Source organism: Sorex fumeus, unplaced genomic scaffold, assembly GCF_029834395.1.
Source record: "Sorex fumeus unplaced genomic scaffold, SorFum_2.1 ptg000044l, whole genome shotgun sequence".
Classification (NCBI taxonomy): domain Eukaryota; kingdom Metazoa; phylum Chordata; class Mammalia; order Eulipotyphla; family Soricidae; genus Sorex; species Sorex fumeus.
In genome coordinates, this window is record NW_026606101.1 from 28,243,724 (window position 1) to 28,315,812 (window position 72,089).

At 40.0% G+C, this 72,089-nt stretch overlaps 2 pseudogenes; both read right to left on the reverse strand.

Annotated features, from left to right (window-relative positions):
- Positions 1-11,081: 11,081 nt before the first annotated feature.
- Positions 11,082-49,038, reverse strand: LOC130030346 (histone H3.3C-like; annotated as a pseudogene).
- Positions 49,039-66,581: 17,543 nt separating this feature from the next.
- On the reverse strand, positions 66,582-67,325 carry LOC130030350 (ATP synthase subunit gamma, mitochondrial-like; annotated as a pseudogene).
- Between the last annotated feature and the right edge of the window lie 4,764 nt (positions 67,326-72,089).

Consider the following 72,089-nt stretch of genomic DNA (forward strand, 5'->3'; position numbering starts at 1 on the left):
TGGACCCGCTAACTTCTAATACATAATGACTTATATTGTATGGATTACAGTTTTACAATGAAAAAATACACTTTCTTCAAGGTTAAGAGCTTTACAGACCTGTACTGGAAAAAGTGGTAGATGCATATTTGTTAATACCCACTTTCATCTCTGATGAAAGGAAAATAGCAAAAAAAAAAGTCCATATGGAACCCCAAAATGATATTTGCCTGAATAGGCCCAGAAACCCAACTCTGATCCTTGAAACCAAGAGATAGATGTCTTTCTTTGAAAATTAGAACTTAAGTAATGTCTGTGAGCTTGATGTCTCTGACAGGTACACAGATAAAAGCAAAGCAAAGGCATAGCAGAAAACCCAGTCTATGGGGTACCAAGCATCATTTCAGGTATCTGTAAATTAGATAAAATTACTCATACTTTTAAAAAAGAAAGTTGAGTTCGTACAGAAAATTTGCCAATGCCACAGAGATATTAACTTCTAGAATCAAAGTAGGTCTAGCTCAAGTATTAGCAGACATTTTCTAAAAACAGAGCAAATATTTCAGTTTTGGAGATTGTACATATAGTTTTTATTGCAACTACTCATGTCATCTTCCATGGTGTGAAGTCTGTCATAAATAATATATAAGGTAATACATATGACTACTCCTTTAACACTTTATTTAGAGATAATGAAATTTGAAGGCCTTGTACTTGTGTGTCCACCTCTCCAAATTATGCTGGAGAAATAGCACAGCGGTAGGGCATTTGCTTTGCCCGAGGCTGGCCTGGCCGACCCAGATTCCATTCCTTCGCCCCTCTTGGAGAGCCCTGCAAGCTATCCAGAGTAGCTCACCCACACGGGCAAAGCCTGGCAAGCTACCTGTGACCTATTCAATATGCCAAACACAGTAACAAGTCTCACAATGGAGATGTTACTAGGCCCACTTGAGCAAAATCAATGAAAAACAGGAGGACAGTGCTACAGTGCTACAGACATTTTCCCCAACTATTTTATTTATTTACTTTTTAATTTAAAAAAAAATTTATTAGTGAAACACTATGAGGTACAGTTGTAGACCTACAAATTTTTGTGCTTGGGTTTCAGTTATACAATGATCGAGTACCCATGCTGAAAGTAGACTATAGTCCCCAACTATTTTAAACTGTAAGTATCACTTTTAGCTTGCAGGTGTATATAAACAGGTGCTGGACCGGATTTAGCCCATTGGCCATAGTTAACTGACCTCTCTTTTATCTGATTCCAAAGTTTATACAAACTGTTTTGATTTAGCAGATTGTTTTATCTAAAGTTCCTTGGAATCAAAACCTCGCAGGCAAGAAAGGTTTGCCTTTATGTTCAACATGCTTTGACTGTTGAAGGAGTTCTGTTGGCACACAGTCCAGGGCTGGTGATTTGGCGGAGTGGGGGTAGAGACAGAGAGAGAAAGGGAGAGAGAAAAAGATAAAGGGAGAAACAGAGAAAGGGAGAGAAGGATAAATAGGGAGACAAAGTGGGAAAAGGAGAAAGAGGAGCTATAAAATACAGGAAGGAAAAACTATTAACCAATTTTCTTTTCTATTTCACCAAATGACACACATGTACATCCTTGTTTTCAAAACTTAGGATGTCTTACTATTTTTTGTAATTGGAGGAAACTAAATGTCAATATTAAAATTTATTGCATTATAATAAATTGGAGTGCATCTTGCCAACAATTTGGTCTCCATGAAGTAGAATCCTATGGTTGTCCATCTTCGAATACTTTGAATAAGGAGAGCTAACATGAGGCTTCGTACATGTTTCCTTCTGAGCATAGACAGTGTCTGCTAAGGCCCTCCATGTTATCTTCATTAGGTTCTGGGGACGTCAATCCAGGGAGGCAGCAGGCACAGCTGTGTTTATAGCTAAACCAGGAGGAATCTTGGCACAGGTTCAACCAAGGCAGGAAGGTCCCACTAAAGAACTATGCATTAAGACAGAAAAGAAATTACTGGTCTCATGAAAGGTTAAACTGGAAGGAGTTCTTGGGCAAATGTAATCCATGAGAAAATACTCGCCCAAATGTTAGCAAGTTAGTATCAAAGTTAAAGCTTTACCCAAATATTGATTTTATTGTTTATGTGTAATGTGTGTTCAAGATTGTTAAAAGACAATATAGAATGAAAAATAAAAGCATCAAGCCATGAAATAAGTGAAGGAAGTCAAGAGAGCTCTAGTTTGCCTAACATAGATTGTCAGATACTTTATAAAGGAACAAAAATCACATTCAAACAATAAACATTTTGTTACTGTTTTGCAAGTGAATTTAAAAAATGATGGTTTTCTCTGCCCTTTACAAAATATGCTGTATTAATTTTTGGTGACATTGCTAGGGAACTCCCATGAAATCTTGTGAGTCCATGGAAACCGTGTGTGTATCACTGACATATTATGTGGATCTCAAAAATTCTATCACGTAAAATGTTCTTTTTCAAAAATTCCTTGGAACTTCTGATGCATTTTTCTTATAGGCAAACTAGAGCTCTAGTTCCAGGAGATTTTTTTTTTTTTAACCCAGGCCATCATAAAATCTACTGGATTTCCTAAGTTGCCAAACTTATTAAAAGTGTTCAAAGATTGCTAAGGCCCAAATTTCCAACTCTTTCTGAGAGTCAAGTTCATGGATTGGGAAACTGGTAGAAGCTCTGCCATATCCTGTTTGCCTCCTGTGCGTGGAGTTTGGCCACCCATTAGTAGAGACAGGGAGGAGTAGCTATTGAAGATGGGATTTGGTAGGGGAAACTAAGGTCTTTGGAAACAAGGGAGGAAGGCTCCATGTAAAAACGAGGAGACAGGAAGCCTCTATTAAATTGTTTATAAGTTGAATTGTTTCTAAGGCCGGAACTGACAACTGTGTTTTTTACAAAGTAAAAAAGGATGCCATGAGTTCCACAGTCTTCATTTACATAGATATAGTGCTGAAGAAGAGCAGAACACAGTTTTCTTTGGACTAGTAGGTTGCACAAAATTGATTGTGGGTCAGCATTTGTGGATTGTGGGTTGCCATTTGAGGATTAGTGGAGGCTAGTACCAATGTTATTTAAATAGGGCTTCAATATTCATGGACTATGGACTGCTTTCAATCTCAGCCTAAGCAAGAAATTATTCTGGTTTTGCTTCTCCAGTTAAACAAGGGAAAATGTCTTGCATTCTATCAGCTGGTCTTTTTACTGTTTTTCATGTTAGGATGAATGTTCTTTGTGAGATGGGGTCTTGTTTGAGGAAATGACAAGGCTGTTCAGTTTAAATTTATTGGCGATTGTGGCAGGTGCCAAAAAGACGCTGCTGTGTGCATTCTCTACCCTGCCACCCCTCTTGACCCCCACCAACTCCAATCCTCTCAGAAGATTTTTATGGAATCAGGTTAGGTTCTCTAAGGAAGAAAATAAATTCGTTGTTATACTTAAAACAGCATGTGGCAAAAAAGCCTAAAGAAATCTTGTAATGTATGGTTTTACATCATTTCAAAGGTATTGTATGCCCTAACTTTCAAAGTTATGGAAGACAGTTACATAGGGAACTGAGATTTAAGGCATAGGTTTATGTATATGGTGTCTGGGTGGGCCAAAGAAGCATGATTTATGACAGTATCCAAAGTCTTGCTGGTTCTAAAATATCTGACCTTTAATGTCTAGAAATTCCTGCCTTTGGAATAGTCCTCAGAGAAGCACTGATTTATCCTAATTTTCCCACAAAGTATGCCGAATGCCGACAAACAGTTCAAGTTCAGTGTGAATATTTTGGAGGAGGGGAAGGAGGAGGGGAAAGGACGGCGGGGGGGGGGGGGCAGAGGAGATGATTATTTTGTGGTACAAGAACTTTAGTCATTGTCCTTTGAAAAATACATATCTCTTGGAAGAGTAATATCTGAGTTTATTTTCACATGAGGAGGATGTAATTTTTCAGAGAAGTGAATTGTCATTTTTAAAAATAGTTTTCAGGCCTCTGAGTGTTGGAAACTACAACATCTTTCGTAATGATAAAAGGGGATGCTTGGAAATATGCAATAATATCCTGAGAGGGTAACTTGGGCTTGAGATGTGGGGAAATTGACTTGGAGAGGGAGGAGTGTAGTGGCTGGGAGTAAGGAAAAGAATCAGAATTTTTTTTAAAAGGATAGAATATGTAAGCAGTAAAATTCTCCTAATATTTTTCATTGACTTTCAGTTTATTTAAATCCATTTTTGTTTTGTTTTATTTTGGGACCACACCGGTGGTGATGCTCAGGATTTACTCCTGTCTCTGTGCTCACGGTCACCCTTGGCCAGCTCAGGGGTCCATATGGGGTGCCTGAGACCAAAACCAGATTAAATGCTTGCAAGGCACGCTTCCTATCAGTTGTACTATCTCTTCACCCCCAAATCTACTTATTTATTTATTTATTTTTGCTAAGACACTATGATTTACAGTGATCTATACTTAAGTTTCAGGCATACAATGTTCCGACACCAATCCCAACACCAGTGTTGACTTCCCTCCATCAATATCCCCACATTCTTTCCATCTGCTCCCCCCTTGCCCCCCCCCCCCCCCCCCATTACCCAGCCTGCCTCCTTGACAGGCACATTTTTGAGTTTGGTTGTTGTTTGGGTCTCATTCTTACAGTGTTGGCTCTGAGCCTTAGATATATCCATACACCACACCTCTACACAACCAAGGTGTCTGAGCTCCCTGACTCCTGCTACTATTACCTTTCATGATATATTAAATTTCTGAGAGATCTGTTGTACTTTCTCCTCTTTTCAGCTCTGATTCAATTTACTTGGGCATTTTCTATTTTTTTCTTCATGATTCTAGCTAAAGGTTTTTCTGTTTTATTTATTCTTCCAATGAATCAGCTCCTGGTTTCATTGACTTTTTGAATTGCTTTTTTAATTTTTTTATCATTGGTTTTTGTTCTAGATTTTTTTTTATAATTTCCTCTCTTCTACTTTTGGGATTCATTTATTGTTCCTTCCCCAGGTGTTTAAGACATACATTTAGCTTATTGTTCTTATTGTTTCAAGATTTTTTCTTTTTTCCTAAGTAGTGTTGAATTTTAATTAACACGCCCCTCCCCCGACCCGCAGTATAATTTTCTTCTATGTACATTCTGGCAAGCTACCTGTGACGTATTCCATATGCCAAACGCAGTAACAACTGTAACAATGGAGACGTTACTGGGCCCTCTTGAGCAAATTGATGAACAACAGTAGAACAGTGACAGTGACAGTGACATTCTGATTGCTTATTCAATATCATTAGTTTCCAGGAATATTTTCTTTCTTAATTTCATTTTTGATCCAGATTTTTAAAGAACTTACTTTAATGTAGACAAAAGCCACAACAATTCATACAATTCTAGAGTTGTAATTGATTAGATAACAAAGCTTAAATATTAGCATGATAAGTAAATAAAAAGGACATTTTTAAAATGTGAAAGTTGTTACATCTCATCACTGGATTGTTAAATCCTTCTCTAAGTACATACTAAGTTGTTTGTTGCTAATTAAGCCTTCAGTGTTAGTTTTTTGTTTGTTAATAGAATTTAATTGGTTTTGGTGTTACATTACATGTTCTGTGTGCACATAAAAGAATGTGTATCCAGCATTTTGCGAATGAAGAGTTTGATATATGTTGTGCCAATATTAACTCTTCTCGACATAAATGTACCAAATGGAAAATCAGTAAAATTTATAAAAATCCTGCTCACAGACCTAAGAAATATATTGATGGAAATATAGTAGTTGTAGAAGGCTTGAACACTCCACTTTCACCATTGGACAGACTAACCAGACAAAATATTAGTAAATATGTAATGTAATGGGTTGGAGCTATAGCACAGCTGGTAGGGCGTTTGCCTTGCATGCTGCCAACCTAGCTGACACAGGTTTGATTCCTCCGCCCCTCTCGGAGTGCCCAGCAAGCTACCAAGAGTATCTCACCCTCATGGCAAAGCCTGGCAAGCTCCCCGTGACATATTCGATATGCCAAACACAGTAACAAGTCTCACAGTGGAGATGTTACTAGGCCTGCTTAAGCAAATTGATGAACAACGGGAGGACAGTGACAGTGACAGTGATGTAATGTAATGACATAATATTTGTTTGTTTCTCATTGAATTGTATGATAGTTTTCCAAACTTTCCCCCTTAACCTGTACTTATTCTGTGATATTAGGTGTGATTCCTGATCCATTCAGTTACTCTATGCTTACTAGTCAGAGAGTGTAGTCTGTTGACATTCAGAGAGATACTTGATATAAAGGTATATGTTGCTATTGTTCTGTGTGTGGGGTTTATCAATTAGCCTTTTTTTTTATAGGTGACCTTCAGTAATTCTTTCAGGTTGGTTTAGTTATAACAAATGTCGCCAGCTCTTGTTTGTTTGAGAATGTTTTATCTTTCTCTCAAATATATGTGACAGTTTTGCAGGATAGTGGACTCTTAAGTTGAAAGTTATTTTTACTCATACTTTGAATATGTCATTCTACTCTTTTCTTATTGTATGGCTTCACATGGGTGATCTGTTATAATTATTATGTTGCTTCTCTTATACTTGAGGGGTTGATGGGTTTCTTCATTCTTAATGCTATAAGTACCTGTTTCTCTCTCCAGATCTTGCCCTTTTGACTACAACAAGTCTTACTGTTATTCTGTTTGAGTGTTTTGTTTGGTATTCTCTGACCTTCTTGAATCTAAGCAGAAGCCTTTCTTCCTCTCCAGAAATTGAGTAAGTTACAGGCTATCATCTCTTCTACCAGTTGTTCTTCCTCTTTCTCTCTTTTTTTCTCTTCTGGTATTCCTTCAGTTTGGAGATTTTTACTCTTTATTTTTTTATCGATTATGTATCTTATATTTACTCCCATTATTTTATTTCTCTTTTATTTTTCCACTTCATTATTGTTGATGGCTTGTATTTTGTTTTCAATTTCACTAATACTGTTCTCCACATTCAGAATCATGTTGTCTTACCTTGCAATTGTATTCTCTAGTTCTTTTGTTTTTACATACAAAATTATTTGTATGGGTAATTTCATACTTTGAATTAATTCTTCTTTGAGTTCATTAAATTTATTTTTCAGTGATAGCTTAATTTTCATGGCCACTAAAAAGAACATTGATATTAGGTCCTCTTCATTCAGGCTCAAGAATTTTGTGGAACTTGAGGACTTGCTAGACTTCTGTTCTTGTCTGTCTCAAATTCCATTTGTCCCTGTCTAATTCATTTTCATTTATTAGCTTCAACTACAATGCCTATATTATGGTGGCAGCATTTCTATTGAGAGTCTCCAATCAACATGACCCCAGTTCAAATGCCCTCATGAGAGAGAGACTCTACCAATTTCTTTCCCTGAGGCTTATCAACCTGTTCTTTTTATCTCTAGTTTTCCTCCCGACACCATAAACTATTTGCCTCACTATTTCAACCAGTGCCTGAGTAATTTTCATTTTTTTTGCATCTTCCGTGCATATATCCAATTGATTATGAAGTGTAGGCAAGTAACCTAATAAATCATTTTTACTTTTTTGTAAAAATTATACTTCCTGCAGAAAATATTAAGTGGCTTAATAACAGAAGTTTTAATAGGAACCCACTTATAGATTAGCAAAAAGAAAGCTAAGTAAGAATGGGCATAAGTCAAAGATAGTTGTGGGATATCGCTAACACCCTAAGAAAAAAAAAAGGGAAAAAGGATGCAGTGGAATTCCCTAATGTAGTCTTTTGTATATATTAAGTTTTGTTTTTTTTAATCTGTTGTGATTTTTTCATTATTATACTCAAATTAATAATGTTTATTATACTGTATAAATCAAGGAAGAAGAAACCATATGATATGTTGGGGATCAAACACGGGTTGGCTGCATGCAAGGCAAATGCCTTACCCACTGTACAATTACCCAGTCCCTATATTAAGCTTTTAACTATAAAAGAAAGGCCACTTGATGGGAGCTGAAAGAGTATAGGGTAGCCACTTCCAGAACTGGGTAGAGGCAGGTTGGCAGCAGCGATGTCAGAGTGCTTCCTGCTCTCCCATGTCCCACCCTCTAAACTCTTACCAGGGGTTACTCCTGACTCTGCACTCACGAGTTATTCCTGGTGGTGCTCAAGGGACCATATGGGATGCTGGGAGTTGAACCCCAGTCAGCCCCGTGCAAGGCAAATGCCCTACCCTCTGTGCTATAGCTCCAGCCCTTTACCAGGGCTTTCTGAGGATGAAGATTAACCAAAAATCGAAGGCAAAGGAATTGAGTGCTGAGTTCAGACTCAGCACAGGAAGGGGTGAGATACCATCTGAAGGAACCTGGTGTGGTCAACAACTAGTGGAGAATAATCAGTTCCATTCAGTATGTTTAAGAACTTTATCTTTCTTGGGAAGCTAGAAAAAACCTTCACAATTATTCTAGTTTTCTCCAATTTGTGATTTAATTCCTTGTTGAAAAACCAACACTTTTCAGCAATTTGAATGCTGGCATATTGTGCTGATAAGGAAGGTACACTCTATTTGAAGAGGGGTACTCCCAACCAACATTATTTTCTCTATTTTTCTCTATTCTTATGATTGCGGCTCTCTTCAAGTGTTCCCACTCCAGAGACTATGTGGGGTGACAGTTCTTTATATTAGGGAGCTTAGAATTCTGAACTTTTGTGGGTGGGGACCTCACTCTAACTCATCATAACACCAATTATACATGCAAACATCAATATTTTTTGACATGTGAGTAAATAAAAGAATGAATGATTAAGCAAAAGAGTGAATGAGCAAATAAGTTCATAGTTTTTACTTCTGGTACCTGAGCAAAATCTTTCTACTTTAGATATTTTTCTGAAATTGTCTCATTAAGTCTTTCAATGTTTTTGTAAGCTGCGCAAAATGTGTGAATTCGGGAGAGTATCTTTCTGCATTACTTTTTACAGGTCTTCATCATAATCTCATGTGCTCACTTACTTTGTTCATAGGAGAAAATGGCCTGAATTTCCTTTAAACTGTCAGCCTGGATCTCTGTGGAGGCCCTCAAGTGCTGCAGAAGTTACTTACTCCATTGCCCAGTTAAATATTCATCCAGGATTTCACAGGGGCTTGATGATCATTGTTTTTGGCTAGAATCCTGGTTTTGAGGTTTCTTCTCGTAGGACTCTAAAAAAGGATTTGAAAATGTGTCCCTAATCCCAAAGTATGCGTTTGGGAGGCTGCCTTCACTGTTACCCACCTAATAACTCAGGCTCCTGGGGCTATTTCTCCCAAGTGTATACTTATTTTGATAGAATCAAAAGAAACCGATCCACAATATGGATTAGCTGGATTCCAATGCTGGTGTTGATGAGCAAGTTATTTGCAGTTTGCAGTCACATCTCCTTTATCCTAAAATAAGATGGTTGGAAGGAGCAATCTTGAAGTCCCTGTTCAGCTCTAAAATTGTAAGTGGGATTATGAATTTTGCTGTGCCACCAACAGTGCGGCTGTCCTCAGAATTTTGCTCATTACTCATGAGAATGTCAATGTCTGGGTAAATAGATATTTTGGGGTCAGCTCTAAAAATCTCAGAAGTACATACTGTATGTGGATTTTGGCATGTAGACAAGTCTGACTAAGGCCATGTCAAGCATTTCAGCATGACAGCTTCTGGAAAAAAGGGGCAGAGGGAGGTTTTCTGAGCAAACTGCTTAGAACTAAGAGGACAGTTCAAATCCCCTGGCACAGATAACCCTGTAGGAGAAGAGGGGGATCAGGACTGGACCTACAAATCATAAAGAAATCATTAGGTACATTAGAAATGGACTATGACACTGTATTAAAGCCACATTCTCCAACAATATGAAAAGCTGTAAATAGATCCACACAGTTGTCCAAGCATAGCAGAATAAAACTAAAGGAAAGCCAAATTAAACAGGCTCAACCAAAGTTTTGGGTGAAAATGTTGAATGTTGCTCCTGCTTTCAGAACAGGAAGATTAGTTCTGAATACACACAACTAAGGTCCTTTGGAGATAGCCATGGGTTGTTAGACAGAATCTACTCTCCCACTCATCCAGCTCAGGAGACAAGAGGTGAAGATACCTTTAAAGGGTGAATTCATACATTAGAGAACTCAAAATTATTATTTCTTTGGTTTTGATTCACACCATACTGGTCTCAGGGATACTTCAGGCTTCATACTCTGGTATCACTCCTGGCAGTGCTCAGGGTACCTGGTGGTTCAGAAGATTGAACAATCTTCTGCATGTGAAACATGCATTTCTACCCTTCCTCCTTGATATTGAGGTATCACGATTTATGTACTGTCACTGATAGTTTCATGGGAATCAGTGACACTACACTGTCCATCAGGGTGTCTGCTTCTCTCAGCATTTCTTGATTTGTTACTTAACTGAAAAAAAACTGTTGAAAGAGTTTTCAGCCCCTAAGAGAGACCACATGATACCACATGACTAAGATTTATAATAACATGTTGAAATATTCTTAATTTTGACACAATTCCAAACTCACAGAAAGGTTGAAAATATTATGCAAAGAAATGCTGAGCTTTTAAAACCTTTTCCCCTTTCTCCTTTTCTCTTTATTTTTTTCACATTTTCCTCCTCTATTTATTTCTCCACTATTTCTTTTCTCTCCCCTTTTCTTCTCTTCTATTTTCACCAGGAAGGTTGAAAACACATGCCTATTTACCCTTAACTATTTTAGTGTATGTATATTTGTTTTTGGGGCCATGCCCAGTGATGGTCAGGGAGTAACTTTTGGTTCTGTGCTCAGGAGTCACTCCTGGAAGTGCTCAGGGAACCATATGGGATGTTGGGAATGGCTGCATGCAAGACAACTGCTCTACCAGCTGTACTATCTCTCTGACCCGAGGGGCTTAGTGTGTACTTTCAAAAACTAAGAATAGTTTCATATGTGTAATACAATCATTGAAATCATTAATATTGATGCAGAAGTATTGTCCATTCCATAGACCCCATCCACTCCTAGTCATATTCTTAGTAGCATTGTAGCACTGTCATCCTGTTAATCATCAATTTACTAGAGTGGGTGACAGTAGTATTTCCATTTGTCCTGGTCCTGAGATTTTAGCATTGTAAACTTTATAACCCCTCTCCGCAGATGCTGCATGCCAGCTGGATGTCCTTGGGCATAATGGTGATACCCTTGGTGTGAGTGGTACAAAAGTTGGTGTCCTTGAAGGGCCCCACCAGGTAGGCCTCACACGACTCCTGCAGTGCCATGACGGCCGAGCTCTGGGAGCGCAGGTGGGTCTTGAAGTCCTGCGCAATATTGAGCACCTGCCGCTGGAACGGTAGCCTGCAAATAGGCAGCTCAGTGGACTTCTGGTAGCAGTGGATCTTGAGTAGCGCCATGGGTGTTGGGCCGGTAGCGGTGCGGCTTCTTCATGCCACCCATGGCTGGTGCGCTCTTGTGGGCCGCCTTCATGACCAGCTGCTTGCGGGGTGCCTTCCTGCCCGTTGACTTGTATGCCATCTGCTTAATACGAGCCCTCTCGTTCTTCCCTACTCAGCTCGAGACTCCTTCAGGGTTAGAGAAATGAGACCCATTTTTGCTAATGCTGTTGGCAGATTTGATACATCACTGGTAGCTTGCCAGGCTCTGCCATGCAGGCTGGATACCCTCGGTAGCTTGCCGGGCTCCATGTTCTTAGTAGAAAAAGAAAATCCTTGATCATGTATTTTATCCAATTAATTTTTTATCCTGGAAGAATTCCTCAATATTTCTTTATCTTTCATATTTTTGATGAATACAGGCTAGTTGTTTTGTGGAGCATTTGTCTGGTGTTGGATTTTCCTTTTAGTTTTATACTTGCTCCCCAAAATGCAAATGACCAGATCAGGGGCAGCTGGCATCAGCAAAGACCATCTTCATTTTTGCAGTCTAGGCTCAGACAAATTCCCTTTTGCCCTGAGTGTGCGTTTCCTCCCCATCGTCCTTATTTATCTCTCTGTAACAGTTGTAGGAAAATCAGATACTTTGCTAGTTAGCATTCAGGTTTATCAAGTGTTGTTCTCAAATATATATCATTGCATGTGGTAGATGGATTAATTGATTCTCAGATTTCAATGGTGAGAGCACTAAACAGCCACTATAAGCTGTGAAGGAATTAATGTTATATAGTTTGTTTTGGTGAAAATGAACTCTGAATTCTAAACAAAACTATGTACAAATTAATTTCTAAAGTTTAGCTGGTTCTCTACAAGTGATTTCTATTTGCTTTTTGGTTAATTTTGCTATAATATGTTTCCATATTGGTCCCCACTTAGATTATAGATATCTTTACTCAGACTTCCAAATATCTTTAAAGAAATTTTATCTACAACATGGTCCAATAGCATAAAACTGGGAAATGAAATGTTGCAAACATCTTTAAACTTAATTTATCAGGCTCACTGGCCCCTTCATCTTACTGTTAGAATAAAGAGAGTAGAAGAGTGAATGAGGGGAATTAGAGAGGTGTTTAAGATGTATTATATGCCTTAGTAGACAGGGGTTCTGAAGATCTGGGACATATCTAGAAAGACCCACTAGTCAGTAATAGAATTCACAGGAGAATCATGGATTCAGACACTTATAGTACAATGATTATTTGAAGTTGCTGTATAATTTGAGCTCTGTTATAGATGTTGTTCCTAATACGAGCATTAGTATGCTTACCTAGGCAAAGAGGGTTTTAGTGAGTAATAAAAATTCAATTTAGGTAAATACTTAAATGAGTAACTTATTTATTAGGACCCAGTTCCATTTAAATTAGTTCATGATACACAGTTCAGGCAGTTGGAACTATGGGAATTTTGTAGTTATGTTTTCGGGTAATATGGAGAATAATCTCATGTTTCGCAGACATTGATTTTACAACTTTTTGGTTATTGATTTGTGCCCTCTTAATTGGTTCGTTTGTCTTGGGAGTATGTGACATTTAATACAGGTAGAGTTAAGGGAGAAGGAGGAGATCAATTTTAATATTTGAGAGGGAAGATTATAAAGAGTTTTGAGAATCAGGAAAGGAACTCAGAATATCTTCTAAAGCTTATTTGGTGGAATTAAAGAGACTTACAAGATAAAGCAATTACTGAATGGGAGGAGTTGAAGGGGTAAGAGAGGGAAGCCAGACAGATGAGCTAGTAGTAGAATAACCACTAGGTTATTTCTTATTAATAATGAAAAAATAAGAACTCTGAGAGTAAAATAAGTGGTATAGATTAGGAGGGTATTTTAATGATGAAGTTATTAAGAGTTAGTGACTAATGGCTTATGAAGATGTACTAACTTATTGATAATTATATGATTTTACCTCATGGCAAGTCAAATTTAATGTTACTATTTATTAAAATAGAGTATCTGTGAGTTGACTTGGGGTATAAAAATGATCTATTCGTGTTGGAGTTTCACATGTGGAGCTTAGTATGTCTAAAAACATCCAAGTGACTGTCTAAGAAGTTGGAGATTGGTGTTGAAGAGACAGAACAATGGGTAAAGTGCTTGCCTTGCATGCAGGTAACCTGTGATCAATACCTGTGATCCCTTGAGAACTGATTCAGGAGTAATCCCTGAGCACAGCCAAGTGTAGTCCAAAAGCATAAAGAAGTTGGAGGTTGACAAAACAGCAGAGAGGGCACTTTTGGAAGATGAGACCAAGTGGCTAAAGGCATCACATGATCAGTGAGGTTCTCAATATAAGGCAAAATGACCTTATTACAAGATTTTTTCATGACAGGCCACAGGTGCCCTTATGGAGAGAAGTTTCTGTGGATTAGAAGAGAAGATGGTGAGTGTTAGTGAAATGATCCAGAAAAAAAAGATGAAATAGAAGACAATAGATTAAAAGAGGACATATATATGGTGCACAGCGGGTAGGGCGTTTGCCTTGCATGCAGCCAACATGGCTGACCCGAGTTCGATTCCTCCGCCCCTCCCGGAGAGCCCGGCAAGCTACCGAGAGTATTCGATATGCCAGACACAGTAACAACAAAGTCTCCAATGGAGACGTTACTGGGCCCACTCGAGCAAATCGATGATCAACGGGAGGGCCTTTACTTTACTTTACCTTTATATATATGGTGAACAAATGAGTCCACTTATTTGCTGGACGAAAGAAAGAGGGAATATGATAGTGAGAGAGAGAAAGAGAGAGAGAGAGAGGAAGAGAGAGACTAGTAGAAAGGTTTAGGAGGCAAATACTTAAAAAAAAATCTATACCTTGCAATATGATTGTAGGACCCTGAAAAATCCCTTTGCCTCTCTTAATTGTAATTTCTAATTGTCCAGTCTGACATTGTTGTGACTCTCATGCACAACCACCAATTTCAGCAATTGGTGCAGTATTGGTGCATCTAGCAGGTGAAATGGGTGGTGAGGGATGTGGAGAATGTAACTGGGGCCTGAGATGGAATAAATGTACATTGAAAATATGTGGAGAGTGCATGAAAGTCAAGAAATGGACTTAAATACCATTGTGATAATGTGATTTAAAATACAATACCATTTAACACAATTTTAGTAAGGCTCTATATTTTGCAAAACTATTGATGATAGAGTTTTGTGCATACCCACAACTGTGTCAACTTCTTTCTACTAATGTCTCACGATCTCTATTACTATAGAGAAAATGTCTGCTATGCTTTTTCTGGAGATTTTGGCCAAAGGAGTTTAAGTCCTCCAGTAACTCTGCTTTAGGACCCTGGAGTCTTTATTCCCATCTAATTATGTTCATGTGAGGGCAGTGCCTGCTTTGGTCTTCTGGGAACTTCCATTTTTTGTTTTACTTTCTTCTTTTTATAAAAGTCATTAGTTTCTACAGGAAAATTCTGCTGGAAAATGTTGTAGAAAAAAACTTTATGGAATCTGTGGTAAGTTGGGATTTATGACAGTGGGCCTTGATGAATTCCATGATGCAGGGGAGGCAAAGAAGAATGTGAGATTTGTTCCATATCATTACCTTTCTATTTTTAATACACTTCAGACTGCATAGAATAATGTCCAGAATTCACCTTCCAGATCTCTCAGGAAAGATGATAGTTTAATATCTATCTCATAGAAACAAGCAACATTATTAGTTTACGTATTATTAGTTTATATATTATATTTATAACATTATTAGTTTATATTTCAGAGATATTATGAAATATTTCCATTACATACATACTTTCATTTTTACACATACAATAGAATCCACTGTATCACTGTCAGCCTGTTGTTCATCGATTTACTCAAGCAGGTGCCAGTAACGTTTCCATTCGTCCAAGCCCAGAGATTTTAGTAGCCTCTCCTTACTCATCCTTCCCAATGGTTCCGTATTGGAGGCTCTTTCAGGGTCAGGGGAATAAGACCTGTTATTGTTACTGTTTTGGCATATAGAATATGCCACAGGTAGCTTGCCAGGCTCTGCTGTGTGGGCGGGATACTCCCAGTATAGTAGAATAGTTATATATGGTAGTTTATATTTTCATCTTTTTCTTCTAATAGTAAATATTAGTGGCTTGTTTCATTTTATACAAGTAACTGGCCTTATTTGTAATGATTGCCTATTACTTTATTACACGTATAATCTGGTTCCTTACTAATGAATCAGATTGTTTTCAGCACTATTTTAGGACAGCCAATTCCATTATGCAACATTTTCACTACAATATATACAAATATTATAGAAAAATATTTGAAAATTATATTTTTAGGTTAAAGCATATGCTTATTTGCAGGGGAGGGACTCCTAAGTTTTGTGTAGAGGCCCTGGGAGGACTCAGCCTGTTGATTGGTGGTTCAGTGCTAGGATGTGGTGCTTCCTGGTGAAGCTCAAGGGAGGACCTCAGGGGCTACCACTCAGCAATGATCAGGAGGCTAAAATGACACGTAGTGTCAATGGGAAGCCTGTGGTATCAAGGATTGAATTTGGGTCAGGTGCACGCTGGGCATATACCTTAACCTCTGCTCTACTGCCCAGTCTCAAGTATCTGTGAATTTTGATGTGGACATATTTGAAGAAGTTTGAAGAAAGTGAAAATGAAGGATGATTGCTTTTAGTCAAAGTTATGGACTAATTACCCATTAGGGGAAGTAGAATGTGTATAATGGGAAACATTTGACCACATATCTGTAGACTCTAGTCAAGTAAAAACAAAGAGGAGGTTAAGATAAAAGTAGGATATTCTTAACATTACTTTTTGAGGCTAGTGATCCTGTAACAATTGGTTATTGTGTGTCAGGGGTTTCTACAGATATGTTCCAAGCTGATGAAGTTGTATCTGAACTTTGCCAGATAACTCCTGGTAAAAGTTAAAATATCTTCCCAGTAACGGGATGTGTGGGGGATGGGGAAATTCTGTGGATTCCTATCCTGGAGGCTATAGGCACCTGGTCTCTGAAAGTCAGGTCCTGAATTAAGCTATAAAATAGAATCTTCTGAGTGAAGGAACAAGTTATTAGACTAGATAAGCGGCATAGCAATGCCAGAGTAGGAACAATGAAAGCAATTCTCTATTCAGATAAGGGACTGGTATCTCTGTAGCTCTATTCTACCACCTCTTGCTTCCCGACATCAAAGAGATGATAGACAATGCAAGAATTGAGTGTCATAAAATCAAGAAGCCTTTTTGTTCAAGTATCACACCCTTTTAGTCACCTCCTTTTGGCGCCCCAAATCATAACATTTCTGGGGCCAGAGTTCCCTATTTGGTGATATTTCCTCAACAAACTAAGGATTTGTTTCAAATAAGAAAGATAAGTTCATCTAAGTAAATCTATTCTTTCATAGCAGGGAACCCCCTTCTCAGATCTCTTGTGTCTAAATACTTGAAGAATTTCCTTATGGGCTAGTGTGTAAAGTCAAAATGAGATGGAGGCTATAGTGGATGTTTGTGTAACCAGAGAAGACCCAAGAAAATAAAGAACTATTCCTTCCATTTACCTATATTTATTCCCTTATTAAAAACATTATAGATGTACCTTTTCCTGATATGTGTTTCTGGACTTCAGAGAATATAATGCACAGGAGTTAAGAGACTTAAAGTTTTAGATCCACCTTCCCATTCTTTAGGTGAGTCAACATAGACAGAGCTAATGAGACTCAGAGTCCAAATGTATAAAATAGGCATAATAACAGGATGAAGATCTTAAAGACAAAATGGGTAAGGAAATTTGGCTTACTGTAAAGTATGGCTGATACACACTGTTAGTAACTATAGCTATTATTATTAATATAAATCTTACAGGGTCAGTTGCGACTTAGTTTGCTTCTTCAGAGTTATGGAAAATCCTTATAAATTTCTTGGACAGTATCAACACATTTGTTTATTCTCCTTGGATTCTGTGCAGAAACAGTATAGGCAATTGCTTCAAGTGTCAGGCAGAGGTAGTCTGAGTAATAGCCGGAAATTAGACTGGTGGCTTTTGAATCACAGTTCTTGGATCATCAGAATTGGCATTACGTAGGGGTCTTGCTGGGACCCTAAATCTCTCGGGGTGAAACCCAGTGATCTTGCGATTTAACATCTCCCTTCCTGTGGACCCAAGTGAAACCCAGCTAGTGTGAAAAAAAAAAAACTACTAAAGGAGATTCATGGGATACCTCTTGGTTTCCAACATCACATGGGAGTTTTTGGAGTGGGAGAAGAAATTCAAATGGGCAGGCTCACAACCCAGGGCCACATTCAGGTGAATGGTTTAGCAATCCTGCTTCTTTCTGAACGGTCTTCTCTTGGCTGTGAACAGCCTGTCAAGCAGCTTTCCTTTCTTCTTTCTCTCCCTCAATTTTCTCCCACAAGACACAAGATAGTTCCTGTGTAGGCATCTCAGATTACCATTTCTTCCTCAAAGCCAATTAAAGGTCTCTAATCCTTCTTGTGTTTACCTAAAGGATGAATTTGATAGGAAAGGATGAATGGGAAGGGAAAAATCCTAGAAGGGCTTGGGAAAGGAAGTTTCTGCTCCAGTGGTGGGAACACACCCTTTCTCATTAAGCTTATTATGTGCTGGTGCATTTTTTTTCTAGTTATAATTCTCCATCCATTCTGTATCTTCCTTCTAAAGGCTTCAGTGGTGTTTTCAAAGACAGCATCTGATGTTATCCTTAGTATTAATACTTTGGAGTTTTGTTTTGTTTTTTTAAGTACATCTCATGGACCCTACAGTATGAGTTTGAATCATATGAAATATTATCTTTGTAGGGCAAAAGCCAGTGACTAACAGCAATTTACTAGGATTAAACTCAATACATATACTCAAGATCACTAGAACTTTTTTGGCAGAGCAAGTCACCAACTTTGTGAGGTTATCCAGATTTTTCTACTTCCTGGGTGAAGTCCTTATACAAATAACTTAACCTCCCTAGTCTCACTTTCTTCATCACTAAAGTGGGAATACAATTAACTTTGCAATAGACTGATAAAGGGTTCATGTAGAATCATATAAAGCGTTGAGTGCAGTGCCTGTGTTTTCACTGATCTTAATGTTTAGTGTCATTTTAGTAACATCATTTTAGTGATGCCATAGACACTGCTCTAGAAAATCCTGTCTCATCTCTTTTCCTGTATTCTCTAAGCCCTGTCCCAAAGTTTTATTAGTGGTGAGCCTTGAAACAATAATGGTTACTCACCTAGAAATAAACATCTAAGGACTTCACACATGATGTATTTTTATGAGAGGGTCAGAGAATGAAATATTCTTTTACTATTTTCAGAAACCATTATTACTTTTTATTTCAGAGAAGGTCAGGCAGATTTACTTGTCATTTAGAATCAAGGTAGGAAAAAAGAGAGAAGCCTCAAGAAGGCCAAAACCCAGTTTTGGCTGCATCATTAAATAGATCCACTTAACCTCTTGAGGTCTCCTTTTGTCTGGAACATAAGAATAGCATATAGTCTCAGACTGCCTTAGGGAAAGATGAAAACAATGGGTAGAGCTAATGCTCAGGAAAGTGCTGAAGCATTTGGAAGGCAGAGATTTTGTATAAATTCAAGTTGTTACATTATATAAAGACAACATTCTCTTTTGGCAATAATCACAACAAAAATCTATCATCTTTTATAATTCAAAAGCAAAATGAGGAAATGAATTTTTTTAGTAGAAACATCATCTCAGAAATGTTTAGAAAGTGAAATAGGATATTCTCAATGGCCTTTCTGAGCAAGGTTAAGAGCTAGCTGCACTTGGTCTACCTCCACCGAAAGAGTCCTGACAGATAGCCTTTCTGGCTAATTACTGGATTTTAAAAATGGTAACTGGGAACCTGAAACCCTTTCAGTTGGATTGTTGACAAAAGATTGAATTTTCAAAGATGGTGCTAAATGGACATTTGCATGTGTTCCAGTGTTCTGTATGGAATCCCGTTCTTTTGCAAGGAAAAGCAATACAACATCACACCAACAAAATGACTTGCCTTGCATTTGTAAAATGTTCAAGGGCTTATGAGAGTTGAGTAATGACAGGTACAGGAAGCAGGCATGAGGGAGGAAGTCAGGTAACTTCATTTTCCTTGATGTATTTCCTCTTTGTATTCATAAAGGGATGGGAAAGTAATGTTTCTATGGGAGAACTGGGGTGGGGAGCTTAAATTTTTCTCCTTGGGAATGAAAGTGCTGGTAGGTTTTCCTTTGCTTATATCATATGATAGAACCCATGCACGTAAGAGATTTGTATATAATTAGAAGTGACTCAGGTTTTTGCCATTTTTTTGCCATGTATTATAAGGGGATTAGTGGGATTTGATTAGTACAAAGGTATTTTGAATATCTTCATCCTTTAAAAATTCCAGCCATTGCCACAAATGCCCTACATACACGATAGAAATGCGAGCACTCTGTAGACGTTCTTTGTTCATTTTTAGAGAGTGAAACTCTATGACCTGGCACTTCCATTCTCTTTCTCCTTGTATGTTCTTTACCTTGATTATATGATTATGCACATAGCCCCATGCTTTTGTTTTTATGTAACTGCACAACAGTATAAGTAGAGATACAAAAAAACACTCAACCAAATATATGCTAAGTTCTAGCCATGTTTTTTTTTTTTTATCTATTCTGGGGAAGCCCAGCTGGATTGCTAGCAATTTCCTTGGATGTAGTAAGCAAATGAAAAGTGAATTAATACTCTTACTAATTAAACCCAAAGAAGTAAAAAATGGAAAAAAATTCTTGGTAAATACCATTTGATGTCAGTAAGGTGGCAATTAAGGATTTTTTTTTTCTTACTCTTTATTTGACAAATGCCACTTTTCTTGCGCAAATCTAAGTGATTTGTAATTTCCATAGAGGCTATTTGGCATAAAAAGTGTTTTTGAAAATACAAGATTTGCTTTTTTTAGTTTGATTAGCAGCATAAGATCTGGGTATTTAGATATTACCATATAGACTTGTGTCTAATATTTTCTTTCTCTTTGTAGATTTTCAAAATGCCACACAGTTGAAGTAGCTGTGTTATCAGACTATAAAGATTAATTTAGTACAACTAACCAACACAACTAACCATCACTACTACTGTTCAAGTGTCACTGGAGGGATTTAAACTAATAATTGCTGCTTCTGATATTATTAATAAAATCTATCTAAATACACCATTCTAGTGTTCTTGCCAATATTTACAAAGTTTCTTAAGTACACCTAAAACAGAATAAATTATGGGTGGTGTTGGTTTGTGGTATTTTCATTTTAGTAGATTTTTTTCTTCCTTTACTCCTCCAAAACCATGAAGTCTTAATATATGGAGTCCCTGTTACATAAAGGAAGGAATGCTTATGCTTACCTTAGATGCTTATCATCTGTTCTCTTTTTTTTAATTCTTCAAACTAATTCCTGTAGAACTCTATTTTTAAAAAAAAATTTTAAAACTTTTTTATTGAGTTACTGTAAGATAGACCACTACAAAGCTATTCATGATTGGATTTCAGTCATACAGTATTCCAACACCCATTCCTCCACCAGTGTGTGTTTTCAGCACCAGTGTCCCCCTGGGCTGGAGCGATAGCACAGCCAGTAGGGCGTTTGCCTTGCACGCAGCCAACATGGCTGAGCTGAGTTCGATTCCTCCGCCCCTCTCGGAGAGCCTGGCAAGCTACCGAGAGTAGCTTGCCCAGATGGCAAAGCCTGGCAAGTTCCCCGTGACGTATTCTATATGCCAAACACAGTAACAGGTGTCACAATGGAGACGTTACTGGGCCCGCTCGAGCAAGTCAATGAACAACAGGAGGACAGTGACAGTGACAGTGACCAGTGTCCCCAGGTTCCCTCTGATTACCCCACCTCCACCCCCTGCCTGCCTCTATGTCAGACGCTTTTCTTCTCTCTCTCTCTCTCTCTCTCTCATGAGCATTGTGGTTTGCAATATTAATTCTGAAAGGTTATCAAGAATATCCCTTTACCTACTTTTAACCCTCAGATCTTGTCCAGCATGATCATTTCCAGCTATTATTGCCATGTCTGTCTTTTCCCTATCTTATCTACCCTCAGTCCCCCCCTCACCCTCGCCCCTTGTGGTTAGTTCCAGCCATTGACCAGTCCTCCTAACCCCTGTTTGTCCTGGGTATGGATATTAGTCTTCTATTACATATATTTTTTATATACCACAAATGAATACAGTCATTCTATATGTGTCCAGTTCCTTCTGATTCATTCCATTCAGCAGGACACTCTCCATGTCCATCTATTTATAGGCAAATTTCATGAGTTCATTTTTTTCTAACAACTGCATATTATTTCATTTTGTAGATGTGCTATATTTTTTTTATCCATTCATCTGGCACTCAGGAAGTTTCCAGATTCTGGCTATGGTGAATAGTGCTGCAATGAACATAGGAGTGCAGATGGCATTCCTGCTGTGTATTTTTGGGCTCCCAGGGTATATTCCCAGAAGAGGCATTGCTGGGTCAACTGGGAGCTCAAATTGTAGTTTTTTGAGAAATGTCCATATTGTTTTCCAAAAAACGGAGGGATCAGTTGGCATTCCCACCAGCAATAAAGGAGAATCTCTTTCTCCCCAAATACATGCCAACACTGATTGCTTTTGTTCTTTTGGATGTGGGCCCGTCTCTGTGGTGTGAGATGATATCTCATTGCTGTTTTGATCAGCATCTCTCTGATGATTACTGATGATGAAGAGTATTTTTTTCATGTGCCTTTTGGCCATTCGAATTTCTTCTTTGAGAAAGTTCCTGTTTATTTCATCGTCCCATTTTCTGATGGGATTGGATGTTTTTGTTTCTTGTAGAGTTCAGCTTATATATCTTTGAAATTAACCCCTTATCAGAAGGGCATTGGGTGAATGTCCTTTCCTATTTCGTAGGCTGTCTTTGTATCCTGGTCACTGTTTCTTTTGAGGTACAGAAGCTTCTTAGTTTAAGATAGTTCCATTTGTTTATCTTCTTAAAAATAATTTTAAAATTTTATTTTATTAAGTAAAATTCACAATATTTGATTACATTTAATATTAAACACCATTCTCACCACTATTACACCGTCCCACCACCATATTTTGGATGTTTCTATCCCAAACCCTAAGACTTCCCCCAAAGCAGAACCAAAATAATTTATTTTGTACTGTTTGTTATAAAAAATCGCTGAAAATGCTACAAAAAGTTTCCTTACAGGAAAGAGTGTGAAGGTTGTTGTATTTCACACAAGGACCATTAAGCTCTTCTATAAGAGATCACTAACATGTTGTTAAAGAGTGAGTCTTGTATGCGTGTATATATATATATGCATATCTGTAAAAACACATTTCCCTCTAAGATTGGTTGCCTTGTACTTTAAACCCCCATTTGTTTATCTTTGTTTCCACTTGGTTAGTCAGTGGCATTTCATCTTTGAAGATACCTTTAGCTTCAATATTGTGGAGGGTTTTGCCAACCTTTTGGTCATATACCTTATGGATTCTGGTCTGATGTTGAGGTCTTTATTTTACTTATTTTATTTATTTATTTATTTATTTTTTGCTTTTTGGGTCACACCCAGCAATGCACAGGGGTTACTCCTGGCTCTGCACTCAGGAATTACCCCTGGCAGTGCTCAGGGGACCATATGGGATGCTAGGAATCAAACCCAGGTTGGCCACGTGCAAGGCAAACTCCCTACCCGTTGTGCTATTGCTCCAGCCTCTGATGTTGAGGTCTTTAATCCACTTTGATCAGACTTGTGTTCCTGGTGGTAGGTAGAGGTCTTAACCCATATTTGTGCATGTAGCTGTCTAGTTTTGCCAGTACAATTTGTTAAAGAGGCTTTCCTTGCTACACTTTATATATCTTGCTCCCTTAACAAAGATTAGATGATCATATATTTGAGGGTGTGTAAGACTATTAAACCCTATTCCATTAGTCTTAAGATCTGTTTTTGTTCCAATACCAGGGTGTTTTAACTGTGACCACTTTGTGGAGCGGTAGCACAATGGTAGGGCGTTTGCCTTGTGCACAGCCAGCCTGGCTGAGCCAGGTTCGATTACTCCGTCTCTCTCGGAGAGCCCAACAAGCTACTGAGAGTATCTTGGCCGCACGGCAAAGCCTGGCAAGCTCCCCATGACATATTCAATATGCCAAACACAGTAACAACAAGTCTCAAAATGGAAACGTTACTGGGCCTGCTAGAGCAAAATCGATGAACAACGGGAGGACAGTGTTTGTGTTTGACAGTACAGTTTCAGGTTGGAGAAGGTCATGATTTCGTTCTTTCCCCCGCTAGAATTACTTTAGATATTTGTGGGGACTTATTGTTCCATATGAATTTCAGGAGTGTTTGATCAGTTTCTTTGAAAAATATCATGGATATCCTCACAGGGATTGCATTGAGTCTGTATAGGTCTTTGAACAGTATTGCCATTTTGACAATGCTAATTCTCCCAATCCATGAGCAGGGTATGTGTTTGCATTTCCTTGTGTCTTCTTTTATTTCTTGAAGTAGCATTTTGTAGTTTTCTTTGTACAGGTCCTTTACCTCCTTAGTTAAGCTGATTTCAAGGTACTTGATTTTCTGAGGCATGATTGTGAACGGGATTTTTTTTTTCATATCACTCTTCTCTCTCATTATTTGCATATAGGAAAGCCATAGATTTTTGGGTATTGATTTTATTCATCTGTTCTCTTCTAAGCCTCAGTTTATACCCTAGTTATGTTACTTGGAAGCTGGGTTTCCTTGGACAATGTTTTTGCTTCAGTTTCTTCATCTGATAAAAGGGAGTGGTAATAAGAGAGCTGTTGTAAATGTTAGATGAGTTAGATGCTACAAAGCACTTTGAGGGTTTAAATAAATGTTAGCTAGAATGGAGAAGTTGAGTCCAAATGAAGCTTTTACATCAGCACTAGGAATGTGAATAAGGAAGTATGGGATTCTGAATTTGAAAGGATTTAACTCAGACGTGTTAAGAAAAAATAATCATGTTATGTTCTGCTGTGCTTACTATTTGGTATCATTGGAAGCCACACCAATCTTGTGAAAAAGTTTCAGTATAAACCATTTCAAACTTTGCCATTTTCTGTAAAACACTCATGATTTCACTTTACATTATAAAATGCTGAGATGCCCGTAGAAGAAAGGAGCAGGGAGAAGAGAATGAGATGATTAAGGGGTAAGAAAATAAGGCCTGTGGAAAGTCAAAAAAATTTATGGAGGGGACCAAGCCACCAGTGACTTTCTCTGTAGAGAGCTGGATGTGGGTTGAGGTTCTGTCACCAAGGCTTAATGAGAAAGAAAAATGACATTTGTAGGAGGCACGTTTGAGTGAAATGAATGGAAACTTTGCAGTAATAGGTGTTAGGCTACTGCTTTCTTTTGTCTTGGTTTGGGTTCTCGCCAAACAGACCCCGAGACAGATTTGGGTGGTGACTAGAAAAAGCACAGTGAGGTGGGGAGCAAGAAGGGAGAAAGCCAAAGTATATTGTATTAATGAGTGTTACTGTTGATAGCAACTGGCCCTCAATACTACTGGGACCTTGTTGAGACTGAATCTTACTTCAAGTTGTGGGAAATATGTTAGTTTTTATCCATGACAATTTAAATTTTATTATGACTAAGTATGTGTGAAATATAAGCAAGTCTCGTTTGCTTAAAATCATTTGTAATCCTTAACTAAACCTTATTACATATTCCCTTTTGTAATATGGGAAACAAAAATTCATATCTGGTTTTAAAAATGCCAGGAATCTTAACTATTTATCCTCCACTCCTCACAGGATGAGCATTACCCCAGAAGTACTCAACCACTGCTTCCCTGAGCATGGGCTGGGAATGAACTTGCATAGCATTGAGAGCTATCAGGCTGAGAAGGAGAATGGGGAACTGCAAACGGGGATAAAGCAGGTCCTGTAAATGCAGGTGAACTCCGGTGTCCTAAAGGAACTGCACCTGTTCTACCCAGTGACTTAAGAGAACTACTTCTCACATAAGGCTTAAGTAAATGCAAGCGTTTTGTGTAAACAAGTGACTTATTTTCCTAGTATAATAGTGCTATTTCTCGATAATTTATCTTTCTTTTTCTTCTCTTTTGTAACATTTTAAATGTAACATTTTAATCTTCAGTTCTTCCTATCATCCACTAGATTTCATCCATAATCTTCATTTTTTATATTTTTATTTGAAGCTGTTAAGGTGTTGAGGGGAGAGTTTTATATATCTGTCCAGATAGCACAGCGGTAGGGTGTTTGCCTTGCACGGAGCCAACATGGCTGACCCGAGTTCGATTCCTCCGGCCCTCTTGGAGAGCCCGGCAAGCTACCGAGAGTATCTCGCCCGCAAGCACCCCGTGACGTATTCGATATGCCAAACACAGTAACAACAAAGTCTCCAATGGAGACGTTACTGGGCCCGCTCGAGCAAATCGATGAACAACGGGAGGACAGTGACAGCTATCAAATAATCATTCTAATTGCAGATTTTTCATAACAAGGTATTACCATTGGTGTCACTTCCTTCAATACTTTTATATAATGTCTTTGAGCTTGCATTCCTCTCGTTTATTTTTATATGGATAAATATCTCAAAATATAAAATAATTATTTTTTGTCCAGCTAAGGAAAGAAAATCAGAATGCTTCAACATTAGGAATTTGGGCTTGAAAGACAGGTTGAACAAATTCTGTGTTTGGTAGACTGGCACAATTATTATTTCTGATGCAAATAATTTTGCACTATGTTTGATAGTCTATCTTAAATCACTGACTCTGAAACACTAAAAAAGACATCTTAAACTTAACTTTTGGAATTGATCATTGAAAGCCCCAGAGAGAAAACCCCATCACCTTACTTGTGCCTTTTTTCTCACTACATGGGAGAAAATTAATTTCCTTTTATTCTAAATTCATATGATTTTTGAATAAATAAAATTCAGTCTTGTTCAATGGAGTTGTCATATGAACATTTTATTCAATATCAAATCCTTGAATTTCTACTTGTGTTTAATTTTTTTTTCTGCCTTTGTAATTCCCGGTAGTGGGAAACTTATTTTTGTCTCTAATGTAATGATACCATTTAGAATAACTTCTAGAACATAATACATGTTCAATAAGTAATTAACAAATAAACAAATAATAAGTGGCTCTTTCGATAGCTTTTAGAGAATTTAGTACTGATTTCTATCACAGTCTATATTCAAAGTGCTCATCCTCCTGAACCACAAGTGTTATTTTAGGACCTGAAAAAGGAATCAGTTCCAGCCCTATCCACTAATATATATATATATATATATATATATATATATATATATGTGTGTGTGTGTGTGTATACAGTTAGATATATATACGAATGTGTGTATATACAGTTAGATATATATACGAATGTGTTATTATATTATTATTATTATATTATCATTCCTGTTATTCGTCGATTGCCTCGAGCAGGCCCCAGTAACGTCTCTTTCATCCTAGCCCTGAGATTATATTCAAGGCTCTTTAGGAGAATGAGACCCATCATTATTACTGGTATTTGGCATATTTGGTACACCACGGGGAGTTTGCCAGACTCTGCCCTGTGGGCAGGCTACATTTGATAGCTTGCAAGTTTGTCCAAAGTAGGAATGAGATAATAAGATGTCATAAAAAGATGTCCTGATAAGATGTCAAGAGGCCGCAAATGCGGCCACGTGGTTCCGGGAGCTGGATTTTATAGTCTCTGAGTCTTGGCCATTGATGGGATTACACGGCGCCAGGGGACCAGGTGGTGGGTGTGACCCCCGCCAACTGGAATTTGGAGGATCTGGGTGGAGGATGCTCGACTCCAATCCGAGTAGGCTTGGAGATCTCGGCCCCAGAACCCGCGTGGATTTGTCCCTCTGCCAGTACCTTCATGTGTGCGGAGAGTGGTCTCAGCATGGTGGTGGCTGGTCCTGGAGGTCTTCGGCTGCTGGAGTCCTGGTCGGGGCAGGGAGGAAATCTCAACCCGCTGCCCTCCAAGGGGCCCCAGCGAATGTGTTATGCACACTCATAATCCATCTAATTCTTCAGCTTTCTGTACCCACATGTAAACTTAACCTATCTGGCTATGCTCCTTACTTGATCATTTGGAGAGCATCCCTGCCTTCTGGGTGTCATCAGACTCCTTGGTTTTATTCAGGTATATATCTTGGTGAAAGACCATAGTTTATATCCAACAAAAATTTATCAAGCAATAGCATGAATTATGAGCATTTTAATTTATCTTTCAAAGCACCAAACAAACTAAGATGTCTATAGACATGATTTACAAGACACGCAGACAGCACAAAGCCATTTTCAGCAGCTATCTTGACACAGTGAAACACCTTTGCCCATATTACTTACCCTTAATTAAAACATTGTTAAAAGATGTAGGTCTTTATTGCATCTTATGCATCTTAATAAAGGTAAAGGTAAAGGCCCTCCCGTTGATCGTCGATTTGCTCGAGCGGGCCCAGTAACGTCTCCATTGGAGACTTTGTTGTTACTGTGTCTGGCATATCGAATACTCTCGGTAGCTTGCCGGGCTCTTCGAGAGGGGCGGAGGAATTGAACTCGGGTCGGCCATGTTGGCTGCTTGTAAGGCGAACGCCCTACCCGCTGTGCTATCGCTCCAGCCCTATTTTGCATCTTAATATTCTGAATCAAATCCAAAATGACTTCAAAACATTTTTTTGAGGTGCCTATAAAATACTTCCTAGTTCATATCAATATCACTTTTCCTTTCTGAATAGTTACAGACATTATTTCATTCATTTTCTTTTGGATTCTGGTCTATTTATTATTGAGCTGGTAATTTCCACAGCAGACTCTTTGGTTTGATGAATCAATGAGCATTTGATTCGTTGCATTTATAATTTATTAGTAAGTTAGTACATATTTGATTCAATTTATTAATTTTAAAGGAATTAGAACACATTAAAATTTATTAAATGTTTCAAACCCTGTTTAACATCATTTACTCTATTATGAGTGGTACAAATGGATTCCCAGTACCTTGTCTGGCTCCATAGTCATCTATTGATCCATTGTATTGCAGAAGTGTGCGTGTGTCATTTCAGAACATGCCATATATGTGGAGCTGTAAGTATTGAATATTTTGCATGTCATGCTTTCTGTTTTGTACCCACACTGATTGATTTTAACTGCCACTGCTTCCACTTAAGTAGATAAGAAATTCATGAGTCACTTTTTAGTGGATTATTTATAACAAGCAATACAAAATTAATTGTTTCATTTCTGCTTTGGGGGCATGGTTTGGGATTTGGGGTAGAAACATTTGCAATATGGTGGTGGGAAGGTGCAATGGTGATGGGCTTGATGTCCAAATATTAAATGTAATGAATTATTGTGAACAACTTTATAAAAATAAAATTAAATTAGAAAACAGAAGTTCATCAGCTAAAATTTTTCAATCCCATGGCCTGACATGTAGATCATAAACATTTTATCACATCATTTCCTAATATGTGGGAGTTGATTTTGCTAACCTATTGTGTTGTTAATCCAAAAGACCTTTCAGGGAAAAAGTGCTGAATTCCAATGTAAATTGTGGAGAGTTTGTCTTTTTGCTATGTAACTATCTCACTTCTCATGGGAAACTTTTAGGCAGGGGATGCTGCTTTATTTAACTTTTATGTGAATGCCTTGGGTCTGAACCTAATGGATATGCCCCTTTCTGACCTTGATCTAATGAGGAGGGAAGTCCCTTATTTCAGTGCGTGATGTGCAAAACCAGCAATTGCACTTGAATAAATCATCTACATTTTGGTAGCTGCAGAATTTAGATGCTTCTGCAGCCATTTCATTTCATGGAGCCATCAACTCCAAAGTTGATGTTCGTTACCAAGTCGATTTATGGATTTTAGTCAGAACAGTCTGGTCTGCTTTCTGAATAAAAAAGTTAAAAATCCATTTCCTTTTCGTCCCTCTCCCACCCTTCCAATCAGCAGATCAAAACTCGGGGCCCTTCTTAACCCTCATTCAAACATCACTTCAGAAGTTAACACATTCAAGTTCCAAAAGCAATGCTTTTAACTTCTGTCCCATGGTCAATAAGAAGCTAAATCCATCTATAAACAGTGTCAGATGGTGTCTCACACATGGCACTTAAGAAACCTTACTCTTGATAGTGCCTTGACCTCCCCACCTCCCCCGTCTCTGCCCCTCCGTCAGGCAGTCTCAGTGACACAGAGCAAGAAGGCATCAAAAGAAACCTGTGGGGTCCTGTGTGCCTCACAGCCGCCTGACCTCTGGGGGAGGGTGTTGAAGACAGGGCAGGCATGGATCTGACGTGGCTGTGGCCACTGAGTGTTTTCAGTCTGGCTTATAGCATGATGGTAGGCAGGGGACAGAGTCATTCCCTTCTACTTATTCCTCATTTCATCTGATCTGCTGTTCGGTTTTATCTGAAAGTTAAATATTGAAACTTGTTGGAGTTCAGGGATGACTTTCAAAGAAGCCAGTCTGAGGCAGGTTCTGAACTAGGAAGACTCAAAGTGGTCTCTAAGATACTAAGATGATCATTTGTCATGCACCACAGCATTTTGATGTGAAAGTCCAGTGAACAGTGTCTTTGGCAGATGTTATTGATTTCTCAGAGACCCCTTACATGTAGTTCCACTAAATCCCACAGCTTCCTGTGTCTTTGTCTGAGGATGTTTCGTAACAAGGGAGTGTTGATAATTCAATCCTCAGCTTCTTGCTCTTTTTTTTTTTCTCTTCGGGTCACACCCAGCAAGACGCAGGGCTTACTCCTGGCTCTGCACTCAGGAATTACTCTTGGCGGTGCTCAGAGGACCACATGGGATGTTGGGAATCGAATTCAGGCCGGCTGCCTGCAAGGTAAATGTCCTACTGGCTGTGTTACCATTCCAGTCCTTCAGCTTCTTGTTCTTATGCCCAATTCTGAAGTTTGTTCCACTTCAGGTTCCCTATAGGTTTGTGTCTGTAGTTTCCCACAGCAGCTGACTTGAACACACCATACTGGCTTTCTTTCTGTCTCTTGTTTATCTGATCTAGCCTCTCACTTCTAGTTTCCGGGATACTTTCTAAATAATTTACTTGTATCAAAGCCCTTTTTTCCCCTAGGCCTACTATGGCACAAACCTAAATTACAAGAGTTAGACAAAAGCTTAGATTTTGTAACAAAAAATTTAAGGAATCCTTTTAAAGCTCTATTTATACGAAGTTTGGATTCCAAGAAGAAAATCCCAAGACAAGGCTTTTATGGAAAATAGTTGATTTGGGAGGCGATTTCAAGAAATGATGCTAGGGGCATAGGGAGTTGAGATAGGAAAGAGAATAGAAGAAATAAAATGGTTATTATGAAATTTGTTGCCACTGTGGGCATAGTATTCCAGGTCCAAGAAGCTATTTCATTACTTAGTAAAACTTGACTTAGGATTGTTCTTTCTAAGGGGTGCAGGAGCTGGGGTGTTGGTTCACTGTCCTCATACACCACTGAGGGCTTTTCTAGGGCTAAGGTTCTGAAATTGAACCCTTATGGGGTCACATAACTGAATCTAGGGGTTGCAAAATTTTTGGTACAAGTAAAGATCTTTTGATCCACAATGACTAAAAATTAATTCAAAACTAACACCTCAGTAAATCTATGGTAATTCTGTTAGTGCTCATCTCTGTTGTTTATTTTTTTAGGCATAAAAATGGTCTGATACCAATAAATTGCTAATGTAATGATAAAAAATATTTCCTTAGAAAAAAATTATTGTAAATTGTTGCATTTCACCACGGAGATACTAGGTCTTTCTATGAAGTAATACTAAAACGATGTTACAAGGTTAAGCCTTCTCAACTATTTTTGTTAGTTGAGATTGGTTGCCTTTTATGTTACATCCCATTCAATCTGGTCTCTACAACTGGATTATCAGAGTTTGGAAATGGTGAGTGGCTGAAAATGGTAATTGGCAAGTGCTCCAGGAAATCCCCATTTTTTTTTTTTGAAATCCAAAATTTTTAACTGGGAAGTATGACTGGAGTTAAAATTTTTTACTGGGTGGCAGCTTTGGGGTGTGGACATGACTCCCAAGGTTTCCAGAAGTACAGGGAGGTGGGGTGAGGTAGCTCAACCTGACTCCGAGAAAGTTTGGAGATTTCAGTCACAGGGACCCACATCCCTGAGTTTTCAGCAGCCTCTGTGAGGCTTCATACTGAGACGATGAAATCAGGCCAGCTGATGGTGGCTACCTTGGAGGGTGGGAAGGAGAAGCTGTCAGGGTTTTGTTTGTGTGACCACTGAATGTCCCTCTCCGAGAGTGGCCTGGATCTCTCAGCCTGGGAATGGGTGCCCAAGAAACTTTTGCAGCTAGTTGATCTCTTTCAAAATTTATTTACAAGTTTCTCGAGCAAGGCCCTTAGATGAGGTTACATGGCAGTGGTGGGTTCATAGGGAGGAGGGTTCATAGGTGTGACTGCCAGGATTCTGGAAGTACAAGTACAGGGAGGAGGTGGATAGGGGAGCCCATCCTGACTTTGAGAAATCCTGGAGATTTCAGTCATGGGGACCCCTATATGCCTGAATTTTCTGCAGGCTTGAGGAGTGGTTGGGATTGGAGACAAAGGTAGAGGGAAGGTGGTGGGATTGGTGTTGGAATGCTGAATGTCTGTAACAAATCATTGTGGACAATTTTGTAAACTACGGTGTTTAAATAAATTGTATGGCAGGGGTGAAACTTATGTAGACCTTACCTATTTCATGTAAATTTAAAAATATATTAGCACAGAATTTTCAAAAAGTTCTATTAATGACAGGTAAGTCGTGATTATTACCATAATGAGATCCAAGTAGAAAAGAAAATTTACTGCAATATATTTTAGATTCCAGAGTTGAAAACTTACTTATGTAAATGAGAATAGGTATTTTATTATATTGTATTAAATCATTTTAATTTCCTATTTCCATCAGTTAAAACCATATAGCAATCACAAGTTAGCTTTTACTGATTTATTTTCTGGTAATTCTCTTTGCCATTTAAGTTTTGTTGGAACAAGAAGCATAAAGTAAATTTTTTATGCACCTTAGGGGGCAGGTTGGGGTTGGGAGGGAAACTGGGAACACTGGTGGAGGGAAGGTCAAACTGGTGGCGTGGGAACACTAAACGACTGAAACAATTGTATTAATGAACAACTTTTCATTCACTGTATCACTGTCATCCTGTTGTTCATCCATCGATTTCTTCGAGCAGGCACCAGTAACGTCTCCTTCATCCTTCTAGCCCTGAGATTTTAAAAAGTGCCACATTCAAGGCTCTTTCAGGGTCAAGAGAATCAGACACATCATTGTTACTGGTTTTTGGCATATTGACTACGCCACGGGGAGTTTGCCAGACTCTGCCGTGTGGGCAGGATACTTTCGGTAGCCCGCCAGGCTCTCCAGAGTAAGAACTAGACAACAAGATGTCGTGCGCCTGGGAGCTGGGTTTTATAGTCTCTGGGTCCTGGCCTTTGATGGAACCACATGGCACTGGGGGCAGCCGGTGGGTGCAATGCCCACATATCGGAAGATGGGGGATCCGGGCAGAGGAGGATGGAGATCCACGCCTAGGGTCCCACACACCTGGGCTCCTCCTCCTGCTCCCCCAGGAGTGAGGACTGTCCAAACATGTGGAGAGTGGTCTTAAGCATGGCTGTGGCTGGAATTGGAGGTCTTCAGCTGCCGGGGCTCTGCTCCGGGCAGGGAGGGAAACTCAACCCGTCCCCCTGCAAGGGGCCCCAGTGAGAACAACCAGGTGCGGAGGCAGGAGACTCTGTGCTGTTCTCCTCTGGGAGCAGGGCCCTTTAGTCTCTGGGTCCTGGCCATTGATGGGATTACACGCGGGGACAGCTGGTGGGTATAACGCCTACATACTGGAAAAGAGTGGATCTGGGTGGAGGAGGCCCCAGTTCCAATCCGAGCAGGCTTGGAGATCTATGCCCCGGGTCATTATTTTTAAAATTTTTATTTATTTTTTGATTTTTGGGTCACACCCAGCGATGCACAGGGGTTACTCCTCACTCGTCATTCAGGAATTACTCCTGGCAGTGCTCAGGGGACCATATGGGATGCTGGGAATCGAATCCAGGTTGGCCTGGTGCAAGGCAAATGCCCTACCCGCTGTGCTATTGCTCCAGCCCCTAATGAGGAACTTTTTAAATCATGGTAGCACTGTAGCACTGTCCTCCCTTTGTTCATTGATTTGCTCAAGCAGGCCCAGTAACATCTCCATTGTGAGACTTTGTTACTTTGTGTTACTGTGTTTGGCATATTGACTACATCAAGGTTAGCTTTCCAGGCTTTGCTCTGCGGGTGGGGTACTCTTGGTAGCTTAAATCATGCTATTTTAATAAAAAATATATATGTATCTTTTTTGAAAGGAGGTCTGAGTGTCAAGAAGTCCTGTTTCAGGCTTTGTACCTCTGAACTTCTGGATGATTTGTGCCTGCTTTATCATGCCCTGTAGTCATAAGCAAAGCCCTTAGCAAGATGGACCCAGTTTGCAGTAAAGATCCTTTGTGGATAGAGTTAAATGCTGAGGGATTTTGGGAAAAATACCAGAGTCCCTATTCTACACTCTAAAATTATCAAAAGCTGCAAATATGTCTCAGAAATGAGAGAAAATGCAAAGGAGCCATTCATTATTTTATTCAACAAGTACTTTAAAAGCCCTTGCTCTGTACCAGTACTAGAGAGAAATGTGAAGAATTTTTTTGGTTGAGGCTTCACTGGTATATGAACAGCTCTTTCATATATGGAGTTCCATGGTAGCTCTCTGGAGAAGCAAGTTTTAATACCAATGTGAACTTCTCAAAACTGAACCTTTTAATTTCCCAGGCTCCTATACTGACAGTTGAATGGTTACAAAACTTGTATGCTAGTCTCTGATCTGTCCTTGAATTGCCATGTGACCTTGAGTACATTATCCTCCCAGGCCCTGTTTTCCTCTAGTGCTAAATGAAAGAGCTGTCAAAAGTGCTCATTGGAACCCTGTCTGCTTGAAATTCATTGGTCAAAATCCATGTGTAAAAGTCGGGGTGTGATCCTAGGTCTACTTGTTCTGTGTGGGTGAGTGGCTATCAGTAGCCTCTGGTTTGGAGGCATTTTAGGCCAAGGGATGTCTGAGCTAGGAAAAAAGTTAGTTTATAGTTTATAGTTAATAACAGTGAAACTTAAGGTGTAAAAAACAAATTATGTTTTGTGTAAGCTTACTATATAATTAGGGGGCAGAACTGAAACTGGAGCCTCATTTCCAATTGCTCAATTTATGGATCTTTCTATTGATCTATGAACCACTCTTTTTGTAGCAAGGTGTTAGGAATAAACTTCAGAGATGGTAGACCAATGGTTAAATACATCAATCTGATCCAAAGCTTATAACCATCGAACTAAAAGCCATTATCATTCAAGGGCTAAACCAAATCTTAGAAACTATTGCTCCTTAAAATGCTCTCACACTGAATTGGTTTGATACACTGCTTAATAGAATGCTCAATCCCATTTTCCCATTTGTAGGGATGGACAAGAGGACCAAATAAGTTTGTTAAAAAAATTCAAGTTTCATATGCCTGGGGCTAGAGCAATAGCACAGTGGGTAGGGCGTTTGACTTGCACATGGCCGATTGGCCGACCCGGGTTCCATTCCTCCACCCCTCTCAGAGAGCCCAGAAAGCTACTGAGAGTATCTCACCCTCACGGAAAAGTCTGGCAAGCTACCCAGGACATATTCGATATGCCTAACACAGTAACAAGTGTCACAATGGAGACGTTACTGGGCCCGCTTGAGCAAATTGATGAACAACAGAAGCACAGTGCTACAGTACTACAGTGCATATGCCTTAATATGATAGTTCTGTTCAGTAGATAATATGTGTGTCTTTTAGCCTTGGGTGATTATATATATGTATGTATATATACACCTATGTATGTAAAATTCGTATTACATATAATTACGATAGAAAGTTGGTAATCGACATGAATACAGAGAGTAAAGAAAGTTATGAAAAGAAGTATGGGGAGCATTAAGCCTCTTTACAATGTGAAAGTGGTTTAAATATGAATTTAGAATGTGAAAGTGTTCCAGAACTATTATTGTCTGTGTGAACACAAGTGAGTTTACTGACACATTCAGCAAATATCCATATGATGTGAAAACTTTGGCTTCACAGGACTGGTGATCACGGGTGAATTTTAGATATTACAAAAACCACATCTGAGTAAAAATTTAATTGTTGAGAAATTAATCATCGTGAAATTCTACCCTAGACTTTGTGTGGCTCATGGAGCGTGGGGATCATATCACCTGGGAGATTGTTGAAGTGATAGAGTCTCAGTCCTGACCCCAAACCTTTGCATCAGAAACGCATCAGAACCTGCATTTGAACAAGATCTCCAGAGGATATGTACGCATGCATGTTAAAGTTTGAGAAGCACTGGTGAAGACAAGAAGTGCTACTCAAAACAAGTGGGTACTTCCTTAAGTGGGACTACTGACAAAAACTCTGGGTTAAAAATAGATTGTCCAAAGAAAGCTTGCAAATAAGTGGAAAAAAAGGAACGTAGTTCAAATAATCTCTGCAGGGGTGGAATGCTCAGTGTTGTGAGTGAATATTGAAGTGATGTCAAATCAAACACATAGCACTCAAGAAAAATCTGTTTCAGCTTTTGTTGGGTGGTTATGCAAGGATGGTTTTGTAGTTATAGCTTGCTTTATTCTACAAAGGATAAAGATATGTTGCTATTGGATACACAGGTAATCATTGTACAACAAATAAACAAAAACAGACATTTTCCAAGGGCTGTAGTGATTCCCACTCAGTACTTGCAGATCTTATATGAAAAAGAAGGTCTCAGAGTCATCCTTGTCTTTGAACCCCCAGAATTAGTTGTATTTCTTAATTCTGATATACCACTTGGCTGGAGCGATAGCACAACGGTAGGGCGTTTGCCTTACAAGCGGCCAAAATAGCTGACCCGAGTTCGATTCCTCCACCCCTCTCAGAGAGCCCAGCAAGCTACCAAGAGTATCTCGCCTGCATGGCAGAGCCTGGCAAGCTACACGTGACGTGTTCGATATGCCAAACTTAGTAACAACAAGTCTCATGATAGAGACGTTACTGGGCCAGCTCCAGCAAATCGATGAACAATGGGAGGACCGTGATATACCACTAGTCATAATTCATAGGGATTCTAGACATAGTTGTAAAGGGTGGGGATTAAGGGGTTTTATTGTTTTTTTTTGTTTGTTTTTTAAAACAGTGAAAGGAAGCATTAAAAAACAAATCTGAACTAAAGAAATTCTGTCTGCAGAATTTCTTAAATTTTTAAAGACAAAAGATTTCAGAGACATGCCTTCACTGGTAAGTCTTAGCAGAATAATTATAAACCATTTTAGATCCATACGAAAGTGTGCAATTCTTCTTGAGGGCTAGGCTTGGAAATGGCACATTTCTGCTTATTATATTTTTCAAAGCCATTCACCTAGCCAATTCTAAGTTCAAGGGATGAAAAATAGATTAATTCAACATTTAGAGAAAGAAGGTAAAGGTAAAGGTAAAGGCCCTCCCGTTGATCGTCGATTTTGCTCGAGCGGGCCAAGTAACGTCTCCATTGGAGACTTTGTTGTTACTGTGTCTGGCATATCGAATACTCTCGGTAGCTTGCCGGGCTCTCCGAGAGGGGCGGAGGAATCGAACTCGGGTCGGCCATGTTGGCCGTGTGTAAGGCGAACGCCCTATGGCTGTGCTATTGCTCCAGCCCTCGAGCAAAATCGATGATCAATGGGAGGGCCTTTACCTTTACCTTTCCTCCGCCCCTCTCGGAGAGCCCGGCAAGCTACCGAGAGTATTCGATATGCCAGACACAGTAACAACAAAGTCTCCAATGGAGACGTTACTGGGCCCGCTCGAGCAAATCGACGATCAACGGGAGGGCCTTTACCTTTTTACCTTTACCTGTAGTGAAAGAAGCTCCCAAATGACATTGCATGGGAAGAAAATAGGAGAAATGTTGCTATCAATTTATCACATCAAGATAGACTGATAGGATCCTCTCAACACCCTTTATTTGGGAGGATCTTATCAGTCTGTCTTGGAAAAAAAAAGATAGACTGATAGGGTGGAAGAGATAGCACAGCAGATCAGGTGCTTGCCTTACATGTGGCCGACTCAGATTCAATCCCTAGCATCCATATGATACCCTAATCCCTGCCAGGAGTGATCTCTGAGCACAGAGCCAGGAGAAAGCTTTGAGTACTGTTGGATGTGGCCTAAGAACCATAAAACAGCAAAAAAAAAAAAAGAAGAAGAAGAAAGGAAAAAAAGATGGATAACTATCATAAACAGGCCACAAATCTCAATATTTTAATGCAATAATAATTTTGTTTTTGGTCTCTCTCACAATCAATAATGAAGGTAATTCTGGGGATAGAGTTCTGCTCCACACAGTTATTCAGGAGTGTAGGTTGTTTTGATTGTTTTTTTTTTGGTTTGGGGGCTATACCCAGCTGTGCTCTGCGCTTACTCCTGGCTCTTGTGCTCAGGGATCACTGGTTGTGCTTTGGGGGCCCACAGCTGAAAATTCAACCAGGCACAGCCCACATGCAAGGCAAGTGCCTTAATCTCTAAACTTTCTTCTGGCTCTAGTTCCCATACCCTAGGGAATGGAACCTTGCAGCTGGTCTGTTTCCAACTAGCACATGATCAAACAGAATAAATAGGTAGAAATAACATCTGAAGTCTCCCACTAGTATTGTGTTGCTATTGATGTCTTTTTCCAAATCTATGAGTAGTTGTTTTAAGTACTTTGCTGGTCTCTCATTAGGTGCATATACATTTATTATTGTAAGTTCTTCCTGTTGTACAGATCCTCTGATCAATAAGAAATGGCCTTCACTGTCTCTTATGACCTTCCTCACTCTGAAATCGATGTGGTCTGATATAAGGATGGCTACCCCAGCTTTTTTATGGGAGCTGTTTGCCTGTAGGATTGTTTTCCAGCCTTTGACTCTGAGTCTGTGTTTGCTTTGACTATTGAGATGCGTTTCTTGCAGGCAGCAGAATGTTGGGTTCAATTTTCTAATCCATCCTGCCACTCTATGTCTTTTAATTGGTGCATTTAGCCCATTGACATTGAGAGAGATTATTGTTATGGGATTTTGTCCTATTGTTCTGTTAAAATTTGGTGTATTTGAGGGGCCTTTCTTGCCTTAAAGTAGCCCATTTAGTTGTTCTTGTAACCATGGTTTTGAGTGGGAATGTCCACTGGTTCAGCCCTTCTGGAAAACAGTATGGACGATTCTCAAAAAATTAGAAATTGAGCTCCCACTTGACCCAGCAATACCACTCCTGGGAATATATCCCAGAGAGGCAAAAATGTATAGTCGAAGTGACATCTGCACTTGTTTGTTCATTGCAGCACTCTTTACAATAGCCAGAAACTGGAAGAAACCTGAATGCCCAAGAACAGATGACTGGTTAAAGAAACTTTGGTACATCTACACAATGGAGTACTATGTAGCTCTTAGAAAAGATGAAGTCATGAAATTTACATACAAGTGGTACAATATGGAAAGTATCATGCTAAGCGAAATGAGTCAGAAAGAGAGGGATAGACATAGAAAGATTGCATTCATCTGGGGGATATAAAGTAACAAAGTATGAGATTAATACCCAAGAATAGCTGAGATCAGCACCAGGACGATTACTCCATAACTTAGAGGCCAGCCGGGTATCCTAGAGGAAAGGGCTGTTCAGATAGAGAAGGGAGCACCAAATAAAGGATGTTTGGAGGATCCTCCCAGGAGGGGAGATGCATGTCGAAAGTAGACTATGGACTGAACATGTTTGCCACTCAATGCCTCTTTTGCAGACCACAACACCCAAAAGGAGAGAGAGAACACAGGGGATTGCCCTGCCACAGAGACAGGGGGGAGGGGGGGATGGGGGTGGGAGGGATATTATCCATGGTGGTGGAAAATGGGCACTGGTGGAGGGATGGGTATCTGATCATTGTATAATTGAAACCAAAGCACAAAAAATTGTAAATCTACAACTTTAAAAAAAATAAAATAAAATAAAGGGGAAAAAAAATAAAAAAAAAATAAAAGAATAAACTATTTTAAGAGACAGAAAAAAAAAAAAAGAACTAGTTCCATTGTAATTCTACATAGGCAGCAGAGAAAGGCAGCCTTAGAATAGAAGCTTTTAGTGTAGTATGCCTTTTCTTTTTCACATAATATCACAGAACTTTTCCTTAAATTACTGGATTGCTTGACTATGTAATACATATTGTTATGTTGAAATATTGATTAAAGACTTGACTCTTCCATTTAAGATAATATGACCCAATTAATAAAATTATTTTCCTCCAGTTTAAAAAAAAAAAAAGAAATAACATCTGACATTATCTCCATTGTTTGTTTACTTATTTTTGTTGTGGGGGGGTGAGATGTTTGGGTTACACTGAGTGGTGTTAAGAGGTTATTTCTGATTCTATGCTCAGCACCCTGCAGTGCTCAGGGTACTATATATGGTACCAGGGATTGAGAAAGTGTTGACTGCATGTAAAGCAAACATCTCACTTTCAGTACTATTTCTCAGACCCTATCTTCATTGGGAGGTACCATAAGTATCATGTCTGCCCCCCTTCCTGTAGCCCAAACTTGGTCACATGGTTGACTAGAACACTGAAGGAAACTGGGAAATGTGGTTCAGCTATGCTCGGAGATAACGAAAAAATGGCTTGTTGCATGCCTAACTAGACTGCTATAGTTACGGTCTCTGTGACTGAGGCAGTCATTCAGGAGAAAGGGCACTGGATTCATTTCAAAATGACTCTGGGGGGTGGGTATGGAATGACTCTGGTGGGGGGTGGGTACGGCAAGTTTAGAAATACAAGGTCATAATTACAAAAGGGAGACAGAGCCAGTTACCTAGGTAAAATGCCAAGAATATGGGGCAGGAGTCTGGGGAAGGATTTGAAAGATTTTAGGATGAGGTGGGTGATTTCGGAAGCAGTAGAGCTTGAATGGAACGAGGCCGGAGTGAGGGGCTAAGGGAAAGCTCCAAGCAACAGGGACTTGTTTGCTGGTTTAAAATTGTCGCCTCTAGTGGGGCCTAAAGTTGGTGCCTCCATGTAGGACGGCTATGTTAGTGTTGGTCAGAATAATGTACCCCTTAGGGCTACATTAAAAAAACTATGCTGAGTGCCTCATTTGCACCTTCAAAATATGCACATACATGTGTGGGCCAGAAAAGGCTGCGCTCAGAACATGCATTCTTCTGTGAACTGTAGGTAATTGCACAAGCAAACAGGAAGTTGCGTAGGAATGCAGGCAGTCGCCTGGTGGAGAAGTGTGTGTTGGCACGAGCAGGCGTGTGCCTTGTCGGGTTGAGTATGGTTTTAAAGGCTTCTGCTGAGAGTAGGGGTGGGGGTGGGGGGTGGTGAAGGGGTGGAGTGGCAAACAGGCCTCTGGGCGTCTGTTTCTCTAACTCCAGCTGTCTTTTGTCCTTTCAAGGTTTCCTTTCTGGGCAGAGCTGAGTTCAGGTTGTGTTGGAGGAAAGCTATGCCTTTTCAAGGTCTTTCTGGGAACACGAATGCAGAGTGCTGCGGCTTGAACATTTGTGTCTGTCACCCTGCCCACCCCACCCCATTTATCTTTTGGAATCCTTCCACCCCAGTAGAATGGAGTTAGAAGCTGGAGTGACTGATTCATGATGGTAGGCCCCTCATGAGTGGAATTAGTGTCTTTGTGAAAGAAGTCTCAGTACCCTAGCCCACTCCTCTTTGTGAGGACACAAGTGCTGTGGAATTCAGAAGAGGGTCCTTCCTGCACCCGAAAATAGGAAGTCTAGCCTCTAGCTCCATGCTCGATTCATTTCTTTTGTTTATCAGCTCTCCAGTCCACAGTGTTTTCTCACCGCGGCCTGAAGAGACAAAGGCCCACAAGAGTGTGGAGGTAACTGATTCGGAAGAGTGTTAGCTCTGTGCTGGGAGTTTCTTTATCTGCCTTGTGAACTGTCAGGCTGGTGAATAAATGCTTCCTTTTGAATTCTCTTGGCTAGATTCTGGCTTCTTTCCTGATGCTGCCAGCTGCCTTCCCCAAGCTTTATTTCTCCAAGTCTCCTCTTCCCTCATATGTCCCTCAGATGTTTCCCTTTGAGCCCATCCTGAACTGTCTGAATTTCTGACCCAGCTCTGTTCAGCAGAATTTTCTGCAGTGGTAGGGAATGTTCTGTATTGGCACTGCCCAATACCAAAGCTGCTCACCACATGTGGTCTTTGAGGGCTCATCATATGGCTAGTGAGCACAGAAATTTGAATTTTGTATTTTATGTATCTAAAATTTAAATTAGCCATGTGTGATTTGGGGCTGTTGCATTGAACAGCATGACTCTAGAATAGTCTCTGGGTAATAATATCTTCCTTACTGTCATTACTATTGCCACCTTCTTCCTTGTCTGAGTTTCTTGTGATAACGGCTGCTGTCCTGAGCCATATTTACATATATCTGTGACAACTCAACCTTGTTGGTCTGTGGACCCCTCAAACACAATGTGGTTAATATTTAACTCTTTATCTCTGCTCATAAAACACATTTTTTTCTTCTAGCCTTCCTATCAGTGTATCCTTATTCATTTATGAGAATATTTTTTTTTGATGATACCATGCCATCCATACATTGTCACTGAGGTATATCCTAATCCTATACAAATTTGAGTTTCTCTTTAGGGAAGAGAACATAAATTGTGAATAAAAAGTTAGATTCATAGATTTTATGCATGTGTGTAGGGGCTGGTGGGGGGGGCTGGACAAGTGAGAAAGTATGTCTCTCATACTTATGTTTATTTTGTTTGCTATAACTTGCCCTCTGTATATCATTAGAATATTTTTAAATTTCGGGGTTGTAATCCAGTATGATTACCTCTGGAAGTCAAAACTATCTCAGGATTAAAAAATACTATGGTTCAATTGAGTTATGGAGTTAAGACTAATAGTAAAGTATAGTCAATTGATAGGTTATAAAATTAAATGATACATGGAAAACCAGTGCATCTGAAGGCATGTCCCCAAAGTAATTTTTTTCTCTTGTTCACATAACATAAAGAATAAAACTAGTAAAAAGAATGAAAATAATTATAGCAGTTAATTTATGGGAAGTTAGGTTAAACACTTTTCATGGAAGGTATCCTTATTCATATAAATTCATTCATCATCTTTTGCCCCCAATTTATAGATATAGGAACTGAGCCATAATGTGCCCAAATTTTCATGTATTGTATGTAAGAAATCTGGGATTTAAACTCAGGTCATGCATAGAATGTCTCTTCCTTCCCTCCCTCCCTCCATCCCTTCCTCCCTCTCTCCTTCCCTCCTTCCTTTCCTTCCCTTCCTTCCCTTCCTTCCCTTCCCTCCCTCCCTCCCACTCTCCCTCTCTCCCTCCCTCCCTGCCTGCCTGCCTGCCTTCCTTCCTGCCTTCCTTCCTGCCTTCCTTCTTTTCATTCTTTCTTCAGAAGACTAATTCTAATTTTATTTTAAAATTTATTCCCCACCCCACAACTCTCTTTTATGCTTGTTACCAAGTACAGAAGTCACTCACAGCCTACCTATGATGCCTGTAGGTTTAGTTCTGGTATTTGCCTGAGGTCACACAGTTGTGTCACACAAGCATTCTGGTTGTAGAGCTTGCCTGGAGTTGCTGTGAAGCTACACTTATACTTCCAGGCATTGAACTCCTGGCAGTGGTTTTCATTTTCCAATGGTGCTCACCCTTTGAGTGCTCACACAAGCCTGTTGGGGAGCTGGAGGTCACTTGTGGCACCAGAATCACAGAAAGCAGAGGTTCCAGTTGTCTATGTATTATTGCTCTTGTCAGCCAAAAAACAGTTGATTTTCTTGCATGTTTCTTCTTCCCTCCCACCCCCATGCCATTTTTCTTTCCTATTGTACCTTCTCTCCTAAACCTCTTCTGTGCGTTCATGGGCTTTATTCATGTCTTTGTCACAGTATTGTTGCTCTCATTGCAAAGGGGTTGCTGAGCGAACTTCACTCCGGCATATGTAACATAACGTCCTTCTAGGAACACAGTGAATGCTTATCTCTTATGAAACTGGCCTATTCCATGATTCAGAGGCTCGAAAATGTATCTCAGAAGAGAGCAGAATGCCATAGAGATGCCTTTGGAGCCCAAATATTTTTTAAAAAAATTAGAATTCCAGGAGCACTCGGCCACTTTTGTGACAACACATCTCCTACTATCCATAACTGTAGCACTGTAGCACTGTCCTCCTGTTGTTCATTGATTTGCTCGAATGGGCACCAGTAACATCTCCATTGTGAGACTTGTTGTTACTGTGTTTGACACATCAAATACACCACAGGGAGCTTGCCAGGCTCTGCCACATGGGCGGGATACTCTCAGTAGTTTGCTGGGCTCTCCGAGAGGGTGGAGGAATCAAACCCAGGTCAACCACATGCAAGGCAAATGCCCTACCCACTGTGCTATTGCTCCAGCCCATAACAAGCAATACAAAATAAATTATTTATCATCTGCCTATGAGGCAGACTTGGGTGGCGGTGGGAAAATTTGAAATAATGGTGGTGGGAAGGTGTAATTGTGGTGGGATTGGTGTTGAAATATTGAATGTAAACAATTAGTGTGAACAAACTTATGAAAATAAAATTTAAATTTTTTAAAAAATTTATTTATTTATTTATTGAATAACTGTGGGAAAGGTTACAAAGCTTTCAGGTTTAGGTCTCAGTCATGCAAATATCAAACACATTTCCCTTTACCAATACTTATTTTATACCATTAAGAACCCCAATAAAACCCCACCCCCACTCCTCCCAGTCCCTGTGAGGCAGATGAATTCTAGTTAACACTCTATCTGCTTTGATTAGATTCATTGTTTCAATAAAAGATACACTACCCCCCCCCCCAAATCAGACATGCTGAAAAAGCATTGTGAAGTGATTTGCTTTCTACAGCTGGGTTCAAGAATTAAATGTTGGTTTTGGATTTCTGCTATTTTACTTATTGATCCTGGAAGTATTTCTACTGAAAGTCAGATAGTTAAGAAATTGGTTTCTGTGCTCTGGAGTCGTGGCCGTGCTGGAGAGCCGCTTGTGGGGGGCAACTGGTGGCCTTGGTAGGGCGTGAAGGGCGGACCAAAATGCCCCCCTTCCCATGAGGTTTTAGTCGCCCCCACACCCCCGGCTCATACCTGCTGTCCACAAGGCTCCCATGCGGCCGCCATCCTTCTTTCCAGAGAAGAGAGGGCGAATGGGGCAACACCCTTTCCCCTCCGGCAGACTTGATGGGCTGGATTAACGCATAGTCCATTCACTTTTCTGATCCAAGCTGCTGGGTTCTGCATTAAGTCCTTGCGCTTCTGGGGCTGTGGCCATGCTGGAGAGCCGCTCGTGGGGGGAAGCTGGTGACCTCAGTAGGGCGTGAAGGACGGACCGGAACGCCCCCCTTCCCATGAGGTTTTAGTCGCCCCCACACCCCTGGTTCATACCTGCTGTCCACAAGGCTCCCATGCGGCGGCCATCCTTCTTTCCAGAGAAGAGAGGGCGAATGGGGCAACACCCTTTCCCCTCCGGGCAGACATGATGGCCTGGATTAACGCATAGTCCGTTCACTTTTCTGCTCCAAGCTGCTGGGTTCTGCATTAAGTCCTTGTGTTTCTGGGGCTGTGGCCGTGCTCCAAACTTAACTCTGATTTTCAGGGAGAAACGTTGGGTGGTTTACTTCCCATTGATCACTTTGTATATAGAGAGATGTCGTGCGGCCGCATAAGCGGCCGCTTGGTTTTGAGGAGAAGTCCTAGTTCCCGCACACTCGAGCTGTGCTTGTAGAGGCTTCTGGTCACCGGGGTTCCATCTGGGGGAGGCGGGATGCGGTACCTACCCCATCTGGGACTTCCCGATAATCTCGGCTCTTTTTGGAACCTGTTTTTTTTTTTTTTTCCCCTCCGGGAGCTGTGGATTTCTCTCTCCATGTGGCCCTTCTCTTCGGCTGTATGCTCTAAAATTTAAAATTTTTTAAAAAAGAAACTGGCATATCTTTTTTTTTTTTAATGGAGTTGCACACTCAGCACAGCTCAGAGCTTAAGGATCACTCCTGGCAGGGCTTGAGGGACAACATGGAGTGCCAGAGATTGAACCAAGTTTGACAGTGGGCAAGGCAAGCACCGACCTGCTGGATTATTGCTCTGGCTCCCAGAAACTTGTCTACTGTTAATCTCGCAGGAGATCTGTTAAAACTATAAATGCCTTGAAGCCCCTCCACTCCAGGTCCCAATTATTAGAATTTGTGTTTGATTGAGATTTTTTGATTCAAAGGATCATGTCTCTCTCTTAGAGTTAATTTCCAGAATTCTCAATTCCTTGTTTAGCTCTGTGAGCAGGTGAAACCCTGGGCTTCATGGACTTTTATCTTTATTATCCCCTTATTCCTTATTTTTAATTGTATATCACCTCTATTTCTGGCATGTGTTTTTGTAGTTCACATAAATTAATGTTGAGATCTCTGGATACACAAATGTAAATGATAATTGTGATCATAGATTCACTTTAGGGTAATGAGAAGCTTTGTTCATGAGGACAGTAGCAAAATAGATGTGTTTAGGAAACACAGGATGAAATCACACTGGAAGTCTTAAAAACTTACCTTCGGGGCTGGAGTGATAATACAGCTTTAGCCATTCACATGGCCGACCCGGATTCAATTCCCAGCATCCCGTATGGTCCAAAGAGCACTGCCAGGAGTAATTCCTGAGTGCAGAGCCAGGAGTAACCCCTGTGCGTCCCTGGGTGTGACCCCAAAAGAAAACAAAAACAAAACAAAACAACTTACCTTCAAACCCAGTCACTCTAGTACAATCTAGACTATGGGGCATCTCAGTGCAGCTTCAATATTATCATTCTTGTCCTTTATTTGATTCTAGGGTGCTTTTTTTTTCTTGGTGTGTGCAGGGTGTTTGCGGGTCACATTAAATGGTCCTTGGGTACAACGCCTAGTATGGCACTTGGGCGTTATTCCCAGTAGTGCTTGGGGCACCAAGAGGAGCTGAGGATTGAACCTGGGGCTCCCACAGGCAATCCGTTTGCTCCAGCTTTTTGAGTCACCTCCCAACCCCTCTTATTCTAGTTTCGTTGAAGTTTTTAAGATATGACTGCTACAAAAATGTATATTGAAGGACATCATGTCAAGCAAAGACATTCCTTTCCAAAGTCCCAACTACTGACATACAAATGCTCAGTAGCAGACTGTTCCCTTCAGTTTAGTTGTTTTGCCATCTTCCTGCTCAAGAATCCAGAGTCAGGTAACTCCACCTGAGAGCACAAGAATGACTGTTAGGTACGGCCACAGGATTTTCAGTATCTCTTCTGCTGGCATTCACCCTGACTCATCTGAAGATGAGGTCTCAGAACCATGTCTGTGTGATAGCTTTTGTCCTCTTATTTTAGATTTTAGACATATTTAGACACTCCCCCCTTGCTCCGCCCCCCCCCCCCCCCCCCCCGCCCAAATAGTTGAGTGGAGAGTGAGGGTAGAGGGTCTGGCGAGATTCCCTCAGTGTGGAGTCGGCCTCCTGCCAATGCTTGCAGATGGTGGAAGCTGAGGGCAGGCCTTCAGGTGGGGGCCCATTTACCCGGCTACCCGTCAGGCCCTGGCAGCCTCCTGTGCCCAGCACCTCCTTAAAACCTGATTACCAGATTGTCTCCTTTGTGAGTGGCTCATTACCATTTCATTGCACGGTGGCAATTCTTCCCCTGTGCAATGAGTATTGACTTCATGCTTGCTTTTCTAACTGAATTAGGCGGCGGCAGGGCAGTCTCAGACCCACAGTGCTTGCCCAGCCCCAGCCTCCCTGGCAGTCCGCTGAATGGTCTCAAAGAAAAGCTGTTTGCTTGAGCCATTTAGGGATAACAGAGAGCTGTCACAGGCAGCTACAGTGATTTATTAAAAAGAAAATGGGAGAAAAGATTTCTTGCACCAGCTGCCTGCAGGCTTTGCTTTATTCTGTCTTCCTCTTTTCTATATCTGTCTTTCCTATCTTTCTCCTCCATCTCTTCATCTCTCCTTCCTTCCTTCCTTCCTTCCTTCCTTCCTTCCTTCCTTCCTTCCTTCCCTCCCTCTTTTCTTCCTTCTTTCCTTCTCCCCTTTATTCTATCATCCAACCTCCCATCTTTCATTCTTTTTGTTCTTAGTTTTAAAGGAAGCAGTGAGAAATAGTTATGTTTTCCAGCAAATAAATGCTTGAGGGACTGTGTCTGTTTTCTACCCATAAATGCAAAACGCCAGTAGTCCAATGAAAGCATCCAGGTTCCTAGATGGATCACTTGCAGGCTCTGAGAGGGAGATGAAATGCTTGTATATTTGTATACACAGAAGCCCCTCACCCTTTCCACATATAAACGTACTCATGAAGGGTGCAAAGTTCTTCTGGAAAGAGGATGTTTTCTTGGAGAAGGTAAGGCAGGTTATCCCTTTATTATTGTCTTTCTCTCCACACACAGCCCAGTAGTCCTGACTCCCTGAAACGCTTTCTGGAGGAAGCTCATGTTTTCTGCAGTCTGCACACCTTGATTATTTCTCACTGTCACCTTGATCATTTCTCAGTTCTGTGCAGCCCTGGCTTCACCAACTCTGCCAGATAGCCCCATTTTCCCCACCCCAACTGCACCCCCAGTCTCTGATGACTCCTCTGTGTGGAAGGGCATCTGGGAGAGGCAAATGTGGCTAATGCAACCTCCCACATGAAACCACATCTTGAATGACAATATCTGCTCAACAAACCCACCTATGGACATCTGACTACAGAGGCTTCTGAAGGCCAACAGGCTTGGTAAGGGCAGAGAACTCTTGTCGGAACTGCTGATACGTGTGGTGGGCACTTGTGGGAGTTGGCAGCTGTTTAAAATTAAGAACTTTGTTTTCCAAGGTTCAGGAACATGGGTTTTCTCTTTGTGGTCTTGAGGAACTTTCCAGATAAGCAGTTTCCTTGGCATTAACTTACACTCTGCTTACTTCTGCCTGTTGTTGGCTCTGTGGAGTCCCTTGTCTTTCTACCTTAATTTTTGCTCTTCCCAAATGACTTTGTTCAATCTTTCATTTCTCCAAGATGCTCTAATTGGCTTCCTGGTAACCTATAAATCAGCCACCCCTCCTCCTCTGGTTTGGGTCCTCCACTTCAGCATGCAGACTCACCTTTCCCTTCCCAGATAACACATCAGCCATTAATCTTGGTTTGAGAAACTTCGATTGGCTGACTTCCTTCACTAGCTTTGGGACTGTTTGCAAATAAAGAGGAGGGTGTGTGTGTGTGTGTGTGTGTGTGTGTGTGTGTGTGTGTGTATGTCTCTGTGTGTGTGCCTGTGTGTGTATGAGACCTCAGCAGAGATAGGAACTCACAGGTGGATTTATTCTCAGGTTTGATTTTTTTCTGTTTCTTTGTTCATGACAAGTGTAAATACATACCTCTGCCTTGCAGAGCTGGCGATTTCTTCTTCTTGAAAGTTTTCAGACCTTCTGTTGGCCCGAAGCGCCTTTGTTTGTCTGGCTCAGGGTGATTAGTTGCTATGTCTGCATTGAGACAGGGTAACCGTAAGAGTGAAAGGGTGACTTGACAGGGTGCTCTGTGCCTCTGAACCATTCCGACAGGGCACTGCCAGACCATTTTCATGGTCAGTGGACAGTGGCTTCAGGAGAGCAAACGAAAAGACTGTGAATCAGTATTTCCGATTTCGGTGTCAGCATTTTGGGTTATTGCCTGATCTTCAGGGCACTGCAACCTTCTCAACTTCCTTCCCAGGTTATCTGACTATTAGGATTCAATTTCTGGGAAGAAGAATGAATTCATCAGCTCAGTTGTTTATTCTCTTAAGGAACAGGATTTTTTCTTTGACTTTTTTTTGGGTCACACCTGGTGATACTCAGGGTTACTCCTGGCTTTGCATTCAGAAATCACTCCTGGTGGTGCTCAGGGGACCATAGGGGATTCTGGGAATCAAACCCTGGTCAGCCATGTGCAAAGCAAATACCCTACCCGCTGTACTATTGCTCCAGCTTCAGAAATAGGATTTTTTAAAATTAAGGTACATGACTTAAAAGTTATTCATAATAGAATGCCAGGCATGCATTATTCCAACACCAATCTCACCACCAATGTCAACTTCCCTTTACCAATATCCCCAGGTTTCCTCTCACCCTCCAGCCCACTTCCTTGAAAGGCACAATTTTAATTTTTGTTTTTGTAGTTTGGGTCTCCTGCTTACAGCGTTCTTGGATCTGTGGTTTAGATAGATACATCTACCTCACTTTCATACCACCAATTCGCCCAGAGTCAGATCCGGGGTTTTCTTAATGGATATAGGTCATACAGCTGGTCTTATGAGAGCTTATGGGGAGATAGGGAGGACACATGCAAAGGGATCGTTAAGTTTACAAATGACATGGGCTATGGTGAGGAGTGAGTAAGAGGTAGATGTTGAGTTCTGAGCATTCTCAGCTTTGGGAATCTACAATATGTGTGTATATGTGTGTGTGGGAGGGGGGCACATTGAGTATTGGGTCAGGATAAAATGGGAAATATTTTTGTGGCTCTCAGGACTCAAGCAGATAGTGCCTTACTCAGAAGATAATGGAGGTGACTTCAGTGCAATTGAAGTCTTAAATTTTAAAAGTTATTGGATCCCATTTACAAGATTATCTACCCAAACAGTAATTGTGAGATTTCTAATCTTTTTGAGGGTGGGGCTGGGGGAGTTAGGAAATACCAGGAAGTTCTCAGGGATTACTTTTGGCTCTGTACTCAGGAATCACTATGTGGCAGTCCTAGAAGGACCATACGTGAAGTGGGAATCAAACTGGGGTTGGCTGCTTATAAGGCATGCACTATAACCTCTACTATCTCTCCAGGCCCTTGTAATGATTTTTTATTTCAGTATTTTAAAAAACTTTACTAAATCACCATGAGATAAACAGTACCTCCTCCTCTTCTTTCTTCTTCTTCTTCTTCTTCTTCTTCTTCTTCTTCTTCTTCTTCTTCTTCTTCTTCTTCTTCTTCTTCTTCTTCTTCTTCTCCTTCTCCTTTTTCTCCTTCTCCTTCTTCTCCTTCTCCTCTTCTCCCTCCTCCTCTACCTCCCCTCAGTTTTTCTTCTCTCTCTCAGGATAGAGAAGGGACGACTATGACAATGACAGTTCAAAATGATCACTCTGGATAAGAATTGAGTGCTCAATGATAACCTTATAACATCTATACTACAGACCACAATGAGCAAAAAAGAGAGAGGGAAAGTCATTTTTATTGATTGAAGTTCTGTGACTTACAATACTGATGGCTTCCCATGCATATAATTCAAATACACCCATCACCAGTGTACCCAAGGACCCTAATGCCCCCACCCTTTCAAATATTCTCCCGCCTCAATAGTGTTGATCAATTCTCTTGTTGTGTTTCTTTTGGCCCTTTGTTGCTACTTTGTTGTGTGTCTTTAGGTCCAACATATGAGCAAGATCATTCTGTATCTATTTCTTTCCGACTGACTTTACTAAATCTATTCTTCACACTTAATATCCTTTCTTCTATCCATGTTGCTACAAATTGCATGGCATTTTTTTCCTTAGGGCAGCATATTATTCCATTATGTGTATGAATGATAACCTCTTGATCCATTCATTTAAAATTTCATTTTAAATCCCCTTCCAATCCTTTTTAGTTGTTGTAGCAATGAGCAGGATTCTCCCACACACACGTGGGTGCAATGGAGGCACTCTTGGTTGCGGTGCTTACTGGTATTGCAGTGTCTGTGCAGTGCAAGCCACATATTTGGTTGTGGTGCACCTTCAAACCCAAATGGCAGTGCTGTCAGGAATGGGACTGGAACATCTCAGAAGGTACTTAGATTCAACCTCTTGATCTCATGGAAGACAGGTACTGTGTCACGAAGCAACTCTGGGCCTCCTAGGGGTTTGTAATTTTTATGTTTGGACACATTTGTCCACTTCTCTCTCAGCCATCGTGTTTGGTCTATGGTCTACTTGAAAAAATGGGAAGACACATAATTACCAGACACATATATTCAGGAACTCTGTCCTCTCTACTCCACATGTTGACTTTGTCAGAAAGCTAGTACCTCTCCCATCAAGTGTTCTAGACTTGGAATATTTTCACATTTCACTATCACTGTCACTGTCCTCCCATTGTTCATCGATTTTTTTCGAGCGGGCCCAGTAACATCTCCATTGTGACATTTGTTACTGTGTTTGGCATATTGAATACGTCACGGGGAGCTTGCCAAGCTTTGCCGTGTGGGCGAGATACTCTTGGTAGCTTGCTGGGCTCTCTGAGAGGGGCGGAGGAATTGAACCCAGATCGGCCAGGTTGGTCATGTGCAAGGCAAATGCCTTACCCACTGTGCTATCACTCCAGCCCATTTGCACATTTATGACATCATATCCCTGCTTAACTTTGTCTGTCCTTTTTGGGGCAATTTTAATCGATATATAAACTACGGCAGGCTACCAAATGTAACATGCCCACACGGCAGAGTCTGGCAAACTCCCCGTGGTGTACCCAATATGCCAAATACCAGTAACAATGATGGGTCTCATTATCCTAACCCTGAAAAAGCCTTGAATATGGCACTTTAAAAAAAAAATCTCAGGGCTAGGACGAAGAAGACGTTACTGGCACCTGCTCGAGGCAATCGACGAACAACAGGGTGGTCGTGATTGTGATATAAACTACACTGTAAAACACAGATATATAGCATTAGTTAATCATTTTTTTGACAAGTGTATACCTCTATGTAACCCAAAGCACATTTCCATTTCTCCATGCTGTTCTATTGAGAACTGTAATAGGAAATTCTTGTCTTCAAAAGCAACTAGTCAAGTCATTCGATTTCTATCACCAATGATTAATTTGGTCTATTTTTTTATGTAGGTATATACTTTTTTCTGGACTTATTTTTTAAAATTTTTTTATTAGTGAAACACCATGAGGTATACAGTGGTAGACTTACAAATCTTCGCGCTTGCGTTTCAGTTATATAATGATCGAGTACCCATCCTTCCACCAGTGCCCATTCTCCACCACCAATGATCCCAGTATCCCTCCCCCCACCCCTACCCCATCCCTCCCACCCCACCTCTGTGGCAGGGCATTCCTTTTTGTTCTCTCTCCTTTTGGGTGTTGCGGTTTGCAATAGAGGTATTGAGTGGCCATCATGTTCAGTCTATAGTCTACTTTCAGCACACATCTCCCATCCCAAGCGGGTCTTTCATTTGGTCTATTTTATAACTTTATTCTATTAGAGCCATATGGAATAGATACTTTTATGTTTGACTTGCTTTATTCAACATAGTTTCTGTGGTACTTTTTGTGGTTCATCCTCATCTATTATATACTATGTCAGTTGGGCAGTGATGGGCAATCCAGAGAATCCTCGATCCCATAGAAGTGGTCATTGGTCATTGTCCTTGGGGCTATGGGATCACTGTATCACTGAATCACTGTCATCCTGTTCTTCTTCAATTTACTCAAGTCGGTGCCATTAACATCTCTATTCATCCCAGCTCTGAGATTTTAGCAGCCTCTCCTTACTTTCCCAATAATTGGAGACTCTTCCAGGGTCAGGGGAATGAGACCTGTTATAGTTACTGGTTTTGGTATATCAAATACGACCCATGAGATAAAAATTATATCTAGGGTACTAAATTATTAGTATAGGATACTAAATTATTAGTATTCATAGTTATTCAACAGGAATCTGAAGTGAAATTTTAATATGCATGCGGTGAGGGGCCATGGTGTGGCTGTTGGGGTACACTGCTTTATTCCTAGAACTTGCAAGATACTGGCAGAAGTTTTACATATAGCTTCAATATCCGACATATAGAAATTAATCTGTTACCGCAGTACTTCAGAAAGGGTGTTCTTTATGGAGTAAACTTCTGTTGACTGATTAGGATATCTATCCTTTCTGCAGAAAATAGTACCTATAAATTCACCCAGCCTGTTTAAATGAAGGATGTGCTATGTCCTGTCATAGGGTTTGAGGAAAGTTCTAGTCTTACAGCAGCGAGCTCTGGAGGACACCACAGAACCAGAGATCTCTCTGAGTCCCATACCGAGCCAATTTCACTGAGGCACCCCAGATGGAGCAGATGTGCTCTCCCCACCTACTCCAAATGGAATCCCAACAATCAAAAGCTTCCACAAGCAAGGCCCAGGTATGCTGAACTAAATCTCCATGCCATATGGCAGCAGAGGCACCAAGCTGTCCCTCCCCACCTCCTGACTGGGAGCTGGGAGCTCCTGATCATCGGCCTGACTGTCATCCCATAATATGCCTCCGGTCGCCACTTTAGCGCACCATCAGCCCTGGTCCAGAGACACAGCAATGAGTCCTGGAAGACACCACAGAGCCAGAGATTTCTCTGGGCCCCATACTGAGCCAATTTCTCTGGGGCACCCCAAATGGAGCAGGTACACTCTCCCCGCCTACTCCAGATGGAATCCCGGTGACAAAGAGCTTACACAAGCAAGGCCCAGGTAAGCGGGTTCCATGACTAAATTTCCATGCCGCATGCAGCAGACGTGCCAGGCTGTCCCTCCATGGTTCCCTGCCCACTTGTTGACCTGACTGCCATACTCACAATGTGTCTCTGAGCACCAACAGCCCTGGTCCAGAGATGCACAATTGAAACCCCAAATTGATTAGTGCCCTACAGAAATGTCACTGGAACCCAACCATCTACAGTCTAGGATTCAAGAAGTGCTTGGCTGTGGCACCCAAGATTTTCAAAATGAGCAATGGACAATAATTAGATTTAGCATCTGATCTTGTTAGGTAGGCTTGAATGGTGGTGGGAAAATTCTAGCAAAACATAATGCCCAAAAGCAGAAAGAGAGTATTGGGGAAATTGCCTGCTATGGAGGCAGGGTGAGGATTGGGATTGGGGTGGGGGGTGGTATACTGGGGACACTGGTGGTGGAAAGTGTGCCCTGGTCAAGAGATGGGTGTTAAATCATTGTATGGCCAAATGAACTTGAACATGAAAGCTTTGTAACTGTGTCTCATGGTGATTAAAAAAAATTCTAATCTTAGGAAGATTTTTCTGGAAAAGTTGAGTATATGTGCCTGCTCCCTTCCTTGATCCAAGACAGAATAGGTTTTGTTGGTCCTGATCATACGTCTAGTTAACTGTTAAGGTGGGTGTTCTGCCTGCCTAACATGCTTGAGGCTGATTCTTGGGCATAACCCAGAAAGTCACCTTAGTACTTACTTAATTTATCTCCATTGGCCTGTGGTACACTGTTAATGATTAATGTTCTGTCCTTCATAATTGAAGATAATCATACTGCTCCAAAGGTTTTATTTTATTTTAAGTTTATAGTTCCCTCTAGCAATGTTGACTGACTTGTGTACTTACATTTTACCATTTGTTTCTTAGACATCATGAATTTTAGAGCTTTGAGTGCTTTGGGGGTAATTTATCTGTAACAGAAATAAAAGTACATGTCTAGGGAACTTCAGTGATGCACGAAAGTCACTTTATTAGTTTGGGTCAGTGAGTGGATGTTTGGTGGATGAGGGTAGGATGAAAGGTAAAATTCTGTCTTTAAAACAATATTTATACATATAATTTTTGTGAAAATATGAATATTATGAAGTCTCTGTACTATGGTTATCGGTTTATTACTATTTTTTTTTTCCTTTTTTCTTTTTGGGTCACACCTGGAGATGCTCAGTGGTTACTCCTGGCTCTGCGTTCAGGAATTACTACTGGCGGTATTTGGGGACCATGTGGGATGCTGGGAATCGAACCTGGGTCAGCTGCATGCAAGGCAAATGCCCTGCCCAGTGTGCTACCGCTCCAGCCTCGGTTATTGGTTTTTTGTTGAGTATTCTTAATGAGTGGCCATTCCATGTAAGGAACAATGAAATTATAATTTTCTACAACTTGGAAGGAACTGGAGGATAGCATGTTAAGTGAAGTAAGTCAGAAGGATAGATATCAGATGATCTCATTTATTGGTGGTGTGTTGCATAATAGGACAAGGGATGCAAGGTGTAAAAGGGTTGGGAGCAACCACTTGATCCTTGATTATAGAAACAAGAGCACAGAGAAGGAGAGAAAATGACGGGGGGAATAAGAAAAGACAGATGTGATATACAGAGCTGGAAGTCAGGGGTTTTACACATCGGTTCGTGTAGTGTTGTAGTAATGTGTCTCCATGTAAACCAATAAAACTGTAGCATGAGACCCAAAACAAAATAATCAAACTTAAAAATTTGACTGTTAAGGAAGCAGCCTAGGAGGTGGGAGAGAAACTTGCAACATTGGTAGGGAGAAGTTCAACACTGGTGGTGGGATTTGTGTCAGAACATTGTATGCCTGAAATCCTATTATGAACAACTTTGTAAATAATAAATTTATTAAAACAAACAAAAATTTGAGACATTTTATTATTATATTTTTGACTTAATAAATTAAAAAAATTAAAAGGTCCTTCCAATCTTTATAAAGACATGATATTTGGAATAGAGGATTTTACATTTCAAGTGGGAAAATTCAGTGAGAAGATGTTTTAATAATCTCCAGCTAGTTAAATTGTTTGAGGGTAGTCACATTACTGTTGTCAAGAAATTTAACTTATGAATCATCTGTAGATCAGTTTGAACATATTCCTTATTCTCAATTTTTTTCTCTTTCATAAATGCAACCTGACTCCCTTGCATTTAACATTCAGATAAATGGAGAGAAAACAAACTTACCTCCACTCTCTGCAGTGGCTCAAAAGACTCTCCTGTTAAAGCTGTGAGAGTTGAACATGTGTCTCTGAGTGGAGGACATGGCCTTCATGGTTATGGATCTGCTGGCTAGAGGGGAAGTCAACCTTGACTGCAAAATAGAGCTTAAAAAATAGCTTCACTCAAGGGCCCCAAACAAATGATTCCAACGTGTTGACTATGGTATTAGAGTAAACAATAGTATGCTTTCATAGTGTTTACTTAGCTTTGCAGCTTACAAAGAAATGTCACAGGCTTCCATCCTCACCAAAGTGCTGGCTTGTGTCACAACTGTCTGTTTTGAAACAACTAAATGGTTTTGACCTTTTATTTAGGTTGTGGGTCAGCACCAAAAGGAAGCATTCAATAAACCACCTTGAAATTCATCAAATTGGAAATGACATGTCTTTGATTAAGATTCCTTTTATATACTAGAATGGCATCAACAGATTGGGTAGTGGTATCAAGCAGGAGGGCATGTGCCTTAAACTTGTCAGATGTTCACACTATTTTGTTTAATCCAAAGCACAGCTGACAATGTGAGACATTTAATTATGGTTTTAATCATATAAGCAAAGCATATCTCGCAAAACATGCCCATTCTATTATGTTTTTATAAGCATATTAGACATACTTACAGTCCATGAGCTGCTGTAGTGTTTTCCAAGCTAGAGGAAATTTTCTCAAACTTTTTCAAACAAGAGAATTTTGAACTCCTAATTGCACATGTTACCATTTCAAAGAGCCAGTGCTATGTTCAAAGAAAATTACGCACATGGAATTTTTCTGCCCAAAAGCTAATAAAGGAAAACTAATTTACAAATGAGCAAATGGAATACACTGTATATTGTTGCTGTTGTTATATATCCAACTTCTTTTGGAGATGTGTGGGAAAATGCCAATACATTTTTTCGACTAAATTTTAAAAGAGAACAGCAGTTCTATGAAGACCAACACTTTCAAATGATGCAGAAAATGTCACCCAGTAGCAGAAATTAGTCCTAAACTTTCTCATTGTTATTTTTGCTTTTTTTTGTCAGTTCAGGCCACACTGTTCAGGGCACCATGCCAACTTCAAATAGACTGTCAAATCCTTTTACTCAGGCAAAATGGGTGCTCTCTTCTGAGATCCCCTATTGCCCGAGTGCCTTGTCACCACCCGTTTAAGTTTATTCCCACTTCTACCTCATCCTATCATCACCCAGGAACTCATTAGATGCCTAGTGATTGGCACCACAACATCTCTCTTCCAATACTTCATTTTTTAATGCGCTTCTTGACTCTTTCTTCCAACAAGGAGTGTTCTGTTTCCTATCCTGCGTTCTGTTTCCCCAGAGCCAACCAAGATGATGTGTTTGATAAGTGAAAAGTAGATAACAATAGAGTTTGTCATGGCATCATATCTGAGCCTCCTAGAGAACAGAGGCCTTTTTCTTCATGTCTTGAGTCAAAGCACACCTGAAGGCTTCATCCTAAAAAGTCAAGACCTTTTGGTCTCCATATTTTCTTCTGAACAAATAGTGAATGAACAGATAGTTCAAATGTGCTTATTATAAAGGGGAAAATGAAGACTCCCAGAAATGGAATAGTCCAAGGTCCTGGCAACAGAGCAGAGACTAAAGCTGGATTCCCTAGAGGCCACTCTTGTTACTATTTCACTCTGACCTTCTCTAGGGTCAACTCAGGTCCTGTTTGTTCTAGGAAACTTTCCAGAGAAACTTCACCCTCTCTTGTACAATCCCCTGCCTCCCCACAACCCATTCTTCCTTCTGTTCATCTTAGTGCTTGATTCTACTGCGTGCAGCAATTTTCTTTTAACATTCCTTTTTGCATTATTCCCATCTGAGTTCAATTTCTGTATATCAAAAATGCTCTCCAAGTGTTTACTGAGAAGTGAATTGCAAACGTCCTCCAATGTTTAATATATATCAGTTTCATCTCATGAACAAGATAGAAGACCCCAGTCTTCTATTTTGTGTGTGTGTGTGTGTGTGTGTGTGTGTGTGTGTATATATATATGTGTGTGCTTATGTAATCACAAATGTGCCACAGGCACATAGTAGGTGTTCAACAAAAATTTATTGAATATAATTGAATTTCCTGGTAGTTGAACAACTAGACAGACTGGTGGAGAGATATAAATTAGCAAAGCAGATTTAAACCATGTGTTGATCATTGAGAAGCCGTTTCATTTTTAGCCAAGATAAATGCTTTTTTAATGTGTAAAGAAATCTATAATTTTCTGTGCTTTGAATTAAAGCTCCTACTTCCCAGGTTTCCTGCCTGCTTCTGGCTGCTCTTAATGAGCTAATTTACCCTATTGAGGTGAGAGATTTCCTCTTGGGAAAGGGTTTAGATGTGCCTCGCTCACATCAGGGCCCCAGAGCATTTCCTTACAGGGCTTTAAACACTCTGAACGTATTTAAGAGAGAAGCCAAGAAACAAATCTGTTGTTTTAGCTTTATTCCTTGAGGCTCAGTGGCTCGGCTTTCCTCCCTCTTTGATCACACTTGCTGGAGTGGCAGGGCTGGAGACGGTGAGGAGAAGGGCTGGGTCTCTTTAGGAAGCCCTGTTCAGGGAGACCCACCCAACTCCACACAATGGAAACAAAGTGTCAAGCCTTTGAGGTAGCTGTGAAGATTTATTCTTCCTGGGCAAATTGGTAAGACATTTATATTTTTCAAAAATGCTTTGATGAACTTGATAAGGAAACCCTGGTTTGAAGATAGAAAAACATTCTTTAGTTTTCCTATTCTGAACTGGGTTCTCAGATCCATTCATGGCAAAGCTTGACCTGTGGAAGTGAACTTTGCCGTCAGTATAATGACATTATAAATGGGACACATTGGCTACATAATTTAGAATATAAACCTCCATGAGGCAGGAATTCCTAGAAACCTGCCGAGTTTCATATCTTCTCCATACGGTGCCCAACAGTCTTTAAATTGTTCTATTATAGATAGCACCATTCCTTACCTCATTAAGTCAGTGTGGCTCCGTTACTTCTACCAGATGTAGCAATGGATGACACATTTTTACACCTATAAAACATTCTTTAGTCTTTGTGAGTTCAAGTTTGTATTGTGAACTAAGTGCCACACACTGTTCCAAGTGTGTTGTGGTCACTTTCAAGTCTCAGGGAATCTAGAAAAGGAAATGGAATATGTTGTAAAAGATCTATCTCTTCTGTTCCAGAAAGCCCTTTTAGCCAGGAACATCTGCCAATATCCCTGAGATGGGACTCTTAACACACTCGAGCTATGCAGACCATGATGAATGGCTCTTAAAAACTGAACTCCAGATCCGAAAGAGCATAGCCGTTTATCAACTGGTCATGGTGGAGATTTAACAATCAGTGGGGAATTTTCTTGGGAAGATCATAGAACTGTCCTTCGATCCAAATTATTTGGAGAGTTCTGATTTGAATTGCAGGTGGCAATGTGGCTCAGGAGAAAGTCTTGTGACAAAGGAGTCAGGCTTGAAATCTTTTGGAGGTACTTTATGTGTAAACTTGGATATATTCTTAATCCTTCTTGTTCAGTTAATTCAACTGTAAAATCAAAGTAATCTCACTTGCTGGTTGGAATCATTCAGGTTGTAAGATCAAAGGCAAACTCAAGTAATACTGGAGGTAACACATTATACCATGAGAGAGATACGGGCATTTTAGATATATAGTAAATGATCATTAAACAAAACAGCATCACCACGACAGGGCCAGCCATATTCATTGCACAGTTTCTTCTTATACCTTCCTATCTGTGTCTGCCTAACCCCCTTAGCCTTCATAGCTTTTTCTTCTCTCCTCTACCTTCCACCCCTTCTCTTCCTTGTCTCACCTTCAAATTTTAGTGGCAAAGAGGATTCCATTGAGTCAGTAGGTTACTAACAAAATAGTAGCCAATTTGGTCATAGTTCTAGTGCAATACTTTCTCGGAGCTGGTTCTGTTTAGTTTGACTCCCTTTGGTCAAGAACTCAATCCTTAGAACCATCTGCAGTGATAAGAAGTTTTGAGGGGCAACAAGACCACTCCTGGTGATACTTGGCATGATGGTATGGGCCAGGCATTTTGGTTCTCAGGTTCAATTATACGGGAGACCTCTAGGGTTACAGCTGGAGGTGTTCAGGGAGCCAGGCCATGGCCAGGGATTGAACTTGTGGTCTCACACATGCCTCGCATATACTCTACCACTTGAACCACATTTGTGGTCTAGCTCTACTATTTTTGAGGTTTGGGGTGTGTGTAACTAGTTTGCTTTGTCCTTCTGCATCTGTTTCCACAACACACGGGTTATAGGAATGTCACATACTTAGTAAGTTATTAGCTAAAGCATGTTAAGTACTTTACAAGGAACACCTAACACTCAAATATATCAGTGGTTATTGTGATTTGTATGATACTTCCCGAATACAGATTATAAAGTTGGGTGCATGTTATGTTACTGCTCAGATTGCTTTTATGAGTTGAGTGCACCTGTGCCAGCTTTTGCTAACAGCTGAAGCCACAGCCCGTTAGCAGGTTGACTCTGGGTGTTGGGAACTGCCTCACATACACTCAGTGCTGGAATTCTTGGGAGTTTATATTCCTTACAAGATTCAGCTCAACTGTCTATAACCATAGGCTATTTGACGTGACACTGCGAAAACCCAACTCCTTTACTTGGATGTAAGAATCAAGTGGAGACTGGAAATTTGCAGAAAAACTCCACCCTCAATTTACTTCTTCCCCTTGCCTACCCAGCCAGCCCAACTTAGTTTTGACATGTTTTCAGATGCCTGGCCAGGAATCCTTCTATTGTTTGACCACGCTAGACCTGATCAACTGAATCAGTTGTATTTTTGTCTACACAAAGCTATTGACAGAGAAGTCCCATTTTACAGATGGAGAAACAGAGGCTCAGGGGCTGCGATTTGATTTCCTGAAATCACTTAGCCAGTAGGTAACAGCCTTTGGACTCTCACCCTTAGTTCTGTTCCGGGAAGCTCACCTGACTCCAAATACTTTATCTCCATTTCCCTCAATTATTCTCACAAATAAAAGGAAGGCCAATCTGAGTAAAAGGAAGGTGAGAGTGAATTATTTTCTGAAACATTTGCTATTGAGGAGACAGAGGAAAACTTGAACTAGGCTAAAGAAAAGGACTCTGTCTTATCACAGAGGCTGGATCCCAGTTGCTTTTGAAGCTACATTGCAGAAAGAGATTCTCTGATAGCAGCAAGAACTGCCTGGGAGGGAACCTGAGGGCTATTCTATTTCTATTTGCAGGGTACAACTGAAGCCTGCTTGATGCTGGCATCGGCCTGCTTTGTGCTTAAACCGCTTATTAAAGTCTAGACGCAACATAAAAGCACATAAATTGGTTCCAGCCATCCCTAGTAAAAACTTCAGCTGGAGCTGGGAAGTGATTGGAGCATCTCTTGGTGTAATTAAAATTGACTCTTAAAGTTTCTTTAGCTTAATTGGTAACACTTTCTTTGGAAGTTGGTGAAAGCGCCTTGCTGGGAAGGTTAAATGCATTTCTGTGTATAAGATCAGAATTCAAATATAGTTTTATGGATGCATTTACAGTTATGTTCCACCCGGGTGGTCTTTCCCCCCTGTATCTTTTCTATTTAAGATTTATGCTGTCATTCACCACAGTCTAAATGTGTTTTGATAAAAAGAAGAAAAAATGAACCATTGCTGACGCATTTCAAACAGAGTTGGTAATATTTTGAAGCTTTCAGTAAATTGAACAGCAATTTGACTTAACCCAAGTTTCTTCTTTCCTTCAAGCCCCCCACTTTGTTTGCTATCCAGAAATGAAAAATGGCTACTACTGTTTAGCTGACCAAAAGTAGGAATCCGGACATATTCTAGATAGTCATGTCTGTGCCATGCCCAGACCCTTTGACCCTATCATCAGATAGCTCTTACATTTATATATGTGGTAATGTTTAGATGCACGCTCTATGGGGCATGTTTGTCATTGACTTTTCTTCCTGAGAGTTCTGTCCATGTAATGAGTTCTGATAGTCTAAAATAGTATAATGCAATTGAGTTTTTGGAGAGAGATATTAGATGAAGCTTCCAGTATGAATGTCCCTATTCATATGTTAGCAAGACCTGCTTAGTCTAAGGGTCTTTATTTTCCATAGTTCTTAGGGTCATGATTTGATTCTTGGCTATTTCTATTCATCCTCATGCATCACAAGGCCAACCATCTTTAAGTGAATCCCAGCATTATCTCCAAATGCGCATATGGGCGATAGAGGTTTGCAAACAATGTTATAAGGATGGTAAATCAAAATAAATATCACTCTGTTACTGGGATCTGAATGCAACAAATGTTTAACATTTTTTTGTTGTTGTTCTTCTAAAACAAGCTTCTCTGCCAAGTAGATATATTTTTACAGGGTTTCAGTCTTTATCAAATAGATGCAATTTCAATCAATAATCTGATTTATAAAATGACAAAAAGTTCATTTTTCTCACTAGTTTTCTTTCTGTAGAACATAAAAAATGTGGTAATGTTTTGTACCATTGCTCAAGGATAGTGCTGTTAACAATTTGGTGTTATTTTGTCAGTTTTATAAAGCATTTTTACAAATCTCATCTGATCATATTGCGTATGTATTTTCCTATTTATTTCATATTATTTTTAAGTAGCTGTGTTATTGTAAACCCTTGACAAATATTATTTAATGGGTTATACAATCTAATGAATTAACAAAGCTATATAATTTGCATCAGCTTTCTCTTATTAGAGGATAATTTCACCTGGTTTATGCTATTATAGTAATACAGATGGGCATGATAACTATAAATCTAGATTTTTTTGTATCCAGGAATATTTATTTACTATGTATTCCCCAAATTAAAATTGTGTGCTCACAGTAAATGAGTTTAAGGGATTACTACTGCCAAGTGGGTGTCCAGGAGTACTATATTGATTTACATAGGGCTTCCATTTTTGGTTATGGATATTTTGATGGAAAAAAGGCATTATGTTTAATTTTCGTATCATTGAGGAGGTTGTCTAATTCCTCTTCTCTTAACAAATCTATCTCAAGTGAATAATCTGTTACTATTCTTTGTTATATAGCTCTGTAGTCTGTGCATTGAGAAATATTAGACATTGTAATGTTATATGTATTATAAACATTAATGGCTTGGATTTTTGTTTGTATCCTCTGAAATTTTTGGTAGAGTCTTGTGCATTTTGGGAGTTAGCTGATGTAAGAATATATACCATTTCCACTCACTCTGTAGCTTGTAAGTGCACTCTGAATGCATGGTATTGGGAAGTGGCATTATTTCTGCTTTTCAGGGAGCTGGATATGCTACCCAGCTCAAAATAAAGGAATACTTTCCACATTTCAAAGTTCAGCCCTGGTGGTCCTCTCATCATTTTTTTTCATTTGGAAATCCTATTTACCCTTCGATTGACAAGTCACGCATAATCTTCTCTTCCTGTTTCCTGGTCTTCTTCCATTTCTGCTTCCTATTTAGCAATAGCCCTGAAGCTCCATACTTGGTTGTAGAGAGAATCTATAGGATCTTGAGAAAATAGTTCTGTGAGTTTTATTTCCCTGTGGAGGAAATTCTCAAGTGAGTTTTATTTCCCCCTGGACCCATCTACTAAAGCTCTTGAATTCCAGCTAATTTTGGATATAAAAGAATATAAATTGCATATGAGGATTATGAGTTAAAGGAAGATTAATAGGAATAGTTGTGCTTAATTAGCTCTCTGTAAATATTTGAGGGTCTTGTGTGTATATGTGTGTGTTTGTACATTAATTAACTTGGATTCTTTTTGTTTAGTTTTATTGATGTCAGGGTTTCATAAAAATAATACCACATCCTTCACCAGGTAAGCTTCCTTTCACCATGTCATAGTGCCCTCTGACAACCCCATCCTATTCCCAATACCCCCTACAGTGATTACTATTAAAGGTAAGTTCTCTGTTTATGTTAACCTTTATTCATTGTTTCTTTACTTATTATTTTATATGCCATATGTGAAGGAGGTTATTCTGCATCAGTCTCTCTTTTTCTAACTTCAGTCCATCATGATACTCTCCAGAGTAGTTCTTATGGCTACAAATAGCATGATTTTGTCTTTTCTGGTAAGCTGAGTAGTATCCCATTGTGTATATGTACTTCAAGTTACTTATCCATTCATCTGTTCTTGAATACTCGAACTGTCTCCAGATTTTGGTTATTGTGAACAGTGCTGTAATGAACATAGACAGACTCTACTGAAAAGCAGAGTGTGAAGCAAGAATTTGTGCGCTGGTAAGTTATTTGGAGAAACAATTTAAGGGAGCAAAAGTAAAGACTGAAGAAAGTAAAACAAACTTTGAGGAAAAGCAATTAGGGCTCATAATTGAACTCATTCTTGCTCTAGATCCACAGATGTCATATGGAACTATCTACTAAGAATAAAGGAGATTTTATCCACTAGTTCCAATCTCTAATTGTAAAAGGCGCTACATGGTTTTTAATTATTTTACATTTCCAGGTCTGAACTTGTAACCAAATGACTGGTTGGCTTCTTCTGGTACCCTTCATAATCGTGAATTAAAAACTTACTCACAGAATGTTAGAGATACACAATACTTTTGAGAGGAGGTTTCTTGAGCTCATATCAACTGTATCTGATTGTTCTCACCATGCAATTGAAAAAGGTGAAGTGATCACTTTCTCTGACATATAAACAGACTAACTCCATGACTAATCTCAGAGAACCTGCCTAGTTCCGAAGCTCCTAGAGCATACAGCCACATATGCACCCACAGGACATCTCCAAATTTTACAGTACTGACAGCCCAGTGGGAGCACAGCACATTAGATGAGAAAGTTTCAGAGAAACCCACTAAGCTTATGAGGAAAAAATAGTAACACAAAAGGCTCACCTACCACCTAAGAACTCAATAAATACTTAGACAATAATTCCAGTAACCTTATTATGAAATGTATGTTGTAATAAGTAGTATTATTTATTTTGTGCCTGCTAAGGGAATGGCTAGGAAACTGGGGACATTAATGGAGGGAAGGTAATACTAGTGGTGGAATTAGTGTTAGAACATTGAATTCCTGAAATAACTTTATTATGAGAAACTTTGTAAATCATGGTGTTTAGATAAAGTTCAAAACTTTTTTTTTTAAAAGAAAAAAATGCAAAGTGAGAGACTACAGGTAAAGCCCAAGGGCTCAGATGTAGAGTACTATAACTTTTGATATAACTTCCCTTGTTAATTTGTTTGATTTGATACCTGATTAGATGTAGCATCTCTTTATCCTTTTTTATTAATTGTTCATACTCAACATTTGAAACATAGAGTATGTTTTTTAATTAGAATTTCTCCCTCATCAATCTTATCTCATCTTGTATGTGCTCTATGCCCAGACGATGAGAACTTTCATTCTTCAAAATTATTTTTTAGCTTATGGGCATATGACACAGTCAAAGTCAGATATTTAATCTTCACTTGGACTACTGGAAAAAGACACATTCTTTCCTCCTAGAAGGATGTTAAGACTATAGTTTAGTTTCATGATACAATTAAGGGTTCCAGAAAGACAGAAAGAAAAAAACAAAATGGAAAGCAAGCCCAAGATCCAAGGAGAAACTAGCCTGATGGGATTAATTGTTTGAATTCTTGGTTTTAGCTACCATTGGAACTTTTAAGTTACATTAATCAGTTAAATACCTGTTTAAATGGAAGTCAGTCTGACTTTGGTTTCTATCATTTGTCTCTGAAAATCAATATGTACCTTGAGTTTATCCCTATGTAGCGTTGAGTGTAATTTTTTTGGTTACTTCATTCAGTTATTTGTGTATTCATTCAAGTAATTTTGAATGTCTGATCTTTGCCTACTATTATAAAAATATTCAGCTTCCAGTTAAATGGAGAGGAAAATTATATAAAAATTCAAGTCTACTATAGGTCTCTACAATGCTGGGATATCTTCACATAGATATGCATTTGAGTGACAACTTAAAGACACAGAGAAAATTCTTTGAGAAAACCACATCTGGCAATGTTCAGGGTTTACTCCTGGATCTGCACACAGGGATTATTCCTGACAGGCTCAAGGTACCATATGGAGTGCCAGGGTTTGAATCTGCATTGGACACGTGCAAGACAAGTGCCCGACTGCCTGTACAATCACTCTGACTCCCAGAAGTATATGTATAATATATATGTATAATATGTATATATGTATAATATACATATGTTTTCTTATTAGATAATGTTTATTATAAACTAATTTACAAAGATCTGCTGTCTTTATATCTCAACAGCCCAACCATTTCTTCCCACGAGGACAGCAATAAGTTCAAACCATAATCAGTGTGCTGAATTTTCTTTCTTTACTTCTTGTCTGAGGACATAACTTGGTTTTCATTAACCTAATGCAGTGGCGTTAGAGATGATCTCAATCAACTCCTTGGTGATGACAGCCTGCCGGGTGTGGCTGATGGTCAGAGTGAGTTTGTCCATCATCTCCGCTGTCCACAGCCTATTTCTTGACACTCTGCAGGCTCATGGTCGACTCCTTCATGGAGTAGTAGATGATGTTGGCCAGATTATATTCCTGGTAGTTCTGCAGCACATCAGTATCAATGTCATCATTGATACTCATGTTCTCAGCATTTTCAATGGTACCAGAGGAAAAAATGGGTCTTTCTTCTATTTGGTAGGAAATGACCAGAATGAATTCAAGATCCATCAACCTCACATCAAAATTCATATCCAGAGTTCAGTAACTTGAGAATGATGACCTGTGTATCTCTGATAGTCTGAGGCACTCGCTCCAATTTCTTGAAGGTCACTAGAAACTGGTCAGAGTCATGTACTCTTCTGTTATAGTCACTAATGCCATCAGTCAGAACTTCTTTTACAGCTGCCATGAGGGTGGCTACTGAAGGAGTGATTAGTCCCGCACAGCCCTCTTTCCAAGAACACACAGGTGAGAAGGTGCTTCTTGTTTCCAGGCACTTGGATATCAGCTTTATCATAGACCGCCAAAGACCACATCTTAAACATGTGCTCTGGTTTCAGTTCCTTCTCATATTTTGCAGCTGCCACCATTTTCATGGACTTGGTTATTTTCTGGAGGTTTTTAATGAACTTTATTTACGTGGTAAAATCTTTAAAATTCATTGCGGCTACAGGGCCCAGGCAGAGATACCCATGACGCCCGCCCCAGACAATATGGTGTTGGGGTGGCCCCACTGAAGGTCTGTCAGATGGAACCCCAGAGGAAATATTTTTGATTAACAGAATAACTCAGGAGGCAAGAGATTCAAGACCGAGGGAAATTGTAGGAAAGTGAGTAGAAAGAGAAAAAAAAACCTGAAATATTGTTAATGATGTTAATACCTTTAAAGTGTCTAGAAATGGTTACCAGATATAATTTTTACTTCTTGATGTATCAGTTATATGTTTTCACAGTCATGGAACATAGGAAAGTATTCACAAAGCCTGAGAAGTGTGTGACAACAAACATTTTTGTTCACCAATTTGTGGTTTGGCCATAAGGTTCTGCTGCGCTGAGCTTGGCATGGTAGGGCTTGTGTCTGTGCCTGTTATCAGTTTCCATTCAGTTGGCTAGTGTCCCTCACATTTCTAAGACCTCGATTGAGCAAAATTTTGTCTGTTTTGCATGTCTCTCCCATGATTTATGTAGTGAGAGTGTGCTTGCATGTAAAACAGAAGAAAATAAGGGAAACGTCTAAGCATATCTTTGCTAATATTTAGGTCACCCCCAAAAAATCATATGGATAAATTCAGGGACAAGAGAGAGATAGTACAATAATAAATAGCCAAGGGCAGATATCCAGGCAAAGGGAAGAGCAAAGGCCATTTTTGCAACCTTTATTTCACACTTGGTTGGCTTCTACATCATTTATTAAAAAATATACAGTTGGCCTGGCTTAGAGAGTAGACTGCTTATTTCCTGTGATACTTGATATTAAAGGTCTTCACAGATGAATCTTGATAAAGTCAGCTCTCTAAGCAACTGGACCTTTCCTTTTTTCATAGAAGGAACAAAACATTATATCTTTTGTTACAGAAAGAAGAAAAATGACTTTTGTACTTAGAATGCCCTTTCTCTTTTTATGGAGCTTGAATTTCCTAAACTGGCAGCTACATATTTTTCCTCCCAAGGACTAGCTCTAGGCCTGTGATTTCCACTGCTTCTTAAAAATACTGTAGCACTGTAGCACTGTCCTCCCGTTGTTCATCAATTTGCTCAAGTGGGCACCAGTAACATCTCCATTGTGAGACTTGTTACTGTTTTTGGCATATTGAATTCGCCACGGGGAGTTTGCCAGGCTCTGCTATGTGGGTGGGATACTCTTGGTAGCTTGCCGGGCTCTCTGAGAGGTAAGGAGGAATCAAACCTGGGTCATCCATGTGAAAGCCAAATGCCCTACCCGCTGTGCTATTGCTCCAGCCCCTTAAAAATACAGTAACAATAAAAACAAAATTGCTTGGCCTCTGTACTATGTTCTTACTCTACATTTTATGTTGATTTTTAAAGATTTATGTTTGGGGTATGAGTGGAACAGATAATTATTGCAATTAAAACACAGTTATATTTTACTTTTGGTTTTCTGATTTGTGTTGTATTGGCTTTTATAATTTCTGGAAATTCTAATTTTAAAAAAACTACAATTTTTTCCCCTCATTTGCTCTCTGCCACTTATAGAATTCCACTTTAAAATTATTGTTGGGCTGTCACTGTCACTGTCCTCCCATTGTTCATTGATTTGCTCGAGCGGGCCCAGTAACATCTCCATTTTGACACTTGTTACTGTGTTTGGCATATCAAATATGTAACGGGTAGCTTCCCAGGCTTTGCCATATGGGCGAGATACTCTTGTAGCTTGCCAGACTTTCCGAGAGGAGCAGAGGAATCGAACCTAGGCCGGCCACATGCAAGGCAAACACCCTACCTGCTGTGCTATTGCTCCAGCCCATTGTTGGGCTAAAGTACAATATAGGTCTCCATAGATAGTTACCACTTATGCTTAGCTGCAAAGACTTTGAAAGTGAGTAGTCTGATTTGAAACCAGATTCTACTCCACATTGTTGGATGGCTGGGGGCTGGTTATTGAGTTGTTTCAGTCTTAACTTCCTCATCTGTAAAATAGGTGAGTTGAAACCTATTTTACATTGTTGTCACAAAGGTTAAACCCAGAAATACATGTGAAGACCTTTGCCTGATGCTTGAGAATGCATTAAGTGCTCAGTGTATGGGGGAAATTCTTATTTGATCTTATAAATTCATACCAATTCACTGTCCTCAACTGTAAAAAAAATCTTTGAGCCCCCCCTCCCTCCCACAGCTCTACCCCTAGTTGCCCGCCTTCGGGGTGGGCCTGGGCCACTCCTGCAGCCAGGTCGACCCGGGCACTGGGCCGGGCCAGACAGTAGACGAAACGAAAGTCAAGCCGGTTGATTGATCAGTTGCCATTTATTCCATTCTCGCCACACGCCTGCCCCAGTCTCTCTGGGCCTCCGATTCTGGTCTCACACTGCCTCTCATTCCCTTCTCCTGTCTCTCCCACTCATCTCTCTGCTCCATCTCGCAGCCTGGGCTCTATCTCTCCACATGCCTGCTCCTGCATTCTTCTGCATCCTTCTCTCTCTGTTCCCCTTGCTAGTCTCTCCGCAGTCCATCTTGCCTCCTTGCTCTCTCCTGTCTCCAGCTCTCTTACCTCCAACTCCCCTGCAGTCTGGGCTGACACTGGACCCAGACTGGTAGCAAAATCAACATAAGAAAGCCCTTCCTGAGGGCCCACCTAAAAGGTATTCTAAAGCCCTTCCTGACTGCCCAAGGGCAAAATACCTCCTAAGCTGTTTTTCTCTTTTCCTCAGTCCAATAACTATCAACATATCAATACTAGCTACTTTTGTATGGATGCAGTAAGAGATAACATTGAGACTTGTAGGGCAGCTCTCCTGGGAACATCTTGTCACAGACTCAGACTACAGCACTCAGGCCAGATTAATCTTTCCTAATCCTAGCAGGGTTCAAATCTAGTTATTACTTTTTGGATCATGACAGCATTTGTCCATGACCAAGCTCTTAACTTATAGTTAAGCATTATGGAGCTTTGGCCAGGTCCATCTCGATGCCAGGGTAGCACATAGCTTACCACTTGCCCTGGTTCCATCCAGTCCCTCGTTGCGACCCTGTTTTGGGGGGCGCTAGGAAGTAAAGGCAGTTGAGGATTAGGTGAGAGAACAGATGCCCAGGAAGAAAATATCACTGAGAGTCACATTACAAAAGCATGTCTTCTTGTGTCCATACACAAAGGAAATTGCTCTGAATAGACTATGCAAAGGACTTAGGCAGAATAGAAAAACAATATTTACAAGTCAATAGAGCACAAAGAAAGTTACAAATAAAAACAGAGGAATGGGAGCACTGTGATGGGAGCAGCCCAATAAACCTAAACTACCTGAGGCTATGCAGGAAGGACAAAACAGTGTTGTCCTACACATTCTTGATCATGAGCTTCCAATCTTAGAGAACCATACTCTGGCTGGTGATGGCAGTCCAGACATAATTTATAAGCCTCGGTGTGGTCTAGGAGTGACTAGCATGGAAAACATAGTAGGGAGAAGTGCATGATAATAAAGCCTTGTCCTGCCTTGTGTGTGTGTGTGTGTGTGTGTGTGTGTGTGTGTGTGTGTGTGCAGCATTTAGTTGCCTGTTCTATCATTATCTAGCTGATCTTCTATATCAAACCCTTACTGGCCTGCCTCAAACTCCTATCTCCTTTCAAAGGATTTTATACATAGGATATTATAAAGGCTGAAATGATGAAACAATATGTCTAAAATTGATCACATAATAGAATTGATTAGGAGCATTGTGAAAATACTAATGTATGGGTCCTATCCTAAGATTATTTTTTGCTTTCTATGGAGTATGCTCAGGAATAAGCACTTTTGAAAAGGTTTTCAAGCACAGCGGGTAGGGCGTTCGCCTTACAAGCGGCCAACATGGCCGACCCGAGTTCAATTCCTCCGCCCCTCTCGGAGAGCCCGGCAAGCTACCGAGAGTATTCGATATGCCAGACACAGTAACAACAAAGTCTCCAAAGGAGACGTTACTGGGCCCGCTCGAGCAAATCGACGATCAACGGGAGGGCCTTTTTACCTTTCATAAGATGCTATTGTGGATAGGGCTGCTCTGATCTTGCATACTAGCATACGACTGACCTGGGTTTGATTGTTGAGCCTGGAGTAAGCCCTGAGCAGTAATGTGTGACCCCCAAATAAACAAAACAAAGCGAAGACACTAGTGTCAAGCTAGGGAGAGAACAGCTAAGTCAATCTATTACAAGAACTTCTATTTCTGATTTCTAGTTAGTTCTCCTTTTATTATAATTTTATTTCCTGCCATTTATTGATTCAGCTTGAAAATACTCTGAATGTTTGATTTCTCAATAAAAATAACAGTCTGGTAAATATGCTGATGGTTTTAGATCTGAGTGGAACTCCCTCAAAATATAATTAGACTTATAGTTTATTAGAAAAATTTCCCTATGGACCCCTGAATGTCATTCTGAAAAGTGATAATGACCACGCACATGTGTTACAAAAACAGCACTACCTTCCATGTAGACCATGTTTATTCTCTGTTATGAGTTTTCACTTGTAAATTGAGAGCTATTACAGTATAGTGAAGAGTCCTGAGTTATGACTTGAAAAACTTGAGTTGGAATTTTTCTTGCATCACTAATTACTGTGACTTTGACCATGGCCAAATTCTCTAAAATGCTATGTACCTTTGTTAAAGATTTCCAGAATGAAGAAGCTTAGAGTAGATTTCTGTTGTTCCAGTAAGCAGATGAAACTAAGGCATAGAGTGGGAAAGTGAGTAATCTTGTC